Source organism: Bubalus kerabau, chromosome 2, assembly GCF_029407905.1.
Source record: "Bubalus kerabau isolate K-KA32 ecotype Philippines breed swamp buffalo chromosome 2, PCC_UOA_SB_1v2, whole genome shotgun sequence".
Taxonomy (NCBI): Eukaryota; Metazoa; Chordata; class Mammalia; order Artiodactyla; family Bovidae; genus Bubalus; species Bubalus kerabau.
Genome location: NC_073625.1, coordinates 38,539,949 through 38,611,559, shown reverse-complemented (window position 1 = coordinate 38,611,559; position 71,611 = coordinate 38,539,949). Strand labels below are relative to the sequence as shown.

The window sequence follows — 71,611 nt, the reverse complement described above, 5'->3', positions numbered from 1 at the left end:
ATGACCAACCTAGATAGCGTGTTCAAAAGCAGAGACAGTACTTTGCCAACAAAGGTTCGTCTAGTCAAGCCTAAGGTTTTTCCTGTGGTCATGTATGGATGTGAGTGTTGGACTGAGAAGAAGGTTGAGCGCCGAAGAATTGATGCTTATGAACTGTGGTGTTGGAGAAGACTCTTGAGAATCCCTTGGACTGCAAGGAGATCCAACCAGTCCATTCTGAAGGAGATCAGCCCTGGGATTTCTTTGGAAGGAATGATGTAAAAGCTGAAACTCCAGTACTTTGGCCACCTCATGCAAAGAGTTGACTCATTGGAAAAGACTCTGATGCTGGGAGGGATTGGGGGCAGGAGGAGAAGGGGACAACAGAGGATGAGATGGCTGGATGGCATCACTGACTCGATGGACGTGAGTCTGAGTGAACTCTGGGAGTTGGTGATGGATAGGGAGGCCTGGCGTGCTGCGATTCATGGGGTCACAAAGAGTCGGACACAAGTGAGTGACTGATCTGATCTGATCTCAGTTCCTACTATAATTTTAAATGTGGAAAAACATTCTAAGCTTGTAGGTCAAACTAAACCAAGGAGAGTGCCAGTTATGTCCCTGTGGACTGTAATTTGTAGTTCCTTGCTATATAAATGAATTCTGGTAGCTTTAGTTACACGTCTCATTTATTAGTTTCTTTTTCACCTCCCCTTCCTTTACAGGGAAAAGAAAAATGAAAAACCTTGAATGTGAGAACATGGGTGGTGCCTGCAAGTGTCAGAACACCCATGGGTGCGTCATCCTGCCTGGAGAATGCAAGAGTAGGAAGAAACACTGCTGCAGAGTCTAGTTTCAGCATCGGAGCATCCTCAGCAGCACAAGACACTCCCCACAGCTGAGTCCTGTTTAAAAAGACACACTGCTCATTCGGGTCCTGTGGGGTCTTTCTGAGTGCATGAGGTCATGAACTGGATGGGAAGATTTCAGTTGGAAGTCTGGTCACACCACTCGTTAGCTGATTAACTCTGGACAGGCCTTGCCTTTCCTAGGTCTCAGTCTCTGCTCCTGTGACTGTTGAAATGGATGTTCTCCACAACCTAATTTTGTTGGTGGTGGGGTTTAGTTGCTAAATCATGTCTGACCCTTCTGTGACCCCATGGACTGAGTCCATGAGATTTTCCAGGCAAGGATACTGGACTGGGTTGTCCTTTCCTTTTTCAGGAGATCTTTCTGACCCAGGGATCAAGCCCACATCTCCTGTGTCTCCTGCATTGGCAGGCAGAGTCTTTAGCACTGAGCCCCAGGACAGCCAACCTGTTAATCTATGTCTACAAATGTATGGACTGAGGGAAAGAGCTTTGAGCTGTGTGTGTGAGTGTTATAGTATGAAAAGTCACAGAGGTTTTGTGTCCCTTTGTGGAAGGACGTCTGTGTTTCCATTGGCATATGGGTTTCCACATGGTCAACATGTGCTTAACGTCAAAAGAGACAGCAAACTACTTTCTGAAGCAGCTGTGGTCGCTGCTGATAATCTCAGTGGCCTCTGAATTTCCAGTCTTTCCATGTTCCCATCCCTCGTCACACCTCCATGTACAATTTATAGTGTTTCTCTGTTAAAAGGATGAAGGACAAATTCTCTAGTGTCTCATGTCCTTCACCAGTTTGCCATACGTTCTCGAGTTTCATCTTATCTCAGCCTGGTTTGCAAACTAACCCCTGACACAGTGTCAGTCGTCTTTCTGGCATAGTGTGTTATCCTCACACTGAAACACACTTAAGCTACTCTCCTCTGACTTTCCCTGCACAATTTGTACTTGCTTTTTATAGTCTCAGCTCACACATGGCCTTCACACTGGGAAGAGATTCTTCATTCACCCAACTTGAGTAAGAGAAGAGACTTTGGTTCCATGGCCTCAGCTACCAGTACAGTTTCTAGCACACAGTAGGTGTTCAATAGATGTTGACAGAATAGTCGATGAATAAAAAAAATGATAGAATGAGGCTTCAGCTTTCCAATGTAATTCAGGGATGATCCATTAAATGTGAATTCCTCAGTTTACTTAATTCAGGAAGTTCCATCAAACATGAGTCCATCATACAGCGGAAGTGTTTACCATGTGATGAAGACCATTTATTTTCTTCCCAAGCACACACTTGTGTGAGAGTCACACAAATTAAGCATTCTACAACCTAAAGAAAGAACAAAAATGTCTGTTTCTGGAAGAAAGTCTTGAGATCACTATCCCAGGGAAGAAATAATTCAGTTCAACCAGGAATCCCCAAAATACACTGCCAGGAAACTATTCTGTCTTATGCACCTCTTTTCCCTCACTTTGTCCCTTCTATTATACTTGCTTGTTCAGTAGGAGAAAGGCTGATTTTCAAATTTGTTGTGAATAGAAGTTTTATACTGTAATTTGGAAACTAGGATGAGAGAGTGTAAACAGCTCTCTTGGGCTAACATTTACAGCCTGTTATTGTGCCCTCTGAAATGCGCCATTGTGGGGTTATCAGGTGTCTTTTGGAAACAGCACATTAAAATTTTGTTAGTTTGTGTTTTCATCTTCTTGGCAAGGGATCCCACTGAAGATAAGATGGTACCACAGCCCTCAGATTCTTACTAAAATCTGCGAACATACTCACACATATGCCCCACGCAGTTGAAGAGTGTCAGCAATACTCTGAAGGTCACTCACCATTCCCAGACTAAGAACATACGCCTGCTTTCAGGGTTTCTCAGATAAGTCTTACAATTAAGATTAAAGATCTAAACATTAAGACCTTGAAGCCAAGGAACTAGAATGATCAGGGCAATAGCTGAGGGGAGAGAGGTTTCTAAAAGAGAAAAGGAATAGTCCGCCTGGCTCCAAACCAGGATTAAGGTTGGTTTGGGACTTCTCTGGTGGTCCAGTGGCTGGGAGTCCACCTGCCAGCGAGGGGACATGGGTTTGATCCCTGGTCCTGGAAGATCCCACATGCCTCAGGGCACCTAACCCCATGTGCCAAATGGCTGAGCCTGTGATCTAGAGTCCAGGACCCGCAACAAGGGAAGCCACCGCAATGAGAAGCCTGAGGACCACAACTAGAGATTAGCCCCCAGTCACCACAACTAGAGAAAGCTCGGGCTCAGCAGCAAAGACCCAGCGCAGCCAAAAATTAAAAAAAAATAAAAAAAAAGATTGCTTTTCCTGCATCTTAGCAGGCGGGGGAGATAAGCAAGGGCCCCCCAAGGACCCTCTAAGTCCAGCCTGTCCACTGGTCTGAGTCACTAGTAGAGGTCACCAGCTTTGGATCCCAGGTTGAGTGGTCAGAGGGCTGGCTCTCATTGGCTTTGGCCTGGGGGGTCAACGCCCTGTGGGGTCAATGCCAGGGCTGGCGGCAGGGTCACACTCCCCACTCTGCCCCACTCATGGACATCAACCTTGTTTCCACTTTCTTGAACTGCTCATTCTACCCACAGGCTGGAGGGAATGCGCTAGCACTTGGCATCCAGCACAGAGCTTGCTCATCATGGGTCCTCGCACCTGCAGCTCTGTGACACATCGTGGAGGCTGTCCTGATGCCTACCCAAGCCATGCTGGGCTTCATCATGGCAGCTGTGACCCAGGAGCTCTGATCTCTGGACCACCCATCACTGGGACCCATGGATGTCCTAGCGCTGTGCTGAGAATCTCACATGAGGAGATCTGCGGCTCTGTCTTCATTCTTACCAAGGACATCCCCTCAGAGCCCAGAGGAGGAAGGGAATCTTATACTCCCTTCTCTCTGATTGCAAGTTACCGCAGTGGGGAAACTGACTTGGGGTCACTCATCTGAGTGAGGCCACAGAATGGATGACTGTGCCCAGTGGGCTCACAGCAGAGAGCAGCTTGTTGACAAGAAACAGACAAAGGACGGGGTCTGGGGGTGGGCATCGGGGGAGCTACTGCATCCATCCAGCCCCTGCTCGCTTAGCTCATTATCTATCAGGTTTTGTGAGCAACACTCTGGGAAGTACGAGGAGCCCTGGGCAGTGAGACTTAGGAAAGGAATGATTGGTCAGATGAGTGTATTTACATTAGGTGGCTCAGGTGGTCCAGAATCTGCCTGCAATGTGGGAGATCTGGGATAGATCCCTGTGTCAGGAAGATCCCATGGAAGAGGGCATGGCTACCCACTCTATTATTCTTGCCTGGAGAACACCATGGACAGAGGAGCCTGACCAGACCATGGGGTCACAAAGAGTTGGACACGACTGAGTGACCACATGGTGTGATGTGATGATGGGAGGAAATGAGTGAGGGGAGACAGAGGATGAAGGGTGCTGGACACCAAGCTCAACATGGCGGAAAAAGAAAAGACTCCGTGCAGGAGGCGAGGCGCTGGCTCTCAGGGACCCTCCAGCCCCTCTCAGCCACACCAGCCACTCTCCTCCCACACATCCAAGTGATCTTACTGCCCTCTGAGCTGTCCTGTGACAGTCAGCACTTCTGTGATGCAGGGAGCAATCACACAGGGGCTCATTCCCCTGCCTCTCCTTCTTTTCTCATCCCTGCCACCGCTTGCTCAAGATATGGCGCAGAATATACATCTGTGTTTTTTCCCAAAATGCCGTGGTTCTACCTATATGAATTATCTCCTAAAGAATACCTCTAAGCTTCCTCTTTTTTCTTGCTCTGCAGCCAGGAACAAAATGCCTCTGGAATGAGGCAAATGGTAAACTTTAGGTACTGCTATCAGCTCAGACACACGTCAGTAGGTGGAAGGTTTAAAAAAGGAGACTATGTATGTTATGACTATGTCATCATATTAGACTTTAAAGAAAGCAGATGATAGTTTGTTTCCATTCTTTCCCATTGATTTCAGGGTTTCTTCTCTATGCCTCCAGGCCAGACGGCCTTTGGCAAACCCGGCTGGGAAACTTCCCTTTTCTTCTCTTCCCAGATTAGCATCCCTGAGGTGCTTTAGGGACACCAGGGTCTCTCTCTGAAAGTGGAGCAGGTTGGAGAAACGAAATTGAACTCAGACATGACAGGGAAATGCCAGAGACCATTTACCTGGTATCACTTGAGAAAAGAGGACAAGAAAGATGAGGAGGTAAGACAGCTTCAAGGCTGGTTCAGAAGAGACTCCTCGCAAGTTCCTGGAAAGGAGAAAACAAACAGCACTTCAGTGGGTTGAATAAAAAGCGACCCAAAGCTTCTTTTATAGGTCCAATCAGGGCGACTGCATGTGGAAGAGAGTGTTCAATTCTGATCTGAGTACTAACTGAAATATTTGCTGGACTTCAAAAGCCCATGACATAAACACGAGCACTGATTAACAATGTTCCTGGCAAAGCTGGCGGGGTTGCTTTTGTTTGCTCTTAATGGGTGCAGGACCAGAAGAGAACAACAATGATGAAGACAAAAAAAAAAAAAAAAAAAAAATGAATAGATGGGATGTCCCTGGCAGTCCAGTGGTTAAGACTTGGCCTTCTAGTGCAGGTGATGTGGGTTCCAACCTTGATTGTGGAGCCAAGATCCCACATGCCTTGTGGTCAGAAAGACAAAACATAAAGCAGAAGCAATAGGGTAACAAATTCAATAAAGATTTAAAAACGGTCCACATCAAAAAATAAAAATCTAAAAGAATGATTAAAACTGATGGAGCACTTACTCTATGGGAACCTGTGAATAGTTTAGATGACGTTTTCCCATTTGCTTTCATGGAGTTAGTACCATCCACTACTTCAACTCAAGCACAAGTACAGTCAAGATACAATCTTTTATTTTTCCAATAGTCACTCTTGCACTTAACCCAATGGGACTTCGAGAAGGAAAACTATCACAGGGTTTAGGACTCACTTCTCTTCAGATGCCGAGAGTTGTCTGCGATCTATTGTAGCATGTCACTTGGCTCAGTTTGTACAGAAGACGGTCCCCCTGTGTCTGACATTGGGCTTTATCTGTGCTCTATGAATGACCCTGCTGATTCAGGGCCCTATCCAGGCCATGGCCCATAAAGCCTCATGTACTTGACTCTTGTGCTACAAAACACAGCATAGTTCCAGGGTAAGTGAAAGTCGAAGGGCTTTGCTCCTTAGCCAAAGCCTGAATCAAAACAAGTTTGGGACAGGGGCTTAGTGTCCCTGATGAAGGACAGAAGGAATGAAAACAGCTCACCAAACGGAGTTGGCATCTTGAGACCAAAAAATGAGGAAGCCGCTGGGTATAATCAATAAGTCCATTATTTACCAAGGTGGAGGGAGCAATTTACTTACTCACAGAGCAGGACTCCAAGGCTCCCTCTGAGGAGCCACTGAGGCTATTTTGTTGCTAACCTGGTGATTGTGGGTGGGGGCTTGGAAATAGGAATCTATTTTCCTAAGATTTGTGAAAGGGTAACTAGTCACATGGGAATACATGAAGGAAGGTTATCCTCATTGTTTGGGGACTAACAGAGCATAGAGGCTGCCTGGTCCTAATGGTTATTAAACAATATCTATTAACTACAAGACCCTCATGACAGAGATGCCATTCACTGCACAGGCCAGTTCCGGGCAGGGTCAGCAGAAGGACAGCGGGACCTGCACGAGCCCAAGATGGCGTCAGTGATGCTAACAGACATCCAGGCACCCTCCTCTTGGTTTTCCTTAACCTGCTGTTTCACTCTTCTGTCTCCGGGTTTTGGCTGAGCCGTCCCTAACTTAAGTCTCAGCAGCTGGGGGTGAGATTTCAGTTTTTTCTCACCCAGAAAATCTTGGGCTTCTCATAAGAAATGATCCCCCTTATTCTGAATGAAGCATTTTTCTGTAACAAATGTCTTCAGAGTGACTGACTCAAGAATTCTTGTATTTTCCCTCTCGTCTCAAGATGATGGCTGATTACTAATCCTACATTTATGCAATTAATCAGAACCTACCAAGTGAAGTGTATTGAAGGTGATTATGATGGCCTTCCTACAACCAGAAGTAAACTAGTCTTACCTTATACCAATACTAATATCATCCCTAATGGTGTCCATGGGGAAAAAATAAGACTAGAGATATTCAGTGTGGTGTTCGAGTTTGTATGTGGTGAAATTAAAGTTGGAATCAGGAATCTGACTCTAGATACTGAATTGTTTATTACTGCAGGATTTTCTACTGGTCTCCTTCCTCAAGGATTAAGTATTAGAATCAAGTGAAAATTATTATACATTTTAAAAGAATGATAAATTGGCTCACGACCTTCCATACACTAGTAATAATCTAGAAATTAGGATTTAAAAATATTTTTATGTTGACCAAGTTGATTTTAAAAATACCCTGTAAAGGGAAAACTTGCAAGAATAAGCAGGATAATTTTTATAAAGAAGAACACAGTGACTTTCATTACCAGTTATTATAATTTATGATGGTGCTGAGGCTTGAAATATGTGACTTTGGCTGAGGAATTAAAAAAAATGAAACCTGAGGCAAAACAAAGAAGCCAGAAACAGTACACTGGTTGTTCATCTGCTAACCTGTTCTGAATTTTCTTTAATTATTCATGATTGAAAGTCAAGTGAAAGTGTTAGTTGCTCCGTGGTGTCTGACTCTTCCTGACCCCATGAACTGTAGCCCACGAGGCTCCTCTGTCCATGGGATTTCCTAGGCAAGAATACTAGAATGGATTGCTGTCTCCTCCTCCAGGGGTTCTGTCCAACCCAGAAATCTGCATAGGAGGCCGATCCTGTACCATCTGAGTCACCAGGGAGCCCACTCATCACTGATTGGGACCCAGTTATAGAACTGGTCCTGGTCACATCACCGCAATGCCAGTCACACTCTTTCTTTCCTGTGAGATTGTTCAGGTTTTGGAAGAATGCTCGTGTCTCTTGTCTTTCCTCTTTGTCCCCTGCTTCCTGGGCACCTTGAGTCCTGTCTCCATCCTCCCACCCTAAACCTGCTCTGTAAACAGCAGAGAGCTGTGGTCCTGTCAAGGCCTGCTCCATCCCCAGAGGTAGGAGAGTAACACCTGTATGGAGAGGCGGCCTACTCAGCAAACTACAGACGGGGCCACGCCTTGGACAAGACACGTGGACAAGGAAGACACCGAATGACCGCACCTCTCTCAGGACTCCAGCCTCGGGCCAAAGTGGCTTAAGGGTCACATTTGCTCTGTGAATGAAAACACTGTTGCAACATTTGTGTTCAGTCGCTCAGTCCTGCCAAACTCTTTGCAACCCCATGGACTGTAGCCTGTCAGGTTCCTCTGTCCATGGAATTTTCCAGGCAAGAATTTAAAGTATAATAACTGTCTCCCTCCCACTGCCTACCCTGCCATAGAAAACAACATCAGTCCCAATGATAAAACATTCAATTGTGTAGATGTGAGAACTTTCTGCATTTATTTGCACAAGAGGAGACCTGCTCAGGGTCTCCCGCCAGGTTCCTCAGCTAGGCTGCTTACATCAGCTCCACTTTATTTTGCAGCAAATGGTGGATGCCCGGCAGGGTCCTCTGAAGGGCTCACAGCTCGGCGTCCCTTGCTTCAGGCAGATTCCACCCCAAAGATGGCAGGGTCTTTCAAAATTGAGCGCCCTAGTGCTGTCTAGAAAAGGAAAAGACATTTATATGAAGCCTCATGGGAGTCCCATGAGGAAATCTGGGGGTCTCACCATCTGACTGGGATCCCCTTCTTTCCCAGCTAAACACCAATAGCAAACATCCCCCTCGTATCCCTCACCTTCTGTTCTGATGTAAGATGTCAGTGTTGCTGATGAACCTGGTTTGAGAAGATCCCACGTGTGGGAGCAACTAAGCCCCTGAGACACCACCGTGAGCCTGTACTCCGGAGTCTGGGCTCCACAGCGAGAAGCCCCTGCAATAAGAAACCTGTGCCCTGCAACTGGAGAGTAGCCTGCGCTCTCCAAAACTAGAGAAAAGCCCGCGCAGCAACGAAGACCCAGCACAGCCAAAAGAAAGAAAGAAAAAAAAAAAAAAATATATATATATATATATATATACACACACACACACAAACCCTTCCTGCCACAGGAACACCTGGGTGTTAACCGCAGGGTCAGTAACCACTGCCCTGTGTTCCTCACCAGTCACCCCACCTCCCCATCATGCAAAACCCACCCAGCTCTCACAGCCTCGTCAGATGGAAGCCTTGTCCAGTGGAACTCAACGTCACACCGTGATGTGTGGCAAGAGGTCTCCAGTCTGGGCCTGAATAAAGGAACTTTGTCTCATACTGGGTTATACCAGCCAGGTGATTCAACTGATTTAGTTCACAAATCATCTAGATTATTCCAGGGATTTGGGAGGAGGGAGAAGGTTACCACCAACAAGACGTTTAAGGTCATGAAGACGCAACAACATGCTTTGGAAAGAATTCTCTAATCACTCAATGCCTAAATTGGGTGTGGAAGTGACCTACTAGTAGCTCTATCATGCTTTACTTTCTGATGATGGTTGACTCAGGGAAGGAAAAACCAAGTAATGATAGGAAAGGGCATGATGGCTGGTATTTACAGGGCAGTACCTGGAAGAGGACCGAGAGAGTGGTGAGGAAGACACGAAGGAGCCTCATTGTCCTGGAATGGAGGTCCCAGAAGGCCTGGTGGGAAGGATCAAGGACACAGTCAGAAATCCAAGGAGCTCAGGGCCTTCAGGACCAGAGCAGACACGACCTCCTGCCCCAGGGCCCTGCGCATGCCTCAGCAGAAGGAGTGTGACTGCTCCGTCCTTTCTTGCTCCCTGAGCCTCAGCTGTTGCTTGCCTTGGGTTTGCTCAGACCTGGGCTTTCAGATCTGGGGTTGAGGCCCTCCTGTGCCCACATCTATGGAGGCGGCGTCCCCGTGAGGCAGAGGCTGGAGCATCCAAAGCCAGTGGTAGGGCGGGAGTCCGGCTGTCACAAAAGGAGGGTAAGGCCAGACCCTTGCGGGTGAAGAGGTTCATTAGAAAAGATTTAGAGCCCAGTTGATTGGATCTTCAGGGCTATTTGAAAGGAAGATCCAGAATGGTGGTGGGTTATAACCTTCCTAGAAAATCCACGTTAAAGAAAGAAAGAGTTTGTACTGGTTAAAAATTAGTGGAGAAATATACCCAATTATTTCTAGGATTTTAATTTTAATGTTTACTTTCATTTAAATCTATCACAGTTTTTCTGATTATAAAAAATAATACACATCAGAAAGTTTCAACTAAAAACACCCAAAATTTCAGGTCATAAGTAAATGCAAAAATGAAAGATTTTTTAAAAACCCATAGGCCCACCCTTCAGTTATAACTACTACCTACAATTCAGAATATTTCAGCTCTTTTCCTTTGCAAATGAAATTGTGTAAATATTTATTTTTGTTTTAAAACATAGAATCTTACTTCACACTCAATGCCAATGTGTTTTTACCTCTTAAATATTATCTTGAAAAAATTTTATATCTGTTCAAATGAATTTGCCTCATAAATTGGTATGACCATATATATATATCTTGAAAAATGTATACAACACTTACTTTTGTATAAATTCATACAAGTGGAATCTCTCTCTCTCTCTCTCTCTCTCTCTCTATATATATATATATATATATATAATATGCATTTTTCATGTCTTAATGGGTTTTTCCTAATTGCCCATGCTAGAAACTGTTGTACCATTATTTCCTCTTAATGACAATGTTAAAAAATATATTTGACAGTCAATATTCTCATTACTAGTGGTTTAAAAAAGTTTTTCAATTTTTCCAAATTGAATGAGGGGATAATATTTTCTTTTTTGTTTTAATATATTAAAAAAATTGTTTCTGAGGTTGAACATTTTTTTAAATGTTTTATGGTTATTTTTATCTCTTACACTTTACCCATTTTTCTATTCATCTTTCCTTGCTGACTTCTCAGAATCCCATGTATATTTAAGGTCCCTAATCCTATATTCAGAGAAGGCAATGGCACCGCACTCCAGTACTCTTGCCTAGAGAAACCCATGGACAGAGGAGCCTGGTAGGCTGCAATCCATGGGGTCTCGAAGAGTCAGACATGACTGGGCGACTTCACTTTCACTTTTCACTTTTCATGCATTGGAGAAGGAAATGGCAACCCACTCCAGTGTTCTTGCCTGGAGACCCCCAGGGACAGGGGCACCTGGTTCACTGCTGTCTATGAGGTCGCACAGAGTTGGACACGACTAAAGCGACTTATCAGCAATCCTATATCGTATGTGTTGCAAAAATTGTTTCTGGCTTGCTTTTGGCTGTGTGCTTGCTCATCTAATAGATGAAATTTATAGCTACCCTTAGAGATTACATTTGGTTTTCTTCAAAGATATTTATTAGTATGTTTATCTACTTCTGTCTGTATTCCTGGTTGGTTTCATCCTTAATTCTTTCAGTCCTGGAATGGAGGCTCTTCTGAAAACCTATGACAGACAAGTCCCCAGCAGTGACCTGAGAACTGCTGCTTGCACCATCCAGCACTATGAATTTCCTGAGCCCACAGACATGCCCTCACTCCCACATGTCTCATATGGAAGGCTGATGTCTGAGTTCACATCTCTGTCCTCTTAGGAAACCTAGTCTTGCATGGAAGAGAAACAAGCTCATACATGACTGGAAGGAATTGAAAATGATCAGGGCCACCCTGGTGATCCAAGTACAGCAGGCCGTCTGGGGGAAGACGGGGGCGAGACACATTTTGTACACCCATCAGAGCGCCTAAACCACACAGCCTGCCTGGCACCTACCTAGTCTTGGTCAGAGACGGTTCTCTTCCTTCTGCTTCTCTGTTTGTCTCTACCGGAGGCAGCACTAAGTGATCTGAGCTACTAATAACACAGCTCCTCGAGTTCAAGATAATCAAATCTCCCTCTTCAGTCTCTTTCAGAGTGCATGGCTAGGCTCAGTGATTCTCTATTACCAAATAACATTTAAATTACTACATCAAGTTAAACACAATGTTATCACTTTATTGACTGATTCTTCATTGAAATTACAGATTTTACTAAAGAAAAAAAAAATGACACGTGGGTGATTGAGTCTAAGAACTAGATTTCCCTTTACATGTTTTCCTCCTTTTAGTATAACCTTTCTGGGTCCTTCAGAGTATTTTTTTGTAACTTGATTCTTAAATATTGTATGGTTTTGCTTTTTCAGTCACCTTCTTTGGCTATATTTTACAATTGGCTACTGTCTGCATAAGAAAATCTGTGAATTAGGAGTAATAATTTTATCACTAGCCCACATTGAACTCTTATTCGTTTAGATTTTTTTGTGGTTACTTCTCGATAGTTTTCCAGTCCTAAAACTATAGATCTGTAGGAATTATCATTAACCTCCTTGATTTGATGTGTAGGCTTCTTATACTCTGCTCTTAATGAATGGCATTGACTCACAATGGCTGGAACATTTGGAGACCATCTAAGCCAACTTGCTCTTCACAGAAGAGGAAACTGGCCAGGCAAGGTCAAAATCATGTCCTGGGTTTATCCTGTGGCAGATATCTTTAAGGGTGCTAAATCTTTCTCAGTTGCGTGTGTGTGTGTGCTTTGTTACTTTAGTCATGTTTGACTCTTTGTGACCCTATGGACTGTAGCCCATCAGGCTCCTCTGTCCATGGGATTCTCCAGGCAAGAACATTGGAGTGGGCAGCCATTTCCTTCTCCAAGGGATCGTCCTGACCCAGGGATTGGACCCAGATAGCCAACATTGCAGGCAGATTCTTTACTGCTGAGCCACCAGGGAAGACTCCTTTCTCAGTTACCACAATGCAAATATTACCCTATTTTTACGCATTTCCCCTGTTTTCTCATTTTTCTTATTCCTCCTTTAACATCAAAGATCAACTTCCTCAGTCTTCAAAAATGAAACAAGGTTTTTCAAAAACAGTTCTTTAAAGACAGTTTTTTTTTCTTTTTAAATAAATGCTTTCATTCTTTTTTTTTTTTTTAAACATGTGATTTATTCCGTAAAAACCTTTGATTTTTTCTTCCAGAACTTAATGAAGAATTTCAGCTCATGCATGAAGCACAAATTGTGGTTTCAGCCAAGATGTCCCCGGGTCAGAAATGACTGTGTCCAGTGAAGAAACTGCGGGAATTTTAATGACAACACTAACACCCACAGCTTCTGTGACCCTGGGATTGAGTCTAACCACTCTTGTGGAGTCAAAATTGAGATGACTGAGTTCATGTCAAGATTTCTGTCTTAAAAGTTAGTTCAGTTCAGTTCAGTTCACTCGCTCAGTCATGTCCAACTCTTTGTGACCCCATGAACCACAGTACGCCAGGCCTCCCTGTCCATCACCAACTCCCGGAGTTCACTCAGACTCACATCCATCGAGTCAGTGATGCCATCCAACCATCTAATCCTCCGTCATCCCCTTCTCCTCCTGCCTTCAATCTTTACCAGCATCAGGGTCTTTTCAAATGAGTCACGTCTTTAAATCAGTTGGCCAAAGTATTGGAGTTTTAGCTTCAGCATCAATCCTTCCAATGGACACCAGGGCTGATCTCCTTTAGGCTGGACTGGTTGGATCTCCTTACAGTTTAAGGAACTCTCAAGAGTCTTCTCCAACACCAGAGTTCAAAAGCATCAATTCTTCGGCGCTCAGCTTTCTTCACAGTCCAACTCTCACATCCATACATGACCACTGGAAAAACCAGAGCCTTGACTAGACGAAAGTTAGAGCGAGATAAAGAAACACATTGGGCCTAGGAATGTGGGCTACTACTATGTATTGACCCTGAGAGAAGTCACTGGAGGATGTCTGCACAGTGAGAGAAATTGTCCAAGGCAAGGATGGTTGCTACTTCAAAGGAGAGAAAATAGAAATGGAGGGGAAAAGGGAGGGAGAGAGAGCAGTCACAGAATTTTTTAAAATTCTTCTTCAGTTTTGGGGCCATAAAAGGCCCCAGTCTGCTCCCCATGTGCTCCTCCAGCAGAGAGGGCTGGGAGCATGTGGCCCTGGGTTAGCACGTCTCTTCTCTGTCCCACTCGGCTGTGCCCTGAGGAGCTTCCTGGCTGCACTCTGACAGGACAGGCCTCACTCTGAGCCCTCGTTCTCTCCCTAGAGAAACAGAAAGACGTCCTTGAGTCATGAACGAGTTGGGAGTCCTGTTACCTGTCGACCTTGTTTCACCTACAAAACTCCGAGGTCTTGAAAACCCAAGACTGAGTCTCCTCAGTGTTGAGCCCTTAGGTGTGAACCAGACGGAGAATAACTCAAGCCTGGAAACCGGAAGCACCTTTGACAGAACCATAGGAACATGGGATTCTTCTCCTTCTTCGTCTGTGCCCAGATTTCTCCCATCTGACCCCGGGCTCCCACGCCTTCCGCACTGGACCCCGATGCGGCTCACTCATCACTCCTGAATCAGGGGCTCAGGAACCCCGGCCCCCGTCCCACCCACCTCTGCACACACTCCAGTCTCGGGGTCCTACTTCCAGTGAGAACAAGAAGGGGCCGTTCAAGCCCCCAACGCTCTGCTCTGGTCGGTCTGGAGGAGGCACCATCCCACGTGCGCAGGGGTGGCTTCAGTGAAGTGCATCTGTTGAGTCCGGAAGTGTGTGGGCATCGGGAGGCACCGTGCCAGCTTCGTGCAGAGTGCCCTTAGACCCTTTCCGTGTGGAGTGCGCTGGGACCCTCCTTGGGGCCTCAGGGGGACAACCTCGAGCAGCCGTTCCCTTCGTGAGGAGCAGGACCACACCAAGGTCAGGAGGACTGAGCCCCGGGTGGATGCAGAGCCGGCCCCGCCACCTCACGTGTCCCGTCCGGCAGCCCCCTTGCTCCCTCAGAAGCAGCCTCAGACACCTCTGGGATGTCGGGTGGAAAGATGACGCTGGACCGAGGCTTCAGACTCTGGGCTCCGGTCCCGGCTCCACCTCCAACTACAGGTCACGTCCCTTCGCAGCGCCTCTGGGCCCTCGTCAGCGAGATGCCAGAGCTCGGTGAGCTGACCCCCAGGTCCCCCTGGTTCTGAGGAGGGTGGCTCCAGGCGCTTCCGAGAGGTGCTAGGGCGCAACTCAGAGCGGGGACCACAGGAGGACGGCCGCTCGCCTGGTCCTCTGGCTCCCGCCTGGGGTCCCCCGAGCCGAGACCCCATCCATCCAGGCCCTCAGCTTCACTCACTCACTTCCTCTCCCTCCTGTGGGCAGCGGGGCCTGAGGAGCCTCTTCTTCGTCCTACAGGGCCTGTTCTTGGAGGCGCCCTGATGGCCCGCAGTGTTCCCATCACCAGGCGCTAGTGAACCAGAGAAATCAGAGTGGGCAACTGCGGACATGCGGCACCTCCTGGCAGGGACCCAAGGGCCAGAGCCTGGTGCCCGGGCTTCTGTACCCATGCCTGGCTCATCTGCAGAGACTGGAGGGGAAGCGAGGCTGCAAAATGCGAGAGACTCGTCATTGCCCTGCCTCTCAGCAAGCTCAGCGAGCCAGTCACCGCCGAACCCCGAGAGCTGAGCTGCTGGGCGAGTGGAGGGTGTCGGAGTGTCCGAGCACTGCTGCAGCGCCAGGAACACTGAGGACGGGAGGAGACAGAAGATGGAAAACAGCTCTCTGTGACACCGTGGCACGGCCTTAGGGCTCAGATGGTCAGATCCCCCTGCAGAAGGGAGGAAATCAAGAGGAAATAGGGCGGCATGCCAGCAAGATAAAGAGAAAACCTGTCTGGGGAGACAATGCCATAAATCATAGCTAGACGTGTGCTTTAATCATCTCATCAGCGGGCAAGTAGGGGGCAGGGGCGGGGAAGCAAGGAACTCAGCTGAGAAGAGGCAGGAGTCTTGGGGTCTTCAGTACCTTGGTCTGTGGAGGGTGCTTCATCAGGTGCATTTGAAATAGGGAGACATAAAAATGGTTTAGGTTGAAAATGACAAAAATACTTTGGCAATAATATTAAAAAGTGTCCATAAAAGGAAGTAGCACAACATTGCCTAATTTCACCATTTTAATCTTTCATTTTCTGATTTCTCTTCTGATTATTATCCAGAACTCTAAACATTTCCTCCATGAAAGAGTGTCATTACTGAGTCTTAGGATTAACTGACAAAACACCAATTTTAGAGTCAGGAAACCAGGGCTGTGGCTCCAGAGATGCCACTTGCCTCTGCACCCCTGGGAAGTAAGCAGCCTCTCTTTTCTGGACCTTACTTTTCTCATCTGGAAAATGCAATTATGACTTAGGCCCCTCCAACCCTGAGATACTACAGCATCAGAGCCCAGGGCTCGCACCTGCTGACACTGGGCTCCAGTGAATGGTTTCTTAGCAAATAGATAATTCCTGCACTAAGTGAAAGCCAAATTATTTGCCTCTGGAGAAAATATGTTTCTCCCTCCTGCTTAATAAAAGGAAGTAAGTTACTCAGAATGTAGACTTATCTTCCTGCTTCATGTTACACGAGTATAGTACTCTAACATCCTTGAAGTTTCTGGGCAAAGCACTCAAGTGAGAGGAATTACACAAAGATAGGAGCAGTCAGATGGGACCCTTCGGGCATCACCTGGTTCTCAGTTTCTAGCACTCTCCTGGCCCCCTTTCCAGGCACAGGGCAGCTTGGTTCAGCACCATTCTTCCTGAGACCCATTTCCTCTGTTCCCACGATTTCCAGTTCCTAGGCAGAATCAGGTACAAAATGAACAAAATATGCTCCCAGAATGCCAGGGGCTTTCAGCTGGATCAAACAGATCCACACTGTAACAGTTCATCACTATTCACTGCAGTGAGGAGGAAGGGTCTTAAAGGAAGGAACAGCTGTTCCTATTCCTATGGTGTGGGGGTGGGAGTAGGGGGAGAGGTTGAGACAACTTTGCTGTGAGGTCAGTTTTTGATTTATGGTCTAAGGGATGAGTCAGTATTTATGAGGCAGACACACACACAGTGGTGAAGCCAGTCCTGGGAAAAGGAAGATCATAGGCAAAGATAGAAAGGTGTAGATTGCAATGTGAATTTGGGAAGTCATGTGTCCTTTGGCTAAAGAAAAAGGAAACACTGTAGGATATGTAGACTCAGGGTTGGATATTTGAATTTGTCTTGTAAGCAGAGAAGAAACTGAAGGACTTTAAATGAGAAAATAACACTGTCAAGTTTGTAATCTGGAAATAACTCGGTAGCTATATATAGACTGGATTCAGGAAGTGGAGGTAAAGGACTGTTATAAACCCACCATATATAAAACAGCTAGCTAGTGGGAAGCTGCTGTATAACACAGGAAACTCAGCTTCAGGAAGGAGAAGAGATGTGCCAACTTAACCATCACATGAGGGGCCACACTGGTAGGAAGCAGTCTGCTTAGGAGACAGCAGTTGTGAAACTGGTTATGAGAATGTGGATGGTCCATTTATGTTATTCTCATTGGTTACCCATTGAAAGAAAGTATTCATAGTAACAATCATGCATCATAGGGAGAGATCCCTGTAGCCTGGAACCAAATTCTGTCTACCCACCGTACACAACCTCTTTAAAGTAGATTGTACAGGGACAGCCCTGGTGGTCCAGTGGTTAAGATTCTGAGCTCCCAATGCTGGGGCACAGGTTCGATCCCTGGTCAGGGAACTAGATCCCACATGCCACAACTAAGAGTTGACGTGTTGCAACTAAAGATTCTGCATGCAACAGCTGAGAGCCGTCACAAATTAAAAAGCAAACAAACAAAAAAAGAATCAGTATAAAGCAAGCAGTTAAATACAATAAATTAAGAAAAATAGCACAGGAATATTTCACCTGGACAAAGAGCAGTCATCATCAAAGAGAAACCTTTCAGAATCTCTACAAAGATGCTGAAAGAAAAAGGAGGTGGTGGGGACCGGGGAAGGGGGGCAGGGAGAAGAGACAGGAAGGTGTGCAGGGAGCTTGGAGAGAATCACACACCACACGTGGGCACAGACGTAGACACACCTGGGGTCCGCAACTGGGGAAATTCACTTCTGGTGGCTTTGATTTTCTTTGAAAACCTGGCATGACATCTCTCAGCTGAGAGTGGGAGTTGGGAGATGACGGGAACTTTGAAGGAGAAGGTGCCACATGAAGCAGTCGTGGGAAATGAAGGCAAGTGGAGGAGGAAGGAGGCATCCAAGCAGGGCCAGTGGGGAGACAGGACCTGCTGTGCATGAGGCGTCCTGAAAACAGGCTGAATCCGGGGGCATGGCAAGGGGCTTAGCAGCATCGGATTAAGGAATCTAGGTTCTTCATCTACAAAGGGTTGAGCCAGAAAGACAGGAGGTGGAAGTCAAGAGCAGTTGCTTAAAACTGAGATTAAAGAGGGTTTTCATGTCCTGGCTGAGAGGGTTTTGTTTGTGTGTTTTCGCTTCTTGACACCAACTGTGTGTCCAGGGCTTCAGCTCAGTTCAGACACTAACCACCCCAGAAGGAGGGTCAGCCTCACAGGTATGATACCAGTTCCGGAAGACTGTCCCAACCTCAGATACCAACCCTTGGGTCCCCAGCTCCCCTACATTTCTGCCCGACTTGGCTACAAACTCAGGAATCCCAGTACCTCCCCCTTCAGGTTGTATGATTTGCTACTGACTCACAGAATTCCAGAAAACGCCAGAGGAAGGGCCAGGCCACGGCGCCCTCCCCAGGCTCCTTTGTTTTAGAAACCTTGGTTGATTTCATTACCTGGCCATTTGGGTCACTTGTTGGTTTGTTTCTCTTCCTACACTTTAAATTCTCCCTCGTATGTTTTAAATTCACCACTAGTGCATCCTTGAATGGAGAAGACAGTGGAAAGCCCACTCGAGTATTCTTGCCTGGAAAATCCCAGGGACGGGGGAGCCTGGTGGCCTACCTTCTGTGGGATCGCACAGACTTGGACATGATTGATGCTAGTTAGCAGCAGCAGCAGCAGCATCCTTGAAAACCCAGACTCCCAACCCTATACCTGAACAAAAGCAAAAGCCTAGGCCCCCCATGCATTCTCTCCCTACCTGACACCGTGGTAGGGAGAGTGTGCTGTGTAAGTTTTAGGTCTCCTAAGCAAAAAACCTCTATTTTTCTCTGTTTTCGGAGCTTCCTGAGTGCATCAGACCCACACCATGGTAGGAAGGTGTGCTGTGTAAGTTTTAGGTCTCATAAGCAAAAAGCCTCTATTTTTTTCCTTTTGACAGAGCTTCCTGACAGCATCAGACCCACAGGGGGCAGTCTGACCACAACACTGGTGATTCAGAGGCTGAGAATAGCATAAAATAGTGCAGGACACCCTGGGCTCCCTTTGCCACCCCAGTGGTGCCTGCAGCTGCCTGCTGCAGAGGCCACATGCGTAATCTGAGCCCAGTAAATGACCAAGCCCTCCCTGGTTCTCAGTGTTGGCTCCACACTCACTGAGGCAAAAGACTTCATGGAGTACCTGTCAGGAGCCAAACACAGACAAGTTCGTGGTCCCTTCCCCTTCCCAGAGGTCATTGTTGTTGTTCTTGTTATTGTTCAGTTGCTTTCCCAGTCATGTCTAACTCTGTGACCCCACGGATGCAGCACTCCAGGTTCCTCTGTCCTTCACTATCTCCCGGAGTTTGCTCAAATTCATGTCCATGAGACTGTGATGCCATCCAACCATCTCATCCTCTGCTACCTCCTTCTCGTGCCCTCAATCTTTCCAAGCATCACGGTCTTTTCCAATGAGTTGGCTCTTTGCATCAGGTGGCCAATGCATCGGAGCTTCAGTATTTGGCTTCCATTGAATATTCTGGGTTGATTTCCCTTAGGATTGACTGGTTGGATCTCCTTGTAGTCCAAGGGACTAATGCCCACCATTCAGTGGAGATGAGGGTAAATGTTATTTAAAGGTAAACTACAATGAAAAACCATGTGAGTTGAGAACTACTGGCATTAAACTATGGGAACGTATCAGAACTACTCGAATACAAAGCTGGAGGTCCTTGCACTGCTGAGACTGTTTCCTGACCCCACCACCCAGATTGCACAGAGTTCTGCAGGCGGGATGAGCAGGAGAGGGTCGGAGAGGAGGAGGGGAGGGGGTCAAGGTCACTTGGGGCTGGATGGGGCCATCCCACAGTTTGACAGGGATTCGGGTTCCAGCTGGACACTCAGGATCTGTGCTCCTCACTCTATGCAAGCTCTGCTTCAATTGAAAATTAGCAAAGACAAAATGCAGGGTTTGTAATAAAAAGAGCCCTTTAGGTCTCATTTTAAAATGGGTAAATGGGCCGGACAGGAGAGACAGAGAACCACTCCCAGGTGTCCTCTCACCTCTAAGGGACCACAAATGCTGTCCACCTCAAAGCTCCTAACGGCTGGACACCCACACTGTGAGGGAAAGGGGAGAGAAGACAGAGAAGAGCAAACCTGAGAACCTCCCTGTGGTGCTTCATCTCACGTACGGACGCGGCTGGGCCTTGCTGCCTGGATATTTGGCCAAATGTCATTCTGGATGTTCCTGTGCGGATGTTTGGAAATGAGACCTATATTTAAATCAGTGAACTTTGGTAAAGCAGGTTATTATTACCGCTGCATGACATGCATGGGCTTCATCCAATCAGTTGAAGGCCTGAACAAAGACTGACTTCCCCCCAAAGGGAAGGAATTCTGCCAGCACCCAGCCTTCAGATTTGAACTCCAGCATCAGCTCCTCCCTGAGTCCTGCTGGTCTACTGCACTGGCACTGGATCTGTTTGTTTTTTGGGGACTTGCCAAAATGTTTATTTGTTTGGGGGCTTACTTTCATAATGGTGTGAGATGATTCCTTAAAGAAATGGGCTATTTCTCTGGAGAACCCTGACTGGCTCACAACCAAATGTGGACAAGTGAAGAGGAAAAAGATGGAAACACCCCCAGAAAGCCCCACAGGGATGGGCTGTGGGTGTCTACACGCTGAAGTAACTTTTTCTGGGTTGCAGAACCTTTTGAGAACACACCACCCCCGTCGCCCCTTCACCCGCCACACACACAGATACAAGACAGTCTTGGAAAATTTCAAAGTTTCTTCACCAAAACTGGCCACAAACTGCAGCTGAAGTTCCCTTAGATGATGTGGACCATGTATTTTTGCAACCCTGCAATAACTGACACAGAGACACAGCTGGTGGGAGAAATGAACAGAAGCTAAGAAACAAGAACAAGAAGGGCAGCCCCAAATGCCAGGGCTGGGAAGCCGGGAGTGGGGTTGGGGGTGGGCAGAGGACAGGGGAGTCCAGGGAGGCTCGGGGGGCAGCCACTCCCGGCGAGCGCAGGGCTCAGGGAAGAGCTTCCGTGTGGAGATGCTGGGTGATGATGGCGGGTCTCTGGGAAGCCCCCCCGACTGGCGGCCACATGGTGTCCATTGCTTCCTTCCTCCCATGGTCTATCAGAAGAGACCTCCACACCCGAGCCCCTCTGAGCAAAGTAGACAGAGCTCCCGTTTCTAAGCTCTTACCTCCTGCCTGAATCTGCTGGGTAAAATAAATGAGGTGGTACAGGGAGCTCACTGGAACCACCGTCTACACAAGCTTGAAGCCGGGTTACCTCTCCTTTAGCAGTTTCCTCTACACAAGATGAGACAGGCTGAGGATATAGAAAGAGGGTGAGAAAGAGGAGGGGAGGGAAAGGGAGGGAAGCAAAAGGAGCCAGAGTGACGGAAACCTGCTCATAGAACCTGCATCACTGCCCCTGAAACATGCAGGAAAATAACAGGAGAGCTCGAAGGGACTGGGATCTTCAGCAGGAACTAAAGCAAGGGGCATCATTCAGGAACATGCAGGTCCAGGAGAGAACAGGAATCTTGCCAAGGTGAGGGGAGTTGTTTACCTGAGTATATTCAGGGTTACAATATTATCTCAGGAACAAAGGGCACACCCTCAAAGACAAGAGCTTGGACCCCACAATTCAGCATTTAAAAAAAAAAAAGGACTGTGATGGGACTGTATACTGCCCTCCTACAGTACACACCTAAGGAACCAGGCAAAACCTGTGAAACTACTGATTCAGACTCTGGCACAAGCAGTCCAGGACCATAATTGAGGAGAGAAGAAAACAAGTGAGGTGAGGGACTTCCCTGGCGGTCTGGTGGCTGGGATTCGGTGCTCCCGACGCAAGGGGCCTGGGTCCACCCCTGGTCAGGGAACTAGATCCCACATGCTGCAACTAAGATCCTGCCTGCCATTACTAAGGTCCAAGGCAGCCAAATTAATGAATTAGCTTAATAAATATTATGTGCTTAATCATTTATAAAAAAAGAAAAGAAAACAAGTGAAGTGAGACTTCTGACATCTCCAGCCTCTACAGATTTCCAGGCCTAAAGCTCAGGCAACAAGAACCCAAACAGACCAAGAATTCTTGAGTTGAGTTGAAGAGAGTGGGGTCAAAGTTCAGAGAGTGCAGGCATCTTCACTTCTGGACAGAAAACCAGCAATGGGCGTCGGGATCAGGGGTGTGTGCCTGTGTGCTAAGTCGCTGTAGTTGTGTCCGACTCTGCTACTCTGTGGACTGTGGAGGTGCTGACCCTTTGTGGACTGTAGCCTGCCTGTGTAGCCTGCCTAAAAATCTGTGCTTTTCATTCAATTCTAAAACTGCTCTGAAAAATGAAGTCTGTGATAACTAAATGGAATTTTGTTTCACCTTGATGGGATAAAGTGTGATGCTAAGATTCTAGACACTATATTAAGGAGACAGATGGTCCTTTCAGTAAAAAAACAACAACAACAAAAACAAGAATCAGATATAAACTAACTATAAAAAACCCACTTGAGACATCAAATATAAAGGCAAGTGGATTTAAAATGAAAGGATGGAAACAGATCTGCTGTTGTCATTATTTAGACCCTCAGTCGTGTCCAACACTCTTGAGACCCCCATGGAATCATCCAGTCAAAATTACTGCATTGTGTTGCCATGCCCTCCTCTGGGGAATCTCCCCGACCCAGGGATCAAAACCATGTCTCTTCATCTCCTGCATCTCAGGCAAATTCTTTACTGTTGAGCTGACAGATATGCTATGGAAACATTAATTTAAAGAAAACATGGTAGGCTGTATTGGTTAATTGACAGGCTTCCTGGTGGCTCAGATGGTAAAGAATCTGCCTCCAATGCGGGAGACCTGGTTTGATCCCTGTTTTGGGAAGATGCACTGGAGGAGGTCATGGCGACCCACTCTAGTATTCTTGCCTACAGAATCCCCATGGACAGAGGAGCCTGGCAGGCTACAGTCTATGGGGTCACAAAGGGTCAGACATGCCTGAGTGACTAAACACAGCACAATCAAGTAACTTTTAGGACAAGGACCAGATATAGAGAGCTGGTATGTATCCTAATGATAAAATGTTTAATTCGTCAAGAATACATATGAATACTGAATCAGAATGTACTTAGCAAAGGAATTTTAAAATTCTTAAAGAAAACTTATAGGAATAATCGGAGAGAGAGACAAATTAGCAGTTACAATTGGAATTTCCCTGACAATCCAGTGGTTAAGATTCCAAGTTTTCATGCCGGGGGCACAGGTTCCATCCCTGGTTGAGCAAGTAAGATCTCTTATACCATACACAAAATTCAATGCAAGATAGATTAAAGGTTTACAAAAACCACTAAACTACTAAAAGAAAGCATAGGAGAAAAGTTCTTTGGCATGGGTCTCCTCCACAAGGATGGTTTTGAGCTTGACACCAAAAGCACAAGCCACAAAAACAAAGTGAAATGGTAGGATCCATCAAACTGAAATGCTTCTGTACAGCAAAGGAAACAATGAGCAAACTGAAAAGACGATGCTCTTTTAACACTCCAGTGATCTCTGAGGCTGGGGGAGATGGCAGCAGTGTTGCGGGAAAGAGAGTGGGGTGAGAGAGGATGGTTGCATCCCAGGTCACGTCTGAGTCCCTGGGATGGCCGCCGAATGTGGGGACTTGGCTTCGCACAGGTGGGACTCAAGAGCGAGTCATGGTGAAGGAAGGTCAATCCAGGGAGGAAACACGCTACACGGAGAGTGTGGGCCATCTTGGAAGGCAAGCGCAGCACCAGGGTATGGGGCTGTCGGTGTTTATAGGGGGTGGGTCATTTCATAGGCTAATGAGTGGGAGGAGTATTCCAGCTATTTTGTGGAAAGGGTTGGGATTTCCAGGAGCTGGGTCAGCACCTCCTTGTTGACCTTTATGGTCAGCCTTGGAATTGTCAAGGCGCCTCTGGGTGTGTCACCTAGCTGCCGTGTTACAAAGGGGTTTAAAAAAATATATTTACTTCAGGTCTTAGTTGCAGTATGCAGGATATTCATCTCAGCACACTGGCTTAGTTGCCTCATAGCATGTGGAGAAGGAAATGGCAACCCACTGCAGTATTCTTGCCTGGAAAATTCCATAGACAGAGGAGCATGGTGGCCCAAGGTCCATGGGGTCGCAAAGAGTCGGACACAACTGAGCGACTTCACTTTCTTTCTTTCATGTGGAATCCTAGTGCTCAGGCCAGAGACTGAATCCACATCCCCTGCGCTGCAAGGCAGATTCCTAACCACTGGAGCACCAGAGAAGTTCCTGTCATTCTTTTAAAGGTTGTGCCCCACCAATTCCGGTCTCATTAGTACCAGATAGCTGGCATTTGACAGCGCTATTCAAGCTTTCGCGTTATAGGAGAATGTCATGGTAGAGCTCTCAGGACACTGTGGTGACTGCAGGAGGCAGGCAGGAACACTGGAAGAGAGGTCGATTTGCTCGAAGTTACATCACTGCAACTTAGTAGACTGCGGCCTTGGACACATCTTTTTGTTGGATTTGCAGCCAATTTTAATCGACTTTTTAAGTCAGTTTTGCCTGTGGCCTCAGACATGGCTTTCTAGTCCTCGGGACCACCTTGTATAAACCTTGTGGCATACCTACCTTGCGGGTTTGTTTAGGGGAATTCAAAGAGGTAATTTGAATAAAATTGGCCAGCTACTGAGCAAGGCTCATCGCAAAATATAATTGTGGGACAAGTTCAAAGAAGAAACTAGTAAAAGTGTCAGTGGGGGAGCACAGCATTAGACCCAGCCCTGGTCCCCTTCTGAGGGCAGGTCCCCACATGACTGTCAGAAGCCATGGCACCCGCCCCGTCCATAGGAGAAGGGAACTGGGGACAACGGCCTCTGCCCATTAACACCCAGGGCTCCGTGCTGAGAACACCTGTTTGTGGAGTCGTAGATGTAAAGGGCTTTGCTCTTCAAAACCTTATCTCTAGGACTGGGACTGCCTTTCTTACCTGAGGAACTGAGGCGCTTTGCTGGAAAGAGCCTGCCTCAATTTCCTACTCACAGGTTAAGGGTTTGGGGACACAGCATTTATCTTCCCTTTAAAGAATGAATCCATGAGTTACCTCTCAGCCCAGGCATGAAGGAACCACGATCCACATGGCCTTGTTTGGCTTTGAACCTGGGAAAACTAACAGTTCATGTAGACTTGACCTAAAAATAACCCTTCCCTCTATCCTATATGAACTTATCTCTGGTTTCTGGTGAGCCACCCCATGGTGTCTTGGGTGTGTGACCTCCTTGCTGAGGCAACAGGACCCTTCCCTGATGTACAGAGATGCCCCTGGGTGCTATCTCCAGGATTAACATAGCTGCAAAGGAGTCATCTTTAGACCTTGCCAAGGAAAAATAAGGCACTGCAATTGTGCAACTCCTGACAAGGACCATTTTCCAACTGGTGAGGAACCATGGCAAGAAATTCCCTTGAAACTCACCATGGCACCCTGACCCCTTTTGGAAACACCCTTCTATGAAAAGTCATGCCTGGTCTTGCACATAAAACTGCATCATCAGCTTCCTTAAAAGCAAAAAAAAAAAAAAAAAAAAAAAAAAAAATCTGCTATGCAGCAAACCATAGATCCCTAAAACACACCAATTTTTGTTTTGTTTATTTATATAGGCTATACTAGGATGTAGAAATTTCTGAAAGAGATGGGAATACCAGACCACATGACCTGCCTCTTGAGAAACTACATGCAGATCAGGAAGCAACAGTTAGAACTGGATATGGGGAGGGAGGAGCCAAGATGGCGGAGGAGTAGGACGGGGAGAACACTTTCTCCCCCACAAATTCATCAAAAGAGCATTTAAACATCGAGTAAATTCCACAAAACAACTTCCGAATGCCGGCAGAGGACATCAGGCACCCAGAAAAGCAGCCCAACTCTTCGAAAGGAGGTAGGAAAAAATATAAAAGACAAAAAAAGAGACAAAAGAGGGAGGGACGGAGTTCCATCCCGGGAAGGGAGTCTTAAAAAGAGAGAAGTTTCCAAACACCAGGAAACCCTCTCACTGCCGAATCTGTGCCGAGCTTTGGAAGCACAGAGGGCAACATAAAAGGGAGGGGAAAAAAAAAAAAAAAATAAACAATTAAAAATCGCGGATTGTGAGCCCTACGGGAACTCCCCCAGCGGAGAAGCAGTGCAGACGCCTGCACACGGCATTAGCAAGCGGGGGCTGGGCAGGGAAGTGCGGCACGGGCTGTGTCCCTTAGAATAAGAATCGGGCCGAATGTCCTGAGCGCTATCTGAGCGAAATAATTTGGGCTAGCAAACCAGACTGTGGGATATCTACCACGCGAAAAGCCAGCCCTAACCTAAGACACCGCCAGGCCCGCGCACAGAACAAAGGACTGAACAGAGATAGCCGGCTGCAGACCTCCCCCTCCGGTGACAGGCAGCCAGAGCCAGAAGGGGGCAATCGCAGCCCCAGAGAGACACTATCTATAAAACTGTAAGCAGGCTTCTTTGCTAACTAAAACTTCTTGGGGGTCTGGACGGTCAACATCTGCCTGAGAAGGTGCGCCGGTTTTACACCCAGATAACCGAGTGGCGGGGAGGCGATAAGTCGCAGCATTGGCGCCCGCCAAGCACCTCATCGCCTGAGCTGCTCGACCTGGGAAGAACACAAAACGCAGGCCCAACCGAGTCTGCGCCTCTGAGGACTACCCGAGTGCCTGAACCTGAGCGGCTTGGACCTGGGAGCTCAGTCCAGGGCCGGCCTCTGATTGTTCCCGGCGGAACAACCTAGAGCCCAAGCAGTGTGGGCAGGGAGGTTACACGCACCGTGAGCGGGGGCAGACCCAGTGTGGCCGAGGCACTTCGAGCGCACGCCAGTGTTATCTGTTTGCAGCATCCCTCCCTCCCTCCCCACAGCGCGGCTGAACAAGTGAGCCTAAATTAAAAAAAAAAAAAAAAAAAAAATAGGGTCCTCCACCGTCCCCTTTGTGTCAGGGCGGAAACCAGACACTGAAGAGACCAGCAAACAGAAGAAGCTCTAACAGAGGGAAACGCCTTGGAAGCTACAGGCCATAGATTAAAACCCTGTGGTTACTACGGATTACATAGGAAGGGGCCTATAGATCTTGAGAAATATAAGTCGGACTAAGGAACTGCCAAAAATGAACTGAACCCACAATACTCACAATAAAACCAGAGAAAGACCTAGATATATTTTTACTACTTTTACGATCAATCTTTCTTTCTTTCTTTTTTTTTTAATTAAAAAAAAATTTTTTAAGTCCTCTATTGTCCTTTAATTTTCACTTTTATAACTATTACTTTGCAAAAAAAAAAAAAAAAGACCCTATTTTTTTTTTTTTTTTTTTTTCTTCTTCAGCAAACTTCATATATATATTTTATAATTTCTTGACCGTGGTTTTTTTTTTTTTTTTTTTTTTTCTTTTTTCTTTTTCTTCTTTTCTTTAACATTGCATTTTTGAAATTCCAAACTCTACTCTAGATTTTTAATTTTAGCCTTTTGATATATGTTATCAATTTTGTACCTATAGTTTTTTTCATAATTGCTGTGACTTTTTTTTTTTTTTTTTCCTCTGTTTCTTTCTCTTCTTCTTTTATATAACATCGTATATCTGCAATTCCAAACTCTACTCAAGATTTTTAATTTATGCTTTTTGGTATTTGATATCAATTTTGTACCTGTATTTTCTTTATAATTTTTGCGACATTGTTTTTGTTGGTTTGTTTGTTTTCTCTCTTTATTTTTCTTCTTCTTCTTTTTTTTTTTTTTTTTTTTTTTTTTTAACGTTGTATTTTTGAAATTCCAAACTCTACTCTGGATTTTTAATTTTTGCTGTTTGGTATTAGTTATCAATTTTGTACCTGTAGTTTCTTTATTACTTTCACGACCTTGTTTGTTTTTCTTTGTTCGTTTTTTCTCTCTTTCTTTTCCTTCTCCTTTTCATTAACATCGCATTTTTGAAATTCCAAACTCTACTCTAATTTCTAATTTTTGTTTTTATGTATTTGTTACCAATTTTGTACCTTTAAGAACCCAATCTTCAGGACCCATTTTTCACTAGTGTACGAGATTACTGGCTTGACTGCTCTCTCTCCCTTTGGACTCTCCATTTTCTCCACCAGGTCACCTGTATCTCCTCCCTAACCCCTCTCTACTCTACCCAACTCTGTGAATTTCTGTGTGTTCCAGACGGTGGAGAACACTTAAGGAACTGATTACTGGCTGGATCTGTCTCCCGCCTTTTCATTTCCCCCTTTTATCCTTCTGGCCACCTCTGTCTCCTGCCTCCTTCTTCTCTTCCCTGTATAACTCCGTGAACATCTCTGAGTGGTCCAGTTGTGGAGTGCACATAAGGAAGTGACTACTGGCTAGCCCACTCTCTCCACTATTGATTCCACCTCATCTCATTTGGGTCACCTCTAACTCCCTCCTCCGTCTTCTCTTCTCCATATAACGCTGTGAACCTCTCTGAGTGACCCCCACAGTAGAGAAACTTTTCATCTTTAACGTAGATGTTTTATCAGTGGTGCTGTATAGAAGGAGAAGTTTTGAAACTACTGTAAAATTAAGACCGATAACTGGAAGTAGGAGGCTTAAGTCCAATCCCTGACTCCAGGGAACTCCTGACTCCAAGGAACATTAATTGACAGGAGCTCATCAAACGCCTCCATACCGACACTGAAACCAAGCACCACACAAGGGCCAACAAGTTCCAGGGAAAGACATAACAAGCAAATTCTCCAGCAACAAAGGAACACAGCCCTGAGCTTCAAGATACAGGCTGCCCAAAGTCACCCCAAAACCATAGACATCTCATAACTCATTACTGGACATTTCATTACACTCCAGAGAGAAGAAATACAGCTCCATCCACCAGAACATCGACACAAGCTTCCCTAACCAGGAAACCTTGACAAGCCACCTGTACAAACCCACACACAGCGAGGAAACGCCACAATAAAGAGAACTCCACAAACTGCCAGAATACAGAAAGGACACCCCAAACTTAGCAATTTAAACAAGATGAAGAGACAGAGGAATAGCCAGCAGATAAAGGAACAGGATAAATGCCCACCAAACCAAACAAAAGAGGAAGAGATAGGGAATCTACCTGATAAAGAATTCCGAATAATGATAGTGAAATTGATCCAAAATCTTGAAATTAAAATGGAATCACAGATAAATAGCCTGGAGGCAAGGATTGAGAAGATGCAAGAAAGGTTTAACAAGGACTTAGAAGAAATAAAAAAGAGTCAATATATAATGAATAATGCAATAAGTGAAATTAAAAACACTCTGGAGGCAACAAATAGTAGAATAACAGAGGCAGAAGATAGGATTAGTGAATTAGAAGATAGAATGGTAGAAATAAATGAATCAGAGAGGATAAAAGAAAAACGAATTAAAAGAAATGAGGACAATCTCAGAGACCTCCAGGACAATATTAAACGCTACAACATTCGAATCATAGGGGTCCCAGAAGAAGAAGACAAAAAGAAAGACCATGAGAAAATACTTGAGGAGATAATAGTTGAAAACTTCCCTAAAATGGGGAAGGAAATAATCACCCAAGTCCAAGAAACCCAGAGAGTCCCAAATAGGATAAACCCAAGGCGAAACACCCCAAGACACATAGTAATCAAATTAACAAAGATCAAACACAAAGAACAAATATTAAAAGCAGCAAGGGAAAAACAACAAATAACACACAAGGGAATTCCCATAAGGATAACAGCTGATCTTTCAATAGAAACTCTTCAAGCCAGGAGGGAATGGCAAGACATACTTAAAATGATGAAAGAAAATAATCTACAGCCCAGATTATTGTACCCAGCAAGGATCTCATTCAAGTATGAAGGAGAAATCAAAAGCTTTTCAGACAAGCAAAAGCTGAGAGAATTCTGCACCACCAAACCAGCTCTCCAACAAATACTAAAGGATATTCTCTAGACAGGAAACACAAAAATTGTGTATAAATTCGAACCCAAAACAATAAAGTAAATGGCAACGGGGTCATACTTATCAGTAATTACCTTAAACGTAAATGGGTTGAATGCCCCAACCAAAAGACAAAGACTGGCTGAATGGATACAAAAACAAGACCCCTGCATATGTTGTCTACAAGAGACCCACCTCAAAACAGGGGACACATACAGACTGAAAGTGAAGGGCTGGAAAAAGATTTTCCATGCGAATAGGGACCAAAAGAAAGCAGGAGTAGCAATACTCATATCAGATAAAATAGACTTTAAAACAAAGACTGTGAAAAGAGACAAAGATGGTCACTACATAATGATCAAAGGATCAATCCAAGAAGAAGATATAACAATTATAAATATATATGCACCCAACACAGGAGCACCGCAGTATGTAAGACAAATGCTAACAAGTATAAAAGAAGAAATTAACAATAACACAATAATAGTGGGAGACTTTAATACCCCACTCACACCTATGGATAGATCAACTAAACAGAAAATTAACAAGGAAACACAAACTTTAAACGATACAATAGACCAGTTAGACCTAATTGATATCTATAGGACATTTCATCCCAAAACAATGAATTTCACCTTCTTCTCAAGTGCACATGGAACCTTCTCCAGGATAGATCACATCCTGGGCCATAAAGCAAGCCTTGGTAAATTCAAAAAAATAGAAATCATTCCAAGCATCTTTTCTGACCACAATGCAGTAAGATTAGATCTCAATTACAGGAGAAAAACTATTAAAAAATCCAACATATGGAGGCTGAACAACACGCTGCTGAATAACCAACAAATCACAGAAGAAATCAAAAAAGAAATCAAAATTTGCATAGAAACGAATGAAAATGAAAACACAACAACCCAAAACCTGTGGGACACGGTAAAAGCAGTCCTAAGGGGAAAGTTCATAGCAATACAGGCACACCTCAAGAAACAAGAAAAAAGTCAAATAAATAACCTAACTCTACACCTAAAGCAACTAGAAAAGGAAGAAATGAAGAACCCCAGGGTTAGTAGAAGGAAAGAAATCTTAAAAATTAGAGCAGAAATAAATGCAAAAGAAACAAAAGAGACCATAGCAAAAATCAACAAAACCAAAAGCTGGTTCTTTGAAAGGATAAATAAAATTGACAAACCATTAGCCAGACTCATCAAGAAACAAAGGGAGAAAAATCAAATCAATAAAATTAGAAATGAAAATGGAGAGATCACAACAGACAACACAGAAATACAAAGGATCATAAGAGACTACTATCAACAATTATATGCCAATAAAATGGACAACGTGGAAGAAATGGACAAATTCTTAGAAAAGTACAACTTTCCAAAACTCGATCAGGAAGAAATAGAAAATCTTAACAGACCCATCACAAGCACGGAAATTGAAACTGTAATCAAAAATCTTCCAGCAAACAAAAGCCCAGGTCCAGACGGCTTCACAGCTGAATTCTACCAAAAATTTAGAGAAGAGCTAACACCTATCCTGCTCAAACTCTTCCAGAAAATTGCAGAGGATGGTAAACTTCCAAACTCATTCTATGAGGCCACCATCACCCTAATACCAAAACCTGACAAAGATCCCACAAAAAAAGAAAACTACAGGCCAATATCACTGATGAACATAGATGCAAAAATCCTTAACAAAATTCTAGCAATCAGAATCCAACAACACATTAAAAAGATCATACACCATGACCAAGTGGGCTTTATCCCAGGGATGCAAGGATTCTTCAATATCCGCAAATCAATCAATGTAATACACCACATTAACAAATTGAAAAATAAAAACCATATGATTATCTCAATAGATGCAGAGAAAGCCTTTGACAAAATTCAACATCCATTTATGATCAAAACTCTCCAGAAAGCAGGAATAGAAGGAACCTACCTCAACATAATCAAAGCTATATATGACAAACCCACAGCAAACATTATCCTCAATGGTGAAAAATTGAAAGCATTTCCTCTAAAGTCAGGAACAAGACAAGGGTGCCCACTTTCACCATTACTATTCAACATAGTTTTGGAAGTTTTGGCCACAGCAATCAGAGCAGAAAAAGAAATAAAAGGAATCCAAATTGGAAAAGAAGAAGTAAAGCTCTCACTGTTTGCAGATGACATGATCCTCTACATAGAAAACCCTAAAGACTCCACCAGAAAATTACTAGAACTAATCAATGACTATAGTAAAGTTGCAGGATATAAAATCAACAGACAGAAATCCCTTGCATTCCTATACACTAATAATGAGAAAACAGAAAGAGAAATTAAGGAAACAATTCCATTCACCATTGCAACGGAAAGAATAAAATACTTAGGAATATATCTACCTAAAGAATCTAAAGACCTATATATAGAAAACTATAAAACACTGGTGAAAGAAATCAAAGAGGACACTAACAGATGGAGAAATATACCATGTTCATGGATGGGAAGAATCAATGTAGTGAAAATGAGTATACTACCCAAAGCAATCTATAGATTCAATGCAATCCCTATCAAGCTACCAACAGCATTCTTCACAGAGCTAGAACAAATAATTTCACAATTTGTATGGAAAAACAAAAAACCTCGAATAGCCAAAGCGATCTTGAGAAAGAAGAATGGAACTGGAGGAATCAACCTACCTGACTTCAGGCTCTACTACAAAGCCACAGTTATCAAGACAGTATGGTACTGGCACAAAGACAGAAATATAGATCAATGGAACAAAATAGAAAGCCCAGAGATAAATCCACGCACATATGGACACCTTATCTTCGACAAAGGAGGCAAGAATATACAATGGATTAAAGACAATCTCTTTAACAAGTGGTGCTGGGAACTCTGGTCAACCACTTGTAAAAGAATGAAACTAGAACACTTTCTAACACCATACACAAAAATAAACTCAAAATGGATTAAAGATCTAAACGTAAGACCAGAAACTATAAAACTCCTAGAGGAGAACATAGGCAAAACACTCTCTGACATACATCACAGCAGGATCCTCTATGACCCACCTCCCAGAATATTGGAAATAAAAGCAAAAATAAACAAATGGGACCTAATTAACCTTAAAAGCTTCTGCACATCAAAGGAAACTATTAGCAAGGTGAAAAGACAGCCTTCAGAATGGGAGAAGATAATAGCAAATGAAGCAACTGACAAACAACTAATCTCGAGAATATACAAGCAACTCCTACAGCTCAACTCCAGAAAAATAAATGACCCAATCAAAAAATGGGCCAAAGAACTAAATAGACATTTCTCCAAAGAAGACATAAAGATGGCTAACAAACACATGAAAAGATGCTCAACATCACTCATTATCAGAGAAATGCAAATCAAAACCACTATGAGGTACCATTTCACACCAGTCAGAATGGCTGCGATCCTAAAGTCTACAAGTAATAAATGCTGGAGAGGGTGTGGAGAAAAGGGAACCCTCTTACACTGTTGGTGGGAATGCAAACTAGTGCAGCCACTATGGAGAACAGTGTGGAGATTCCTTAAAAAACTGGAAATAGACATGCCTTATGATCCAGCAATCCCACTGCTGGGCATACACACTGAGAAAACCAGAAGGGAAAGAGACACGAGTACCCCAATGTTCATCGCAGCACTGTTTATAATAGCCAGGACATGGAAGCAACCTAGATGTCCATCAGCAGATGAATGGATAAGAAAGCTGTGGTACATATACACAATGGAGTATTATTCAGCCATTAAAAAGAATACATTTGAATCAGTTCTAATGAGGTGGATGAAACTGGAGCCTATTATACAGAGTGAAGTAAGCCAGAAAGAAAAACACCAATACAGTATACTAACGCATATATATGGAATTTAGAAAGATGGTAACAATAACCCTGTGTACGAGACAGCAAAAGAGACACTGATGTATAGAACAGTCTTATGGACTCTGTGGGAGAGGGAGAGGGTGGGAAGATTTGGGAGAATGGCATTGAAACATGTAAATATCATGTATGAAATGAGTTGCCAGTCCAGGTTCGATGCACGATACTGGATGCTTGGGGCTGGTGCACTGGGACGACCCAGAGGGATGGAATGGGGAGGGAGGAGGGAGGAGGGTTCAGGATGGGGAACACATGTATACCTGTGGCGGATTCATTTTGATATTTGGCAAATCTAATACAGTTATGTAAAGTTTAAGAATAAAATAAAATTAAAAAAAAAAAATAATAAATAAAGTAAAAAAAAAAAAAAAAAAAAAAAAGAACTGGATATGGAACAACAGAATGGTTCCAAATAGGAAAAGGGGTACGTCAAGGCTGTCTATTGTCACCCTGCTCGTTTAACTTATATATAGAGTACATCATGAGAAATGCTGGGCTGGAAGAAGCACAAGCTGGAATCAAGATTGCCAGGAGAAATATCAATAACCTCAGATATGCAGATGACACCACCCTTATGGCAGAAAGTGAAGAGGAACTATAAAGCCTCTTGATGAAGGTCAAAGAGGAGAGTGAAAAAGTTGGCTTAAACCTCTACATTCAGAAAACTAAGATCATGGCATCTGGTTCCATCACTTCATGGGAAATAAACGGGGAAACAGTGGAAACAGTGTCAGACTATTTTTTTTTGGCTCCCAAATCACTGCAGATGGTGGCTTCAGCCATGAAATTAAAAGACGCTTACTCCTTGGAAGGAAAGTTATGACCAACCTAGATAGCATATTCAAAAGCAGAGACATTACTTTGCCAACAAAGGTCCATCTAGTCAAGGCTATGGATTTTCCAGTGGTCATGTATGGATGTGAGAGTTGGACTGTGAAGAGAGCTGAGTGCCAAAGAATTGATGCTTTTGAACTGTGGAGTTGGAGAAGACCCTTGAGAGTCCTTTGGACAGCAGGAGATCCAATCAGTCCATTCTGAAGCAGATCAGCCCTGGGATTTCTTTGGAAGGAATAATGCTAAAGTTGAAAGTCCAATATTTTGGCCACCTCAAGCTAAGAGTTGACCCATTGGAAAAGACTCTGATGCTGGCAGCGATTTGGGGCAAGAGGAGAAGGGGACGACAGAGGATGAGATGGCTGGATGGCATCACTGACTCAATGAACGTGAGTCTGAGTGAACTTCGGGAGTTGGTAATGGACAGGGAGGCCTGGAGTGCTGCAATTCATGGGGTCGCAAAGAGTCGGACACGACTGAGCGATTGATCTGATCTGATCTGATTAGCTCCTCCCTGAGTCCTGCTGGTCTACCTCACTGGCACTGGATGTTTTTGTTTGTTTCTTTACGGACTTGCCAAAATGTTTGTTTGTTTTGGGACTTACCTTCATAATGGTGTGAGATGATTCCTTAAAGAAATGGGTTATTTCTGTGGAGAACCCTGACTGACTCACAACCAAATGTGGACAAGTGAAGAAGAAAAAGATGGGAGGCTCTCCCCAGAAAGCCCCTCAGGGATGGGCTGTGGGTGTCTACACTCTGAAGTAACTTTTCCCAGGTTGCAGAACCTTTTGAAACTTCATGTCGCAGCTCCCCACCACCACCCCCCCCCCCCTACAAACAGAGACGCAAGACAGCCTTGGAAAATTTCAAAGTTTCTTCACCAAAACTGGCCACAGACTGCAGCTGAAGTTGCGTTAGCATGATGTGGACCATGTGTTTTTGCAACCCTGCAATAACTGACACACAGAGAAACAGCTTGTGGGCAAAATGAACAGAAGCTAAGACCACAGAGCAAGAAGGGTGGGCCCAAATGCCAGGGCCGTGAAGCCAGGAGTGGGGTTGGAGGTTGGCAGAGGACTGGGGAGTCCGGGGAGGCTCAGGGCGCAGCAACTCCTGGGGAGAGCAGGGCTCAGGGAAGAGCTTCCGCAGAGACCCTGGGTGATGATGGCGGGTCTCTGGGAAGCCCCCCCGACTGGCGGCCACGTGGTGTCCATTGCTTCCTTCCTCCCATGGTCCATCAGAAGAGACCTCCACCCCCGAGCCCCTCTGAGCAAAGTAGACAGAGCTCCCTTCTAAGGTCTTACCTCCTGCCTGAATCTGCTGGGTAAAATAAATGAGGTGCTACAGGGAGCTCACTGGAACCACCGTCTACACAAGCTTGAAGCCGGGTTACCTCTCCTTTAGCAGTTTCCCCTCCACAAGATAAGACAGGCTGAGGATATAGAAAGAGGGTGAGAAAGAGGAGGGGAGGGAAAGGGAGGGAAGCAAAAGGAGCCAGAGTGACGGAAACCTGCTCATAGAACCTGCATCACTGCCCCTGAAACATGCAGGAAAATAAAAGGAAAGCTCGAAGGGACTGGGATCTTCAGCAGGAACTAAAGCAAGGGGCATCATTCAGGAACATGCAGGTCCAGGAGAGAACAGGAATCTTGCCAAGGTGAGGGGAGTTGTTTACCTGAGTATATTCAGGGTTACAATATTATCTCAGGAACAAAGGGCACACCCTCAAAGACAAGAGCTTGGACCCCACAATTCAGCATTTTAAAAAAAGAAGGACTGTGATGGGACTGTATACTGCCCTCCTACAGTACACACCTAAGGAACCAGGCAAAACCTGTGAAACTACTGATTCAGACTCTGGCACAAGCAGTCCAGGACCGTAATTGAGGAGAGAAGAAAACAAGTGAGGTGAGGGACTTCCCTGGCAGTCTGGTGGCTGGGATTCTGTGCTCCCAACACAAGGGGGCCTGGGTCCACCCCTGGTCAGGGAACTAGATCCCACATGTTGCAACTAAGATCCTGCCTGCCATTACTAAGGTCCAAGGCAGCCAAATAAATGAATTAGGTAATTAAATATTATGTGCTTAACCATTTATAAAAAAAGAAAAGAAAACAAGTGAAGTGAGACTTCTGACATCTCCAGCCTCTACAGATTTCCAGGCCTAAAGCTCAGGCAACAAGAACCGAAACAGACCAACAATTCTTGAGTTGAGTTGAAGAGAGTGGGGTCAAAGTTCAGAGAGTGCAGGCATCTTCACTTCTGGACAGAAAACCAGCAATGGGCGTCGGGATCAGGGGTGTGTGCCTGTGTGCTAAGTCGCTGCAGTTGTGTCCGACTCTGCTACTCTGTGGACTGTGGAGGTGCTGACCCTTTGTGGACTGTAGCCTGCCTAAAAACTCTGTGCTTTTTATTCAATTCTAAAACTCTTCTGAAAAGTGAAGTCTATGATACTAGATTGAATTTTGTTTCACCTTGATGGGATAAAGTGTGATGCTAAGATTCTAGACACTATCTTAAGGAGACAGATGGTCCTTTCAGTAAAAAAAAAAAACAACAACAAAAACAAGAATCAGATATAAACTAACTATAAAAAACCCACTTGAGACATCAAATATAAAGGCAAGTGGATTTAAAATGAAAGGATGGAAACAGATCTGCTGTGGTCATTGTTTAGACCCTCAGTCATGTCCAACACTCTTGAGACCCCCATGGAATCATCCAGTCAAGATTACTGCAGTGTGTTGCCATGCCCTCCTCTGGGGAATCTCCCCGACCCAGGGATCAAAACCATGTCTCTGCATCTGCTGCATCTCAGGCAGATTCTTTACTGTTGAGCCGACAGATATGCTATGGAAACATTAATTTAAAGAAAACATGGTAGGCTGTATTGGTTAATTGACAGGCTTCCTGGTGGCTCAGATGGTAAAGAATCTGCCTCCAATGCGGGAGACCTGGTTTGATCCCTGTTTTGGGAAGATGCACTGGAGGAGGTCATGGCAACCCACTCCAGTATTCTTGCCTGGAGAATCCCCATGGAGAGAGGAGCCAGGCAGGCTACAGTCTATGGGGTCACAAAGGGTCAGACATGCCTGAGTAACTAAGCACAGCACAATCAAGTAACTTTTAGGACAAGGACCAGATATAGAGAGGGGTAAGGAAAGATATAAACAGCTGAATGCAGAGTTCCAAAGAACAGCAAGAAATTATAAGAAAGCCTTCTTCAGCGATCAATGCAAAGAAATAGAGGAAAACAACAGAATGGGAAAGTTAGGGATCTCTTCAAGAAAATCAGAGATACCAAAGGAACATTTCATGCAAAGATGAGCTTGATATAGGACAGAAATGGTATGGACCTAACAGAAGCAGAAGATATTAAGAAGAGATGGCAAGAATACGCAGAAGAACTGTACAGAAATATGTTCACAACCCAGATAATCACGATGGTGTGATCACTGACCTAGAGCCAGAAATCCTGGAATGTGAAGTCAAGTGGGCCTTAGAAAGCATCACTACGAACAAAGCTAGTGGAGGTGATGGAATTCCAGTTGAGCTATTCCAAATCCTGAAAGATGATGCTGTGAAAGTGCTGCACTCAATATGCCAGCAAATTTGGAAACTCAGCAGGAGCCACAGGACTGGAAAAGGGCAGATTTCATTCCAATCCCAAAGAAAGGAAATGCCAAAGCATGCTCAAAGTACTGCACAATTGCACTCATCTCACAGGCTAGTAAAGTCATGCTCAAAATTCTCCAAGCCAGGCTTCAGCAATATGTGAACCGGGAACTTCCTCATGTTCAAGCTGGTTTTAGAAAAGGCAGAGGAACCAGAGATCAAATTGCCAACATCCACTGGATCATAGAAAAAGCAAGAGAGTTCCAGAAAAACATCTATTTCTGCTTTATTGACTATGCCAAAGCCTTTGACTGTGTGGATCACAATAAACTGTGGAAAATTCTGAAAGAGATGGGAATACCAGACCACCTGATCTGCCTCTTGAGTAATTTGTATGCAGGTCAGGAAGCAACAGTTAGAACTGAACATGGAACAACAGACTGGTTCCAAATAGGAAAAGGAGTACGTCAAGGCTGTATATTGTCACCCTGTTTATTTAACTTCTATGCAGAGTACATCATGAGAAATGCAGGAATGAAAGAAACACAACCTGGAATCAAGATTGCTGGGAGAAATATCAATAACCTCAGATATGCAGATGACACCACCCTTATGGCAGAAAATGAAGAGGAACTCAAAAGCCTCTTGATGAAAGTGAAAGTGGAGAGTGAAAAAGTTGACTTAAAGCTCAACATTCAGAAAACAAAGATCATGGCATCTGGTCCCACCACTTCATGGGAAATAGATGGGGAAAGAGTGGAATCAGTGTCAGACTTTATATTTCTGGGCTCCAAAATCACTGCAGATGGTGACTGCAGCCATGAAATTAAAAGATGCTTACGCCTTGAAAGGAAAGTTATGACCAACCTAGATAGCATATTCAAAAGCAGAGACATTACTTTGCCAACAAAGGTTCGTCTAGTCAAGGCTATGGTTTTTCCTGTGGTCATATATGGATGTGAGAGTTGGACTGTGAAGAAGGCTGAGCACTGAAGAATGGATGCTTTTGAACTGTGGTATTGGAGAAGACTCTTGAGAGTCTCTTGGACTGCAAAGAGAACCAACCAGTCCGTTCTAAAGGAGATCAGCCCTGGGATTTCTTTGGAAGGAATGATGCTAAAGCTGAAACTCCAGTATTTTGGCCACCTCATGTGAAGAGTTGACTCATTGGAAAAGACTCTGATGCTGGGAGGCATCAGGGGCAAGAGGAGAAGGGGACGACAGAGGATGAGATGGCTGGATAGCATCACCGACTCGATGGATGTGAGTCTGAGTGAACTCTGGGAGTTGGTGATGGACAGGGAGGCCTGGCGTGCTGCGATTCATGGGGTCGCAAAGAGTCGGACACGACTGAGTGACTGATCTGATCTGATCTGAGAAGGAACTGTGATGAAGACAATTTATTTTCCATCAGAAAAATCCTATGCCTGGGTGCCAGCCAGGGATTTTGTCTCTCGAGGCAGTCTCCATGTCTTTGCCGAGTCTCAGATGCCAGACTCTGAGCCACAGCGGGGGACCTGAACAGGACTGAAGCTCCAGGGGCTCCTTCAAGATGGGGTCCTCCTGGGTCCCCACATTTCTAAAGTGCTTGGAGTTCTACTCTGAGCTGCATGGCAAGTTCCATCCTGAGATTTAGCGTTTCTGAAAAGCCAGGTCAGTGTCTCTCCAACACTGAGATGGACGGATGTGTTACTAAGTGAGGAATGTTACTTGGTGATGCAGGTCCCCCTCAACCCAGTGAAGGGGTCCCCACTGCTGGGCCCGCTTCGTGATACTAGGCTGGGTGATGCGTTTAGTGGCAGCGTCATCCTCCCACTCTGTCTCTGATGAAGGGAAACAGAGCACCCATCTGCCCATCATGTGTCCCACTGAGATTTCATGAGACAGGTTTGTGATGGTGTTGCAGAGAATTAATAAAAGTTTTTTTCCCCCTCTTTCTTTCTTTTTTCCCTTTTGTGTCTTTCTCCACTTTAACTGTTCCTAACCTACATTCTGTATTGATAACCAAGTTTCTTCTTCGCAGAAGACTAAACTATTATGCGAACTATTCCTGACACCTATGGCTCTCCATTTCTGCAGGAGCCACATTCTGCATCTATTAACCTTTAACTTATTCTAGCTACATCCTGATACTTAACTTTATCGCATGATAAACCCCCCCTTTTAGTTTGTTTTTCCCTTCCTTTGCTCTATGTTACCTCATGTTGATGCTTAACTTTATGGTCCACTCTCTTTGGAAGCCACCCCATAGTGGTTTGCTTTCCCCCTTTTGTATTACAGGAAGAAAGTCACCAGGAAATCCCCAAAGGACAATGGGACCCAACCACCGGGACCAACTGCTAGACCCAAATACCTAGCTACCTGACACTGGCCTATTGACTGTTTCCCAACAGTGCAAAAGAGAGAAGTCAGGACCCCTACACCTTTTGTCCCGTATCTCCAAGCCCTGACTGTAAGCCCTGACTGTATGATCCCCTGGATTCCCGATGGAGGGGAGACAGTCTCCTTGAGGCAGGGCCCTATCGTGTTCTCCCTTCTGCCGGCTTAATGATTAAAGCCATCTTTCTGTTACCTCCAAACTCTGCCTCCACAATTTTTATTCAGCTCTGGTGGACAAAGAAAACCAAGATTTTGGCGGTGACTGTGGCTAGCCTGTGTGGGGATCAGGTCGGGACCACTGGGTCTCTTCCCTCAGTGCACCAGGGGCCAGAAAGAAAGAGCGTGGCTGTCTCTGCAGATGCTGGGAGTCAGCAAGTCTTGCCCAGGGAGTGAAACTGCCTCTGATCGAGTTAGACCCTTTTGGGCCTGAAACAGCCTTTCATGGAAATAGTGTATGTGTTAGTTGCTTAGTCGTGTCTGACTCTCTGCAACCTCTTGGACTGCAGCCCACCAGGCCCCTCAGTCCATGTGGGACTCACCAGGCAAGAACACTGGAGCCGGTTGCCATTTCCTTCTCCAAAAGGAACTATCAGTTCAGTTCAGTTGCTTAGTCGTGTCCGACTCTTTGCGACCCCATGAATTGCAACACGCCAGGCCTCCCTGTCCATCACCAACTCTCTGAGTTCACTGAGACTCATGTCCATCGAGTCAGTGATGCCATCCAGCCATCACATCCTCTGTCATCCCCTTCTCCTCCTGCCCCCAATCCCTCCCAGCATCAGGGTCTTTTTCAGTGAATCAACTCTTCACATGACATGGCCAAAGGATTGGAGTTTCAGTCTCAGCATCAGTCCTTCCAAAAATCACCCAGGACTGATCTCCTTTAGGATGGACTGGTTGGATCTCCTTGCAATCCAAGGGACTCTCAAGAGTCTTCTCCAACACCACAGTTCAAAAGCATCAATTCTTCAGCACTCAGTTTTCTTCACAGTCCAACTCTAACATCCATACATGACCACTGGAAAAAACATAGCCTTGACTAGATGGACTTTTGTTGGCAAAGTAATATCTCTGCTTTGCAAATGCTATCTAGGTTGGTCATAACTTTCCTTTCAAGGAATAAGCATCTTTTAATTTCACAGCTGCAATCACCATCTGCTGTGATTTTGGAGCACCAAAAAATAAAGTCTGACACTGTTTCCATTGTTTCCACATCTATCTTCCATGAAGTGATGGGACCGGATGCCATGATCTTAGTTTTCTGTATGTTGAGCTTTAAGCCAACTTTTGCACTCTCCTCTTTCAGTTTCATCAAGAGGCTTTTTAGTTCCTCTTCACTTTCTGCTGTTACGGTGGTGTCATCTGCATATTTGAGGTTATTGATATTTTCCCCTGCAATTTGATTCCAGCTCGTGCTTCTTCAAACCCAAAAGGAACTATAGAAATAAAGAAAGTGAAGTCTCCCAGTCATGTCTGACTCTCTGCAACCCCATGAACTGTAGCCCACCAGGCTCCTCCATCCATGGAATTTTCCAGGCAAGAGTACTGGAGGGGGGTGCCATTTCCTTCTCCACAGGAAAACAGTGGGCAGATTCAAAGCCCTGGAAGGGTGAGGGTGGGGCTGGGGAGCATGTAAGCAAAGGTGCAGCAAGAAGTCTGTGCCCCTGCCTGGGGAAACAGGCAAGCCTGTGCCCCTTGCCACACCCCTGCCCATCAGCTGAACTGACTGCCAGGGAGAAGTTTGTGGTTAAAAGGGCAGCAGGAAAGCTTTTCCTGGCCTTTCCACAGCCTCATTAGCATACAAGTGACTGCCCCTGCTTTGTGCTATAAAGGACACTCCCATGACACACAGGGAAGAGGCTTAGTTAACCAGTTCCTAATAACCAAACCACAGCCAGTGCAGAATTCCTCCCAGAACCTGGGACCTTTATAAAGCAGCAAGCGCAGCCTCTTCTCCATTGTCAGCCGTAGAGCTCGGGACGCCAGCATGAGGCTCCATCACCTGCTCCTCGGGCTCCTCTTCCTGGTCCTGTTTGCTGGGTCAGGTGAGCTCATGGCAGCCCCGGGGGGAGCCGCAGGCTCTCTCTCCTGTTTCTACCTCCTTCTGTCCTGCTACCCCCATCTACACATGGTCAGACTAAACCCACCATATTTGATGCTTCTGAGAAGCCAGCACTGAGTCCTTCAGAAGGAAGAGGGGGCTGAGAACTGCCCTGCAAAATTCCTGGTTGTTTCTAAGCCATTGTAGTGAGTCAAAGCTTCTGAGCCTGTCTCCTCATTGGTTTCATGAGGAGTAAACAAAAGATGCCTCAGTTAAGTGACTCTCCTTTTTTTCTTTTCAAAAAAGCAAGAAATTTGATTTTGTCCCATGACAGAAGCACAGAATGTCGCTTTATAAAACTCTCTATCTGAAGGGTGGCAGCTCTAGGGGACCAGAGAAGTCCAGAGGAGAGTCAGCCCGAGCATGGGCTTCAGGAGCTGCCCTTGGGATGCTCCGTGCTCAGTCTCCTCAGCAGGAAGGTCCTCTAGGACACGTCGCTGATGCTCCCATCGCTCCATAGATGGGAGGCAGCACATCCAAAGCAGTGTGCAGGATCGGCTGTCTGATTTTCATCTTACCCTTGATATTTCCTGAAATAGGATGAAAATAGGTAGGAAGGAAGGAGGGAGGGAGAGAGGGAGGGAGGGAGAGGCTGCGGAGACTGAGACCTGAGACAATTGATTAGATGTCAAAATCAAGTTGAAAAGGCCTTGTTTAATCAGTGTTGTTTATGACTGTAACCCAACTCTTAGCACAATGGCAGCAAGAGAGGACAGGGGTGTAAGGAATGTGGCCTCTCAGTGCCTGGGGCGTGGGTTCAATCCCTGGGCAGGGAACTAGAGAGGGACCAGAGGTACCTTGTGGTCAAGAGGAAAAAGTCTTGTGAGGAAGACTGGAAGGCCCCTGGTCAGGCGTGTGAGAGGACGTGAAGGCCTCTGGTTGGGAGGAAACCACAAAGGGAGGAGGAGAGGGGCTGACTGGCACCAGCGCTGAGAGTGTTCTGAGTCAGTAGAGACCAGGATACAAAACTTTTTTTTTTCTGAACCATTGTCACTGTCAGCTGTAAGTTGCTTTGAGAGTAAGTTCTCTTTAAATGGTTCTTACACTTTTAGCTGCATCTTTTCCTCCTATCTCAGCTCTGCTACTTGACTGACTCCATGAGTTGGAAAACTAAACGGTGAAAATAGAACCCGTGGGGGGGCTTCTGACTCCTGGTGGGAAGGTGGATGTAGCAGAGCTTCCCAGTCTTTGCCCTCATGGTGGAGCTGACCCCGCACACAACTGGGGTCCTCACACCCCAGTCCCTCAACCTCTGGTTCTGGAAACGTGAGGGTCCACCAGAGCCTGGGCACGGTCAGTGTCTGTCTGGAAGCTGGTCTACGGGGTCCTGGACTCATATCTTGTTGTCATGAGGCCGTGTCCACATCTCAGCACAGAAAGCCCCAGGGCCTTGCTCAGAGGGGACACAGCTGGCCTTCTTGAGATGCCGCTTTCCTGCTGACACGTTTTTGCCTCTTTGTTCTCTTTTTATGATTTACTCAAGGAATAAGTGGTCCTCTAAGCTGCCATAGGAAGAGAGGCGTCTGTTTTCCGATCAGGTGCCCTGGACACATGAGACAGATTGGCACCTGTTTCGGGCGCCCAATAAAATGCTGCAGGTCGTGGTAGAAGACGACGAAGATGCGGCCGGGACCTAAGCGGAGACAGAAACTGTGCCCTTCGACAGAATGTCTAAAATTTAAACCAGAATAAATTTTGTTCAAAGTTAAAGAATCTTGCCCACTGGTCACTGAGGTTGTTGTGTGGTGTCTGATCCCAGGCGAATTCCGAAATCCCTGAGGATACTATCTGAGCTCCCCGCACGAACCATCGCGGAATCGTGGTGGGGTGCTCTGTGCTCCCACGGGTGTGAACCCCTGTTCCTTGGGGGCCTGACCTGCCCCAGCCCCTCTGTCTACTGTCCTTCCTGCTTCCCAGCCCAGGGCACCCTGTCCTGCCCCACGTCTCCCCTCAAACATGAACCCCAGGGGTCCAAAATCACCAGCACACCAGTCCCATAGGAAAGCCCCCACCCCCACCCCAGGAGGAAACTCCCCTCCCCTGTCCCCCTGCCGCCCTCACTTCCATTTGGTTTCTGCTTCTTATACCTGCCTTGTGCACACTGGATACACTTCTGATTTCCTTTTGGGCTATAAGATCTCTATAGACATGGACTTGTCCTATTCTGGTATGTGCTGGGCATTGAGACGAGATATTGCTTCACAAATTGTCATCAACTGAATGACAGAGTTGACATGAACAAAGCATGTCTCTCTGTGTGTACATGATATGATACAACTAGATGCTATGGAAAAACAAGTCCTGTGGAAAGCACAATTCAATGAAGACAACACAGCACAGAACACAGAGACCGCAGGGGGCGGGGCGAGCATGATGACCTCAGCCTGCTTGCAGTTTCTTCAGAGGGTTTGCTAGTTAAACCAAGAGCCTTGCTGGTGCATGCTGTACGTGTGAGCAGCTCTCTGGTCTTTGCTCTAACTCTTTCCTCAGTGCAAGCTGAGGTCACCAAGGGGATGGTGTTAGGAGACAGGGCCTTTGGGAGATGATTTGGTCATGAGGGTGGGACCCTCCTGGGTGTAATGAGGGCCTTTATGAAAGAGACCCCAGAGAGATGCCTCACCCCTTGTGCCCTCTGAGGACACAGGGAGAAGACCACCGTCCACCAGCCACCTGCTCTATCTTGATCGTGGAGCTCCCAGCCTTCAAAACTGAGAAATAAGGGTCTATTGTTGGTAAGCCACCTATTACAATACCACATGTAAAATAGATAGCCAGCAGGAATTTGCTGTGTGACTCAGGGAACTCAAACAGGGGCTCTGAGACCAGCTAGAAAGGTGGGATGGGGAAGGAAACGGGATGAAGTTTCGGGAGGGAGGGGGCATGGGTGAACCCATGGATGATTCTTGTTTTTCTATGACAGAAAACCACGAAATTCTGTAAAGCAATCATCCTTCAGTTAAAAAACAAAGTGCAAAAAAAGAGCCACCTGGCCTATCGTGTTTCTGTTTCAGTAGCCTGAAAGGGCAGACACGTGACAAGAAAGAATTGCAGCACAGGTGGAATTAAGGTACCTCATCATATGGCCTTAAGATAGGGAAATGACGTGGAGTATATGGCTGTGCACAATGCCATCTCATTACAAGGAGCCTTAGAAGTGGAGGAGGGATGCAGACCAGTGTCAGAGATGCATGCTGAGAGGCTAAACCAGCCTCTCATCAGCTCACACTGATGTGCAGAGGCCATAAGCCAAGGAGGGCAGGCAGCTTCTAAGCGTGAGAAGGAAGGAAGCCTCCAGAAGGAACAGCATCCTGCTGACATCGTGATTTGAAGCCAATGAGACGCATTTGGGACTTTGGATCCTCAGAACCACAATAACAAGTATGTGTTCCTTTAAGCCACGTAGCTTGTGGCAATTTGCTACAGCGGCAACAGGAAATCAATACAGCAGTAGCTTAAAATCATGCCTTGAGCCTAAAATTAGCAGCTCAAAAGAGACAAACCTGTGTGTGTTTAATGGAGGAAAAAAATGATAACAGCTGTCAACATTTTACTCAACTTTATATTTCTTTTTTCACAGAAATACCCATGGTGCATCTGCCAACTCTTCATCTCGAAGGTTGTATTTGGGACTCAGTCTTACACCTCATATATCTTGTATCCCTTTTATCCTTTATTTTTAGTTTGTTTTATTATCATGGAATATTTATCTGCCATTAAGTGTGGTTTCGGAGAAGGCAATGGCGACCCACTCCAGTACTCTTGCCTGGAAAATCCCATGGACAGAGGAGCCTGGTAGGCTGCAGTCCGTGGGGTCACTGAGTCGGACACGACTGAGTGACTTCACTTTCACTTTCACTTTCATGCTCTGGAGAAGGAAATGGCAACCCACTCCAGTGTTCTTGCCTGGAGAATCCCAGGGACGGGGGAGCCTGGTGGGCTGCCATCTATGGGGTCACGCAGAGTCAGACACGACTGAAGCGACTTAGCAGCAGCAAGTGTGGTTTGGTGGTACTGTTTTTATCATAGTCTTTGTTGGGATTTCAGTTTTGAATTTCTACTTAATTTTAAGTTTCATTCTTGTATCTGTTGATGTTTTATTGCCTTAACATTTCTGGGTGTCATGTTGGACTCCTGCATGGGAGGAATGCTCGTGTCATTTCAGCACTGGGAAGATGATGGCTTTCCCATGTGACTCATGAACCAAATGGGCTCATGCTCTGGTCCATGGCCAGCCTTTCCACCTGGGTCCTGGGTCTCATTTCTCATGTTTACTCAGGAGTGACACCCAAACCCTCTCTACGTCTTGCCCCTGTCTAGTGCAGCTACAAAAACTAAAAGCAGAGACTTCTCTGATGGTCCAATGGTTAGAACTCCAGCTGCCAATGCAAGGGGCATGGGTTCATCCCTGGTCAGGGAACTAAGATCTCATATGCTACAGTTCAGTTCAGTTGCCCAGTCATATCTGAGTCTTTGCAAACCAAAGGAATGCAGCATGCCAGGCCTCCCTGTCCATCACCAACTCCCGGAGGTTACTCAAACTCATATCCATCAAGTTAGTGATGCCATCCAACCATCTCATCCTCTGTCATCCCCTTCTCCTCCCACCTTCAATCTTTTCCAGCATCAGGGTCTTTTCAAATGAGTTACTTCTTCCCATCAGGTGGCCGAAGTATTGGAGTTTCAGCTTCAGCATCAGTCCTTCCAATGAATATTCAGGACTGATTTCCTTTAGGATGGACTGATTGGATCTCCTTGCAGTCTAAGGGACTCTCAAGAGTCTTCTCCAACACCACAGTTCAGTGGCATCAATCCTTCGGTGCTCAGCTTTCCTTATAGTCCAACTCTCACATCCATACATGACTACTGGAAAAACCATAGCTTTGACTAGATGGACATTTGTTGGCAAAGTAATGTCTCTGCTTTTTAATAAGCTGTCTAGGTTGGTCATAGCTTTTCTTACAAGGAGCTAGCGTCTTTTAATTTCATGGCTGCAGTCACCATCTGCAGTGATTTTGGAGCCTAAAAAATAAAGTCATCTATTGCTTCCACTGTTTCCCCATCTATTTGCCATGAAATGATGGTATCATAGGCCATGATTTTAGTTTTTGGAATGTCAAGTTTTAAGTCAGCTTTTTCCACTCTCCGCTTTCACCTTCATCAAGAGGTTCTTTTGTTCCTCTTCACTTTCTGCCAGAAGAGTGGTATCTGCAATCTGAGCTTATTGATATTTCTCCCAGCAATCCTGATCCAGCTTGTGTTTCATCCCGCCTGGCATTTTGCATGATGAACTCTGCACAGAAGTTAAATAAGCAGGCTGACAATATATAGCCTTGACTTACTACTTTCCCAGTTGGAACCAATCTGTTTTTCCATGTCTGGTTCTAAGTGTTGCTTCTTGAGCTGCATACAGGTTTTGCAGGAGTCAGGGCAGGTGGTGCATCTCCTTCAGAATTTTCCACAGTTTATTGTGATCCACAGAGTCAAAGGCTTGAGCATAGTCAATGAAGCAGAAGTAGATGTTTTCTGGAAATGTCTTGCTTATTCTATGGTCCAACAGATGCCAGCAATTTGATCTCTGGTTCCTCTGCCTTTTCTAAATCTAGCTTGTACATATGGAAGCACTCAGTTCATGTACTGTTGAAGCCTAGCTTGGAGGATTTTGAGCGTTACTTTGCTAACAATCAACAGTCTGCATTGATACCTAAGTTTCTTCTTTTCAGAAGACTAACCTATTATGCAAACTACATCTGTACCTGTTGCCCTCTAACTATGCAGAAGCCACACTCTGCATCTAGGATTCTTTAACTTATTCTAGCCACGTCCTGGTACTTAACTTTATGGCATCATAAACTTCCCCTTGTAGTTTGGTACCTCTCTTTGCTCTATTTTAACCTCTTGTTGATGCTTAACTTTATGGTGCACTCTTTTTGGAAGCCACCCCGTAGTGGTTTGCTTTCCCCCTTTAGAATTACTGGAAGAAAGTCAGCAGGAAATCCCCAAAGGACAATGGACTCAACAACCGGGACCAAGTGCCAGACCCAAATACCTAGCTACCTGACACTGGCCTAGTGACTATTTCCAAACAGTGCAAAAAGAGAGAATTCAGGACCCCTACACCTTTTGTCCCGTATCTCCAAGCCCTGACTGTGAGTCCAACTGTTTGATCCCCTGGATTCCCGATGAAGGGGAGACAGGCTCCTTGAGGCAGGAACCTATTGTGTTCTCCCTTCTGCCGGCTTAAGGGTTAAAGCCATCTTTCTGTTTGCCCCAAACTCTGTCTCTGCAAATTTTATTTGGCTCCAGTGGGCAGAGAAAACCAACATTTTGGTGTCAACAATGCCATCGAGTCTGGCTGTCCCCCACCGCTCTGCCAGGAAGACTCCTGCCAACGGGGATCAGGAGGCATCCTGTGTGACCTCACTCACCCCTTCCTCTGCCTTTTGTTGATCTGGCCTTTAAGCATGTAGCTGTAGACAGGGGCTCCCAGGTGTCTCTGCTGCAGTCCACCTGAGAAGGGCAGAGGATCCATCTGCAAGGTAGGTTTCCAGGAGAGAATCAGAGACATCTGTAGTTGAAGAAGGGGTGGGAATAGATGGGTAACAATTAGGGAATCAGTGTAAAGAAACACTTTCAGTATAAAAGTACAAGAGAGAAATGCGGCCAATGCCTATAAGTCTATACTTTCTTTTCTATTATTGTAAAAGTACTGTTGGTGGGGCCAAGGAAGTAAAACCCTCACAGCTATTCTGTAGAATTAAGTAAGACTTCTTTAAACAGCTTGCTACAAACACTTGCTCTGTTTTTAGGTTGATGTCACTAAACTAAAATAGAATTCCACTTAGTGAAAGATTTAAATGCTGATCAAAAGATGAAAAGTGAAAACATTTTATTGCTAAGTTGCCTCAGGACAGAGAGAAAAACGTTAGAACGTATACTTCAGGTAAGATGGAAGAGAGGTGGTGAGGGAAGGCTAGAGACCATGATGTATTATGAACTGCTTTGACCTGTTATGTTGGGAATGGGTGAGTGGGTGCTTCTGCTCGGGAACACTTTGGGATAAAGCAACTTAATGGACTCTCTCCAGACCTTCAAAACCCTAAGGATTATGCCCAAGCCTTCCTTTCTTTTCTCCTTCCCTCCCTCATTCCCTCCATTCATCCATTTATTTATTCACTTATTTGTTGACTTTTCCACACTAGTACCTATTCATAGAAACAAATGTTTAACTACCTGCTCTATGCCAGCCACTGTTTTAGGTGCTGAGACTGTAAGATAATAAAACAGGACTTGTTACTTTGCAGACTTACATATAAAGAAAAAGAAAGATATGAACACTGTAAAGCAAAACCAAATGGAGAGAAGGAAGATATGCAAAAAATATCAATGATTTATCTGGTATGTGTGTGTGCTAAGTCACTTCAGTTACGTCCAACTCTTTGTGACCCCATGGACTGTAGCCAACCAGGCTCCTCTGTCCATGGGATTCTCCAGCAAGGATACTGGAGTGGGTTGCCATTCCCTTCTCCAGGGCATCTTCCCGACCCAGGGATCAAAACTGCATCTCCTGCATTGGCAGGTGAGCTCTTTGTCACTAGGGCCACCTGGGAAGCCCCTTATCTGGTATCCTTTGGTGCTTTTCACTCAGGAATACATTGATGAGTTATCTGTATTAAAAAATACTCTAGCCCATAAAGCCTCACCTGATTGTGGTCTATGCAAGAGGTTGCTTAGGATGGATCAATTCTCTCTGGAAATGGTAGCAAAAAAAAAATATTGAGAGTGACAAAATATCATTTTAATTTCCAAAACTCCTTCTCATTTTTCGATTGTAAAATGTGTATGTGTGATGAGTTGTTGTTGTTCAGTAAATCCGTCATGTCTAAGTCTTTGCAACCCATGGATTAAGGGTGTTTATTCTGAAAAGAGAAATGGACAGATACAGAGACATGAAATAAAGGTGAAAAAAAGAAATGAATAGTTTTCTAACAGAATTCAATGTTTCATGATTTTTCTCCAAAAAAATGAACCAAACCTCAGAGCCATAAGCAGAAGTGAGAATCAATGTGGAAACCCTGACTTCCTGCAACCCACTTCCTTTATGACAGGCAAACACTTGGACCATGTGTCGATAGATGAAACATCCTCAAATTAGGCCCAGGCCCAGCTGAATATCTCTGCTAGGATAAAAGCACTTTCTTTCCAGCTGAAATTTTCAAACTCTCTCCCAGATCGCCTGCCCCGATTCAGGTGTGCCACCAGACACTTGTACTACTTGGAATTCTAAAAACTGCTTTCCCATCATGAAGCTACTGTACCTTCTCTTCCTCTTACTTGTGTGTCTTATCCAGACAACATTGGGTAAGTGGCAGATGCAACTGGTCAGGTGATATGGTGCATGACCTTGGAGCCTAGAGTAGGGAAGTTCAAGTTGATTCATCAACCAGTGATGTGCTAAATGGAATAATATAAAATCTGAGAGAAGCATAGCATATGCGACATGCTCCATTTTACAAATACTGAAAGAGAAGCTTAAAGAAGTGAAAAATAGCCTCCCATAATTGCCCTTAACTAGTTGGTGGTAAACCCATAAATTGTAATGGTGATAGAAAACATTTACAGGGGACTTTATGGCTTACGAATCATTTCCATGTGACTAACAGTAACACTAATAATAATAGTAAATAATGTTGACCACTTCCAATCCTAAAGAAAGGCAATGCCAAAGAATGCTCAAACGAATACACATTGCACTCATCTCACACGCCAGTAAAGCAGTGCTCAAAATTCTCCAAGCCAGGCTTCAGCAGTACATGAACCGTGAACTTGCAGATGTTCAAGCTGGTTTTAGAAAAGGCAGAGGAACCAGAGATCAAATTGCCATCATCCTCTGGTACATCGCAAAAGCAAGGGAGTTCCAGAAAAACATCTATTTCTGCTTTCTTGACTATGCCCAAAGCCTTTGACTGTGTGGATCACAATAAACTGTGGAAAATTCTGAAAGAGATGGGAATACCAGACCATATGCCTGGCCTCTTGAGAAATCTGTATGCAGGTCAGGAAGCAACAGTTAGAACTGGACATGGAACAACAGACTGGTTCCAAATCAGAAAACGTGTATGTCAAGGCTGTATATCATCATCTGCTTATTTAACTTATATGCAGAGTACATCATGAGAAATGCTGGGCTGGAAGAAGCACAAGCTGGAATCAAGATTGCCAGGAGAAATATCAATAACCTCAGATATGCAGATGACACTATTCTTATGGCAGAAAGTGAAGAGGAGCTAAAGCCTCTTGATGAAAGTGAAAGTGGAGAGTGAAAAAGTTGGCTTAAAACTCAACTTTCAGAAACTAAGATCATGGTACCTGGTCCCATCACTTCATGGCAAATAGATGGGGAAACAGTGGAAACAGTGCCAGTCTTTATTTTTTTGGGCTTCAAAATCACTGCAGATGGTGGCTGCAGCCATGAAATTAAAAGACGCTCACTTCTTGGAACGAAACTTATGACCAACCTAGATAGTATATTGAAAAGCAGAGATATTACTTTGCCAACAAAGGTCGCTCTAGTCAAGGCTATGATTTTTCCAGTGGTCATGTATGGATGTGAGAGTTGGACTGTGAAGAAAGCTGACTGCCAAAGAATTCATGCTTTTGAATTGTGGTGTTGGAGAAGACTCTTGAGAGTCCCTTGGACTGCAAGGAGATCCAACCAGTCCATCCTAAAGGAGATCAGTCCTGGGTGTTCATTGGAAGGACTGATACTGAAGCTGAAGCTCCAATACTTTGGCCACCTAATGCAAAGAGCTGACTCATTGGAAAAGACCTTGATGCTGGGAGGGATTACGGGCAGGAGGAGAAGGGAATGATAGAGGATGAGATGGCTGGATGGCATCACCGACTCAATGGACATAAGTTTGAGTGAACTCTGGGAGCTGGTGATGGACAAGGAGGACTGGTGTGTTGCGATTCATGGGGTCACAAAGAGTCAGACACGACTGAGCGCCTGAACTGAAGTGAACTGAACTTCCACTTTAACTAAAACAATGAAACTTTTAATGTCTTATCCCAAATATATTCCTCATAGCAATATTTATGAGGCAGGCCATTTTACAAGATGGGAGCAAGAAATGAAGTAATTTGTTCAAAGGAGTGCAGATTGAATGTAGGGAGCACTTTAACTCAAGCCCAAATGGGTTTGACTCCAAAGACCTTGCTTTATTTAATATTCAACAATTGCAGAAAACTGATTTACTTACTGAATTACATAAAACCAACAAATACCCTAGCTCAAGTGTGATCTGTGCATCACTCGGGACATACTTATCCTACAACGTTATGTGTTGCTCACCTGCAATCCAAGCTAAACTGGGTGTCTTGCATTTTGCTGGCAGCCCTCCTCAGGATAAAGCATGCTCCAGGCTGTGCTGTGGGGACAGCGCCTCCAGACCTTAGCATCTTCCAAGAGCCAAAGTTTATTCTTGCTCTAATGACGCCAACCCGGGAGGGCCTGGGTGCTCTGATCAGACCCCCGACCCCCAAGGAGCAGCCACCACCGTGGGTGCTGCTGGTCCTGTGTCTGAGCAAAGCGCTCTCAGGACTCTCGTCCTTGGGATTAAGGGCCCCAGCCCTGAAGGGAAATGTCAGCTCCGCTCAGAATTCATTAACGAAGCAGGTCCAGTTGTTTAGTCACTCAGTTGTGGTCCACTCTTTGCAACCCCATGGACTGTCGCCCACCAGGCTCCTCTGTCCATTGGATTCTCAGGCAAGGATACTGTAGTAGGTTGCCATTCCCTTCTCCAGGGGATCTTTATGACCCAGGGATCAGAGCTGCATTTCCTATGTCTCCCCCATTTGTAGGGGGATTCTTTACCAGCTTAACCATCAGGGAAGCCTGAGGGAAGCCCAGTAGACCCTGTTTAAATGAATGAGCATGATCACCTTCCTATAGAAAAATTTAAGTCCCCTTCTCAGTTCTTAGTATAATTTTAAAAAATGTGGAAAATCATTCTAAGCTTGTAGGTCACATCAAACCAAGGAGAGTGCCAGTTGTGTCCCTGTGGACTGTAATTTGGAGATCCTTGCTATACAAGACAGAGAAGGCAATGGCACCCCAATCCAGTACTCTTGCCTGGAAAATCCCATGGATGGATGTGCCTGTTAGGCTGCAGTCCATGGGGTCGCTAAGAGTCCAGCACGACTGAGTGACTTCACTTTCACTTTTCACTTTCATGCATTGGAGAAGGTAATGGCAAAACACTCCAGTATTCTTGCCTGGAGATTCCCAGGGACGGAGGTGCCTAGTTGGCTGCCATCTATGGGGTCGCACAGAGTCGGACATGACTGAAACGAGTTAGCAGCAGCAGCAGCAGCTATATAAGATGAATTCTGGTAGCTTTAGTTACACAGGTCTTATTTATTTGTTTGTTTTTCACCTCCTCTTCCTTTATAGGGAAAGGAAAAAAGAAAAACCTTGAATGTGATAAAATCGGTGGTGCCTGCAAGTATCAGAACACTGATGGGTGTGTCATCCTGCCTGGAGAATGCAAGAGTCAGAAGAAACACTGCTGCAGAGTCTAGTTTCAGCATCGGAGCATCCATAGCAGCAGCAGACACTCCCCACGGCTGAGTCCTGTTTAAAAAGAGACACTGCTCACTCAGGTCCTGTGAGGTCTTTCTGAGTGCATGACATCATGAACTGGATGGGAAGATTTCAGTTGGAAGTCTGGCCACACCACTCGTTAGCTGATTAACTCTGGACAGGCCTTGACTTTCTTAGGTCTCAGTCTCTGCTCCTGTGACTGTTAAAATGGATGTTCTCCACAACCTAATTTGTTGGTGGTGGGGTTTAGTTGCTAAATCATGTCTGACTCTTCTGTGACCCCATGGACTGAGTCTGTGCGATTTTCCAGGCAAGGAAACTTCAGTGGGTTGTCCTTTCCTTTTACAGGAGATCTTTCTGACCCAGGGATCAAGCCCACATCTCCTGTGTCTCCTGCATTGGCAGGCAGTCTTTATCACTGAGCCCCGGGAAACCCAACCTGTTAATCTATGTCTACAAATGTATGGACTGAGGGAAAGAGCTTTGAGTGTGTGTGTGTGTGCGTGTTATAGTGTGAAAAGTCACCAAGGTTTTGTGTCCCTTTGTGGAAGGATATCTGTGTTTCCATTGGCATATGGGTTTCCACATGGTCAACATGTGCTTAACATCACAAGAGGCAGCAAACTGCTTTCTGAAGCAGCTGTGGTCACTGCTGATAATCTCAGTGGCCTCTGAGTTCCCAGTCTCTCCATGTTCCCATCCCTCGTCACACCTCCATGTACAATTTATAGTGTTTCTCTGTTAAAAGGATGAAGGACAAATTCTCTAGTGTCTCAGGTCCTTCACCCGTTGGCCATACTTTCTCGAGTTTCATCAGCCTGGTTCTCAAACTAACCCCTGACACAGTGTCAGTCGTCTTTCTGGCGTATTGTGTTCTCCTCACACTGAAACACACTTAAGCTACTTGTCCTCTGACTTTCCCTGCCTGATTTGTACTTTATTTCTTAGTCTCAGCTCACACATGGCCTTCACTGGGAAGACATCCTTCATTCACCCAACTTGAGTAAGAGAAGAGACTTTGGTTCCATGGCCTCAGCTACCAGTACACTTTCTAGCACACAGTAGGTGTTCAATAGATGTTGACAGAATAGTCAATGAATAAAGAAAACGATAGAAAGAGTCTTCAGCTTTCCAATGCAATTCAGGGATTATCCATTAAATGTGAATTCGTCAGTTCACTTTATTCAGGAAGTTCCATCAAACATGAGTCCATCATACAGCAGAAGTGTTTACCATGTGATGAAGACCATTTATTTTCTTCCCAGGCACACACTTGTGTGAGAGTCACACAAATTAAGCATTCTACAACCTAAAGAAAGAACAAAAATGTTTGTTTCTGGAAGAAAGTCTTGAGATCACTATCCCAGGGAAGAAATAATTCAGTTCAACCAGGAATCCCCAAAATACACTGCCAGGAAAGCATTCTGTCTTATGCACCTCTTTTCCCTCACTTTGTCCCTCCTATTACACTTGCTTGTTCAGTAGGAGAAAGGCTGATTTTCAAATTTGTTGTGAATAGAAGTTTTATACTGTAATTTGGAAACTAGGATCAGAGAGTGTAAACAGCTCTCTTGGGCTGACATTTACCGCCTGTTATTGTGCCCTCTGAAATGCGCCATTGTGGGGTTATCAGATGTCTTTTGGAAACAGCACATTAAAATTTTGTAAGTTTGTGTTTTCATCTTCCTGGCAAGGGATCTCGCTGAAGACAAGATGGTAGCACAGCCCTAAGCTATTTAGTAAAATCTGCGGACATAATGACACATATGTTCCACGCAGTTGAAGAGTGTCAGCAATACTCTGAAGGTCACTCACCATTCCCAGGCTAAGAATATACCCTTGCTTTCAGGGTTTCTAGGATAAGTCTTACAATTAAGATTCAAGATATAAACATTAAGACCCTGAAGCCAAGGACCTAGAATGGTCAGGGCACCAGCTGAGGGGAGAGAGGTTTCTAAAAGAGAAAAGGAATAGCCCGCCTGGCTCCAAACCAGGACTAAGGTTGGTTTGGGACTTCTCTGGTGGTCCAGTGGCTGGGAGTCCTCCTGCCAGCGCAGGGGACATGGGTTTGATCCCTGGCCCTGGAAGATCCCACATGCCTCGGGGCACCTAACCCCATGTGCCAAGTGGCTGAGCCTGCGATCTCGAGTCCAGGACCCGCAACAAGGGAGGCCACTGCAATGAGAAGCCTGAGGACCACAACTAGAGAGGAGCCCCCAGTTACCGCAGCTAGAGAAAGCTCGGGTTCAGCAGCAAAGACCCAGCAGCAAAGACCCAGCAAAAATTAAAAAAAAAAAAAAAAAAAAAAGGTTGCTTTTCCTGCCTCTTAGGAGGTGGGGGAGATAAGCAAGTGCCCGCCAAGGACCCTCTAGTTCCAGCCTGTCCACTCTGGGTCATTAGTAGAGGTCACCAGCTTTGGAGCCCAGGTTGAGTGGTCAGAGAGCTGGCTCTCATTGACTTTGGCCTGGGGGGTCAACGCCCTGTGGGGTCAATGCCAGGGCTGGCAGCAGGGTCACACTCCCCACTCTGCCCCACTCATGGACATCAACCTTGTTTCCACTTTCTTGAACTGCTCATTCTACCCACAGGCTGGAGGGAACGCACTAGCACTTGGCTTCCAGCAGAGAGCTTGATCATCACAGGTCCTCACACCTGCAGCTCTGTGCCACTTGGTGGAGGCTGTCCTGATGCCCACCCATGCCACGCTGGGCTTCATCATGGCAGCTGTGAGTCAGGAGCTCTGACCTCTGGACCGCCCATCGCTGGGACCCATCGATGTCCTAGCGCTGTGCCGAAAATCTCACATGAGGAGTTCTGCAGCTCTGTCTTAATTCTTACCCAGGACATCCCCTCAGAGCCCAGTGGAGGAAGGGAATATACACCGTCTTCTCTCTGATTGAAAGTTAGCCCAGTGGGGAAACTGACTTGGGGTCACTCATCTGAGTGAGGCCACAGAATCGCTGACTGTGTCCAGTGAGCCCACAGCAGAGATCAGCTTTTTGACCAGAGGCAGACAAAGGATGGGGTCTGGGGGTGGGCATTGGGGGAGCTACTGCATCCATCCAGCCCCTGCTTGCTTAGTTCATTATCTGTCAGGTTTTGTGAGCTAACACCCTGGGAAGCACAAGGAGCCCTGGGCAGTGAGACCCAGTAAAGAAATGATTGGTCAGATGAGTGTATTTACATTAGGTGGCTCAGGTGGTCCAGAATCTGCCTGCAATGTGGGAGATCTGGGATAGATCCCTGCGTCAGGAAGATCCCATGGAGGAGGGCATGGCTACCCGCTCCATTATTCTTGCCTGGAGAACCACATGACAGCCGAGCCTGGCCAAACCATGGGGTCACCAAGAGTTGGACACGACTGAGCGACCACATGGTGTGATGTGATGATGGGAGGAAATGAGTAAGGGGAGACAGAGGATGAAGGGTGCTGGACACCAAGCTCAACATGGCGGAAAAAGACAAGACTCCCTGCAGGAGGCGAGGCGATGGCTCTCAGGGACCCTCCAGCGCCTCTCAGCCACACCAGCCACTCTCCTCCCGCACATCGAAGTGATCTTACTGCCCTCTGAGCTGTTCCATGACAGTCAGCACTTCTGTGATGTGGGGAGCAATCACACAGGGGCTCAGACCCCCGCCTCCCCTTCTTTTCTCACCCTGCTACCGCTTGCTCAAGATATGGTGCAGAATATACATCTGTGTTTTTTCCCAAAATGCCGTGGTTCTACCTATATGAATTATCTCCTAAAGAATACCTCTAAGCTTCCTCTTTTTTCTTGCTCTGCAGCCAGGAACAAAATGCCCCTGGAATGAGGCAAATGGTAAACTTTAGGTACTGCTCTCAGCTCAGATACACGTCAGTAGGTGGAAGGTTTAAAAAAGGAGACTATGTATGTTATGATATGTCATCATATTAGACTTTGAAGAAAGCAGATGATGGTTTGTTTCCATTCTTTCCCATTGATTTCAGGGTTTCTTCTCTATGCCTCCAGGCCAGACAGCCTTCTGCAAACCCGGCTGGGAAACTTCCCTTTTCTACTCTTCCCAGATTAACATCCCTGAGGTGCTTTGGGGACACCAGGGTATCTCTCTGAAAGTGGAGCAGGTTGGAGAAACGAAATTGAACCCAGATATGACAGGGAAATGCCAGAGACCATTTTCCCGGGATCACTTGAGAAAAGAAGACAACAAAGATGAGGAGGTAAGATAGCTTCAAGGCTGGTTCATAAGAGACTTCTCACAAGTTCCTGGAAAGGAGAAAACAAACAGCACTTCAGTGGGTTGAATAAAAAGCGACCCAAAGCTTCTTTTATAGGTCCAATTAGGGCGATTGCATGTGGAAGAGAGTGTTCAATTCTGATCTGAATACTAACTGAAATAGTCGCTGGACTTCGAAACCATGTGACATGAACAGGAGCAACGATTAACAATGTTCCAGGCAAAGCTGGAGGGGTTTCTTTTGTTAGCACTTAATGGGTGCAGGACCAGAAGAGAACAACAATGATGATGACAGTAAAAATAAGAATGAATCGATGGGATGTCTCTTGCAGTCCAGTGGTTAAGACTTGGCCTTCCAGTGCAGGTGATGTGAGTTCCAACCTTGATTGGGGAGCCAAGATCCCACATGCCTTGTGGTCAGAAAGACAAAATTTAAAGCAGAAGCAATAGGGTAACAAATTCAATAAAGATTTTAAAACGGTCCACATCAAAAAAATTAAAATCTAAAAGAATGAATAAAATTGATGGAGCACTTACTCTATGGGAACCTGTGAATAGTTCAGATGACGTTTTCCCATTTGCTTTCATGGAGTTAGCACCATCCACTACTTCAACTCAGGCACGAGTACAGTCAAGATACAACCTTTTATTTTTCCGATAGTCACTCTTGCACTAAACCAAATGGGACTTCGAGAAGGAAAACTATCACAGGGTTTAGGACTCACTTCTCTTCAGATGCTGAGAGGTGTCTTCGATCTATTGTAGCATGTCACTTGGCTAAGTTTGTACAGAAGACGGTCCCCCTGTGTCTGACAATGGGCTTTAACTGTGCTCTAGGAATGACCCTGCTGATTCAGGGCCCAGTCCAGGCCATGGTCATGTCTAATGACCGATAAAGCCTCATGTTCTTGACTCTTGTGCTATAAAACACAGCATAGTTCCAGGGTAAGTGAAAGTTGAAGGGCTTTGCTCCTTAGCAAAAGCCTGAATCAAAGATGGCATCTTGAGATCGAAAAATGAGGAGGCTGCTGGGTATAATCAATAAGTCCGTTTTTTACCAAGGTCGGGGGAGCACCTTACTTCCTCACAGAGCAGGACTCCAAGGCTCCCTCTGAGGAGCCACTGGGGCTATTTTGTTGCTAACCTGGTGTATGCGGGTGGGAGCTTGGAAATAGGAATCTATTTTCCTAAGATTTGTGAAAGGGTAACTAGTCACATGGGAATATATCAGGGAAGGTATTCCTCATTGTTTGGGGACTAACAGAGCATAGAGGCTGCCTGGTCCTAATGGTTATTAAACAATATCTATTAACTACAAGACCCTGCCGACAGAGACATGATTCACCACACAGGCCATTTCTGGGCAGGGTCAACAGAAGGACGGCAGGAGCTGCACAAGCCCAAGATGGCATCAGTGATGCTAACAGACATCCAGGCACCCTCCTCCTGGTTTTCCTTAACCTGCTGTTTCTCTCTTCTGTCCCCGGGCTTTGGCTGAGCCTTCCCTAACTTAAGTCTCAGCAGCTGGGGGTGAGATTTCAGTTTTTTCTCACCCAGAAAATCTTGGGCTTCTCATAAGAAATGATCCCCCTTATTCTGAATGAAGCATTTTTCTGTAACAAATGTCTTCAGAGTGACTGACTCAAGAATTCTTGTATTTTCCCTCTCATCTCAAGACGATGGCTGATTACTCATCCTACATTTATGCAATTAATCAGAACCCACCAAGTGAAGTGTATTGAAGGTGATTATGATGGCCTTCCTACAACCAGAAGTAAACTAGTCTTACATTATACCAATACTAATATCATCCCTAATGGTATCCATGGGGAAAAAATAAGACTAGAGATACTCAGTGTGGAGTTCGAGTTTGTATGTGGTGAAATTAAAGTTGGAATCAGGAATCTGACTCTAGATACTGAATTCTTTATTACTGCACGATGTTCTATGGGTCTCCTTCCTCAAGGATTAAGTATTAGAATCAAGTGAAAATTATTATACATTTTAAAAGATGATAAATTGGATCACGACTTTCCATACACTAGTGATAATCTAGAAATTAGGATTTAAAAATATTTGTATATTGACTAAGTTGATTTTAAAATACCCTGTAAAGGGAAAACTTGCAAGAATGAGCAGGATAATTTTTATAAAGAACAACGCAGTGATTTTCATTACCAGTTATTATAATTTATGATGATGCTGAGGCTTGAAATATGTTACTTTGGCTGAGGAATTAAAATAAAATAAAACTTGAGGCAAAACAAAGAAGCCAGAAACAGTACACTGGTTGTTCATCTGCTAACCTGTTCTGAATTTTCTTTAATTATTCATGGTTGAAAGTCAAGTGAAAGTGTTAGTTGTTCCGTGGTGTCTGACTCTTCCCGACCCCATGAACTGTAGCCCACCAGGCTCCTCTGTCCATGGGATTTCCTAGGCAAGAATACTAGAGTGCATTGCTGTCTCCTCCTCCAGGGGTTCTGTCCAACCCAGAAATCTGCATAGCAGGCCGATTCTTTACCATCTGAGCCACCAGGGAGCCCACTCATCACTGATTGGGACCCAGTTATAGAACTGGTCCTGGTCACATCACCACAATGCCAGTCACACTCTTTGTTTCCTGTGAGATTGTTCAGGTTTTGGAAGAATGCTCGTGTCTCTTGTCCTTCCTCTTTGTCCCCCGCTTCCTGGGCACCTTGCCTCCTGTCTCTGACCTCCCACCCTAAACCTGCTCTGTAAACAGCAGAGAGCTGTGGTCCTGTCAAGGCCTGCTCCCTCCCCAGAGGGAGGAGAGTGACACCTGTATGGAGAGGCGGCCTACTCAGCAAACTACAGACGGGGCCACGCCTTGGACAAGACAAGTGAACAAGGAAGACACGGAATAACCGAACCTCTCTCAGGACTCCAGCCTCGGGCCAAAGTGGCTTAAGGGTCACATTTGCTCTGTGAATGAAAACACTGTTGCAACATTTGTGTTCAGTCGCTCAGTCCTGCCAAACTCTTTGCAACCCCATGGACTGTAGCCTGTCAGGTTCCTCTGTCCATGGAATTTTCTAGGCAAGAATTTAAAGCATAATAACTGTCTCCCTCCCACTGCCTACCCTGCCATGGAAAACAACATCAGTCCTAATGATAAAACATTCGATTGTGTAGATGTGAGAACTGTCTGCTTTTATTTGCACAAGAGGAGACTTGCTCAGGGTCTCTTGTGGGGTTCCTCAGCTGGGCTGCCTCCATCAGCTCGGCTTTATATTGCAGCAAACGGTGAATGCCCGGCAGGGTCCTCTGAAGGGCTCACAGCTCGGTGTCCCTTGCTTCAGGCAGATTCCACCCCGAAGATGGCAGGGTCTTTCAAAATTGAGCACCCTAATGCTGTTGGAAAAGGAAAAGACATTTATATGAAGCCTCGTGGAAGTCCCATGAGGAAATCTGGGGGTCTCACCATCTGACTGGGATCCCCTTCTATCCCAGCTAAACACCAATAGTAAACGTCCCCCTCATATCTCTCACTCTCTGTTCTGATGCAAGATGTCAGTGTTGCTGATGAACCTGGTTCGAGAAGATCCCACGTGTGGGAGCAACTAAGCCCCTTAGACACCACCTTGAGCCTGTGCTCCGGAGCCTGGGCTCCACAATGAGAAGCCCCTGCAACGAGAAACATGTGCCCTGCAACTGGAGAGTAGCCTGTGCTCTCCAAAACTAGAGAAAAGCCCGCGCAGCAATGAAGACCCAGCACAGCCAAAAAAAAATATATATATATACATATATATATATACACCCTTGCTGTCACAGGAACACCTGGTTGTTAACCGCAGGGTCTGTAACCACTGCCCCGTGTGCCTCACCAGTCACCCCACCTCCCCATCATGCAAAACTCACCCAGCTCTCACAGGCTCGTTAGATGGAAGCCTTGTCCAGCAGAACTCAAGGTCACACCATGTCATGTGGCAAGAGGTCTCCGGTCCAGGCCTCATAAAGGAAGTTTGTCTCATACTGGGTTATACCAGTCAAGTGATTCAACTGATTTAGTTCACAAATCATCCAGCTCATTCCAGGGAAAGGAGAGGATGGAGAAAGTTACCAGGAATAAGGCATTTAAGGTCATGAAGATGCAACAATATGCTTTGGAAAGAATTCTCTAATCACTCAATGCCTAATTTGAGTGTGGAAGTGACCTACTAGTAGCTCTGTCATGCTTTACTTTCTGATCATGGTTAACTGAGGGAAGGAAAAACCAAGTAATGATAAGAAAGGGCATCCTGGTTGGTATTTACCGGGCAGTACCTGGAAGAGGATCAAGAGAGCTGTGTGGAAGACACGGAGGAGCCTCATTGTCCCGGAACGGAGGTCCCGGAAGGCCTGGTGGGAAGGATCAAGGACACAGTCAGAAGTCCGAGGAGCTCAGGGCCTCCAGGACCAGAGCAGACAGGACCTCCTGCCCCGGGGCCCCACGCCTGCCTCGGCAGGAGGAGTGTGACTGCTCCGTCCTTTCTGGCTCCCTGAGCCCCAGCTGTCACTCGCCTTGGGTTTGCTCAGACCTGGGCTTTCAGATCTGGGGTTGAGGCCCTCCTGTGCCCACATCTATGGAGGCGGTGTCCCCATGAGGCAGAGGCTGGAGCATCCAAAGCCAGTGGTAGGGCGGGAGTCCGGCTGTCTCAAAAGGAGGGTAAGGCCAGACCCTTGCGGGTGAAGAGGTTCATTAGAAAAGATTTAGAGCCCAGTTGATTGGATCTTCAGGGCTACTTGAAAGGAAGATCCAGAATGGTGGTGGGTTATAATCTTCCTGGAGAATCCACGTTAAAGGAAGAAAAAGTTTGTATTGGTTAAAAATTAGTGGAGAAATACACCCAATTATTTCTAGGATTTTAATTTTAATGTTTACTTTCATTTAAATCTATCACAGTTTTTCCGATTATAAAAAATAATACACATCAGAAAGTTTCAACTAAAAACACCCAAAATTTCAAGTCATAAGTAAATGCAAAAATGAAAGATTTTTTAAAAACCCATAGGCCCACCCTTCAGTTATAACTACTACCTACAATTCAGAATATTTCAGCTCTTTTCCTTTGCAAATGAAATTGTGTAAATATTTATTTTTGTTTTAAAACATAGAATCTTACTTCACACTCAATGCCAATGTGTTTTTACCACTTAAATATTATCTTGGAAAAATTTTATATCTGTTCAAATGAATTTGCCTCATAAATTTGTATGACCATATATATATATATATATATATATATATCTTGAGAAATTTATATAACACTTTTGTATAAATTTCTACAAGTAGAATCTCTCTCTCTCTCTCTCTCTCTCTCTATATATATATATATATATATATGTATGTATGCATTTTTCAAGTTTTAATGGGTTTTTCCCAATTGCCCATGCTAGAAACTGTTGTACCATTTTATCCTCTTACTGACAATGTTAAAAAGTATATTTGACAGCCAATATTCTCATTACTAGTGGTTTTAAGAATTTTTTCAATTTTTCCAAATTGAATGAGGGAATATTTTCTTTTTTGTTTTAATATATTAAAAAAATTGTTTCTGAGGTTGAACATTTTGAAAAATGTTTTATGGTTATTTTTATCTTACACTTTACCCATTTTTCTATTCATCTTTCCTTGCTGACTTCTCAGAATCCCATGTATATTAAGGTCACTAAACCTATATTCTATGTGTTGCAAAAATTGTTTCTGGCTTGCTTTTGGCTGTGTGCTTGCTCATCTAATAGATGAAATTTATAGCTACCCTTAGAGATTACATTTGGTTTTCTTCAAAGATATTTATTAGTATGTTTATCTACTTCTGTCTGTATTCCTGGTTAGTTTCATCCTTAATTCTTTCAGAACTGGAATGGAGGCTCTTCTGAAAACCTATGACAGACAAGTCGTTGCTTGCACCATCCAGCACTATGAATTTCCTGAGCCCACAGACATGCCCTCACTCCCACATGTCTCATATGGAAGGCTGATGTCTGAGTTCACATCTCTGTCCGCTTAGGAAACCTAGTCTTGCATGGAAGAGAAACAAGCTCATACATGACTGGAAGGAACTGAAAATGATCAGGGCCACCCTGGTGATCCAAGTACAGCAGGCCATCTAGGGGAGGACGGGGGCGAGACACATTTTGTACACCCATCAGAGCACCTAAACCACACAGCCTGCCTGGCACCTACCTAGTCCTGGTCAGAGACGGTTCTCTTCCTTCTGCTTCTCTGTTTGTCTCTGCTGGAGGCAGCACTGAGTGATCTGAGCTATTAATAACACAGCTCCTCGAGTTCAAGATAATCAAATCTCCCTCTTCAGTCTCTTTCAGAGTGCATGGCTAGGCTCAGTGATTCTCTATTACCAAATAACATTTAAATTACTACATCAAGTTAAACACAATGTTATCACTTTATTGACTGATTCTTCATTGAAATTACAGGTTTTACTAAAAAAAAAAAAAAATAACATGTGGGTGATTGAGTCTAAGAACTAGATTTCCCTTTACATGTTTTCCTCCTTTTAGTATAACCTTTCTGGGTTCTTCAGAGAATTTTTTTGTAACTTGATTCTTAAACATTGTATGGTTTTGCTTTTTCAGTCACCTTCTTTGGCTATATTTTATAATTGGCTACTGTCTGCATAAGCAAAGCTGTGAATTAGGAGTAATAATTTTGTCACTAGCCCACATTGAACTCTTATTCGTTTAGATTTTTTGTGGTTACTTCTCGATAGTTTTCCAGTCCTAAAACTATAGATCTGTAGGAATTATCATTAACCTCCTTGATTTGATGTGTAGGCTTCTTATATTCTGCTCTCAATGAATGGCATTGACTCACAATGGCTGGAACCTTTGGAGACCATCTAAGCCAACTTCCTCTTCACAGAAGAGGAAACTGTGGCCAGGCAAGGTCAAAATCATGTCCTGGGTTTATCCAGTGGCAGATATCTTTAAGGGTGCTAAATCTTTCTCAGTTGCGTGTGTGTGTGCTTTGTTACTTTACTCATGTTTGACTCTTTGTGACCCTACGGACTGTAGCCCATCAGGCTCCTCTGTCCATGGGATTCTCCAGGCAAGAACATTGGAGTGGGCAGCCATTTCCTTCTCCAAGGGATCGTCCTGACCCAGGGATTGAACCCAGATAGCCAACATTGCAGGCAGATTCTTTACTGCTGAGCCACCAGGGAAGACTCCTTTCTCAGTTACCACAATGCTAATATTACCCTATTTTTTCACATTTCCCCTGTTTTCTCATTTTTATTATTCCTCCTTTAATGTCAAAGATCAACTTCCTCAGTCTTCAAAAATGAAACAAGGTTTTTCAAAAACAGTTCTTTAAAGACAGTTTTTTTCTTTTTAAATAAATGCTTTCATTCTTTTTTTTTAAACATGTGATTTATTCCGTAAAAATCTTTGATTTTTCTTCCAGAACTTAATGAAGAATTTCAACTCATGCATGAAGCACAAATTGTGGTTTCAGCCAAGATGTCCCTGGGTGGTCAGAAATGACTGTGTCCAGTGAAGAAATGGAGGGAACTTTAATGACAACACTAACACCCACAGCTTCTGTGACCCTGGGATTGAGTCTAACCACTCTTGTGGAGTCAAAATTGAGATGACTGAGTTCATGTCAAGATTTCTGTCTTAAAAGTTAGTTCAGTTCAGTTCACTTGCTCAGTGTTGTCCGACTCTTTGTGACCCCATGAAACACAGTACACCAGGCCTCCCTGTCCATCACCAACTCCCGGAGTTCACTCAGACTCATGTCCATCAAGTCGGTGATGCCATCAAACCATCTCATCCTCCGTTGTCCCCTTCTCCTCCTGCCTTCAATCTTTACCAGCATCAGGGTCTTTTCAAATGAGTCAGCTCTTCGAATGAGGTGGCCAAAGTATTGGAGTTTTAGCTTCAACATCAGTCTTTCCAATGGACACCCAGGGCTGATCTCCTTTAGGATGGACTGGTTGGATCTCCTTACAGTTTAAGGGACTCTCAAGAGTCTTCTCCAACACCACAGTTCAAAAGCATCAATTCTTCGGCGCTCAGCTTTCTTCACAGTCCAACTCTCACATCCATACATGACCACTGGAAAAACCAGAGCCTTGACTAGACGAAAGTTAGAGCGAGATAAAGAAACACATTGGGCCTAGGAATGTGGGCTACTACTATGTATTGACCCTGAGAGAAGTCGCTGGAGGATGTCTGGGCAGTGAGAGAAATTGTCCAAGGCAAGAATGGTTGCTACTTCAAAGGAGAGAAAATAGAAATGGAGGGAAGAAGGGAGGGAGAGAGAGCAGTCACAGAATTTCATAAAATTCTTCTTCAGTTTTGGGGCCATAAAAGGCCCCAGTCTGCTCCCCATGTGCTCCTCCAGCAGAGCAGGGCTGGGAGCATGTGGCCCTGGGTTAGCACCTCTCTTCTCTGTCAGGTCCTGGCAGCTCTGTTCCCACCTGGCTCTGCTCTGAGGAGCTTACTGACTCCACTCTGACAGGACAGGCCTCACTCTGAGCCCTCGTTCTATCCCTAGAGAAACAGAATGACGTCCTCGAGTCATGAATGAGTTGGGAGTCCTGTTACCTGTCGACCTTGTTTCACCTACAAGACTCCGAGGTCTTGAAAACCCAAGACTGAGTCTCCTCAGCGTTGAGCCCTTAGGTGTGAACCAGAGGGAGAATAACTCGAGCCTGGAAACAGGAAGCACCTTTGACAGAACCATAGGAACATGGGATTCTTCTCCTTCTTCGTCTGTGCCCAGACTTCTCCCATCAGAGCCCGTGCTCCCACGCCTTCCGCACTGGACCCCGAGGGGGCTCACTCATCGCTCCTGAATCAGGGGCTCAGGAGCCCCGGCCCCCGTCCTGCCCGCCTCTGCACACACTCAAGTCTCGGGGTCCTACTTCCAGTGAGAACAAGAAGGGGCCGTTCAAGCCCCCAACTCTCTGCTCTGGTCGGTCTGGGGGAGGAGCCATCCCACGTGCAAACGGGCAGCTTCAGTGAAGTGTGTCGGTTGAACCTGGAAGTGTGTGGGCGTAGGGTGGCTCCGGGCCAGCTTCGTGTGAAGCGCCCCGAGACCCTCTCCCTGTGGAGTGCACTGGGACCCTCCTTGCGGCCTCCGGGGGACAACCTCGAGCAGCCGTTTCCTTTGTGGGGAGCAGGACCACACCGAGGTCAGGAGGACTGAGCCACGGGTGGACACAGAGCTGGGCCCCGCCACCACGCGTGTCCCGTCCCGCAGCCCCCTTGCTCCCTCAGAAGCAGCCTCAGACACCTCTGGGATGTCGGGTGGAAAGATGACGCTGGACCGAGGCTTCGGGCTCCGGTCCCTCCTCCACCTCCGACTACAGGTCACGTTCCTTCGCGGCGCCTCCCTGCCCTCATCAGCGAGATGCCAGAGCTGGGTGAGATGACCCCCAGGTCCCCCCGGTTCTGAGGCGTGTGGCTCCAGGCACTTCCGAGAGGCGCTGGGGCCCAAGGCAGAGTGGGGACCACAGGAGGATGGCCGCTCGCCTGGTCCTCTGGCTCCCGCCTGGGGTCCCCTGAGCCAAGACCCCGTCCGTCCGGGCCCTCAGCTTCGTTCACTCACTTCCTCTCCTTCCTGTGGGCAGCCGGGGCCTGAGGAGCCTCTTCTTCGTCCTACAGGGCCTGTTACTGGAGGCGCCCTGACGGCCTGCCGTGTTCCCATCACTGGGCGCTAGTGAACCAGAGAAATCAGAGTGGGCACCTGCGGACATGCGGCACCTCCTGACAGGGACCCAAGGGCCAGGGCCTGGTGCCCGGGGCTTCTGTACCTGTGCCTGGCTCATTTGCAGAGACAGGAGGGGAAGCGAGGCTGCAAAATGCCAGGGACTGCTCACTGCCCTGCCTCTCAGCAAGCTCAGGAAGCCAGTCACCGCCGACCCCCAAGAGCTGAGCTGCTGGGCGAGTGGAGGGTGTCGGAGTGTCCGAGCGCTGCTGCAGCGCCAGGAACACTGAAGACGGGAGAAGACAGAAGATGGAAAACAGCTCTCTGTGACACCGTGGCACGGCCTTAGGGCTCAGATGGTCAGATCCATCTGCCGAAGGGAGGAAATCAAGAGGAAATAGGGTGGCATGCCAGTAAGAAAAAGAAAACCTGTCTGGGAAGACAATGCCATAAATCATAGCTAGACGTGTGCTTTAACCACTGCATCAGCGGGCAAGTAGGGGGCAGGGGCGGGGAAGCAACGAACTCAGCTGAGAAGAGTCAAGAGTCTTGGGGTCTTCAGTACCTTGGTCTGTGGAGGGTGCTTCATCAGGTGCATTTGAAATAGGGAGACAAAACAATGGTTTAGATTGAAAATGACAAAAATACTTGTGCAATAATATTAAAAAGTGTCCATAAAAGGAAATAGCACAACATTACCTAATTTCACCATTTAAGTCTTTCATTTTCTGATTTCTCTTCTGATTATTGTTCAAAACTCTAGACATTTCCTCCACGAAAGAGTGTCACTACTGAGTCTTAGGATTAACTGACAAAATACCAATTTTAGAGTCAGGAAACCGGGACTGTGGCTCCAGAGATGCCACTTGCCTCTGGACCCCTGGGAAGTAAGTAGCCTCTCTTTTCTGGACCTTAGTTTTCTCATCTGGAAAATGCGATGATCACTAAGGCCCCTCCAACCCTGAGATGCTACAGCATCGGAGCCCAGGGCTCGCACCTGCTGACACTGGCTCCGATGAATGGTTTCTTAGCAAAAAGATACTGCCTGCACTAAGTAAAAGCCAAATTTTCTGCCTCTGGAGAAAATATGTTTCTCCCTCCTGCTTAATAAAAGGAAGTAAGTTACTCAGAATGTAGGCTTATACTCCTGCTTCATGTTACATGAGTTTAGTAATCTAACATACTTGAAGTTTCTGGGCAAAGCACTCAAGTGAGAGAAATTACACAAAGATAGGAAACAGTCAGATGGGTCCCTTCGGGCATCACCTGGTTCTCAGTTTCTAGGACTCTCTTGGCCCCCTTTCCAGGCACAGGGCAGCTTGTCTCAGCACCATTCTTCCTGAGACCCATTTCCTCTGCTCCCACGATTTCCAGTTCCTAGGCAGAATCAGGTACAAAATGAACACAGTGTGCTCCCAGAATGCCAGGGGCTTTCAGCTGGATCAAACAGATCCACACTGTAACAGTTCATCACTATTCACTGCAGTGAGGAGGAGGGGTCTTAAAGGAAGGAAGGGCTGTTCCTGTTCCTATGGTGTGGGGGTGGGGGCAGGGGGAGAGGTTGAGACAACTTTGCTGTGAGGTCAGTTTTTGATTTATGGTCTAAGGGATGAGTCAGTATTTATGAGGCAGACACACACACAGTGGTGAAGCCAGTCCTGGAAAAAGGAAGATCATAGGCAAAGACAGAAAGGTGTAGATTTCACTGTGAATTTGGGATGTCATGTGTCCTTTGGCTAAAGAAAAAGGAAACACTGTAGGATATGTAGACTCAGGTTTGGATATTTGAATTTGTCTTGTAAGCAAAGAGAAGAAACTGAGGGACTTTAAATGAGGAAATAACACTGTCAAGTTTGTAATCTGGAAAAAACTCGGTAGCTATATATAGACTGGATTCAGGAAGTGAAGGTAAAGGACTGTTATAAACGCACCATATATAAAACAGGTAGCTAGTGGGAAGCTGCTGTATAACACAGGAAGCTCAGCCTCAGGAAGGAGAAGAGATGTGCTAACTTAACCATCACATGAGGGGCCACACTGGTAGGAAGCAGTCTGCTTAAGAGGCAGCAGTTGTGAATCTGGTTATGAGAATGTGGATGGTCCATTAGTGTTATTCTCATTGGTTACCCATTGAAAGAAGGTATTCATAGTAACAATCATGCATCATAGGGAGAAATCCCTGTAGCCTGGAACCCAATTCTGTCTACCCACCGTACAAAACCTCTTTAAAGTAGATTGTACAGGGACAGCCCTGGTGGTCCAGTGGTTAAGACTCTGAGCTCCCAATGCTGGGGCAGAGGTTCGATCCCTGGTCAGGGAACTAGATCCCACATGCCACAACTAAGAGTTCACGTGTTGCAACTAAAGATTCTGCATGCAACAGCTAAGAGCCGGCACAAATTAAAAAGCAAACAAACAAAAAAAGAATCAGTATAAAGCAAGCAGTTAAATACAATAAATTAAGAAAAATAGCACAGGAATATTTCACCTGGACAAAGAGTAGTCATCATCAAACAGAAACCATTCAGAATCTCTCCAAAGATGCTGAAAGAAAAAGGAGGTGGTGGGGACTGGGGAAGGGGGACAGGGAGAAGAGACAGTAAGGTGTGCAGGGAGCTTGGAGAGAATCACACGCCACACGTGGGCACAGACGTAGACACACCTGGGGGCCACAACTGGGGAAATTCACGTCTGGTTGCTTTGATTTTCTTTGAAAACCTGGCATGACGTCTCTCAGCTGAGAGTGGGAGTTGGGAGCTGACGGGAGCTTTGGAAGAGAAGGTGCCACATGAAGCAGTCGTGGAGAATGAAGGCAAGCAGAGGGGAAAGAGGCATCCAAACAGGGCCAGTGGGGAGACAGGACCTGCTGTGCATGAGGCGTCCTGAAAACAGGCTGAATCCGGGGGCGTGGGAAGGGGTTTAGCAGCATCAGGTCAAGGATTCTAGGTTCTTCATCTACAAAGGGTTGAGTCAGATAGACAGGATGTGGAAGTCAAGAGCAGTTGCTTAAAACTGAGATTAAAGAGGGTTCACAGTTCCTGGCTGAGAGGGTTTTGTTTGTGTGTTTTCCCTTCTTGACACCAACTGTGTGTCCAGGGCTTCAGCTCACTTCTGACACTAAGCACCCCAGAAGGAGGGTCAGCCTCACAGGTATGATACCAGTTCCGGAAGACTGTCCCAATCTCAGATGCCAACTCTTGGGTCCCCAGCTTCCCCACACTCCTGCCTGACTTGGCTACAAACTCAGGAATCCCAGTACCTCCTCCTTCATGTTGT

General features: G+C 45.5%; 2 protein-coding genes across 8 annotated transcripts; both read left to right on the top strand.

Annotated features, from left to right (window-relative positions):
• The first annotated feature begins 42,722 nt into the window (after positions 1-42,722).
• LOC129644662 (beta-defensin 11-like) lies at positions 42,723-44,469 on the top strand. Its single transcript, XM_055570178.1, has 2 exons — positions 42,723-42,780; positions 44,308-44,469. Exons 1-2 carry the CDS (start codon positions 42,723-42,725, stop codon positions 44,442-44,444), a joined length of 195 nt encoding a protein of 64 aa, XP_055426153.1. The 3' UTR covers positions 44,445-44,469.
• A 796-nt stretch (positions 44,470-45,265) lies between these two features.
• LOC129644661 (beta-defensin 33-like) lies at positions 45,266-56,219 on the top strand. 7 transcript variants are annotated; one of them, XR_008710917.1, is made up of 3 exons: positions 45,266-45,568; positions 46,073-46,214; positions 46,414-46,629. XR_008710917.1 is itself a non-coding variant. In XM_055570177.1 (2 exons), exons 1-2 carry the CDS (start codon positions 51,137-51,139, stop codon positions 54,414-54,416), a joined length of 186 nt encoding a protein of 61 aa, XP_055426152.1. In that variant the 3' UTR covers positions 54,417-56,219. The 7 variants fall into 7 exon arrangements, 1 of the variants encoding a protein (XP_055426152.1); XR_008710919.1 differs by lacking the exons at positions 46,073-46,214; positions 46,414-46,629 and adding an exon at positions 54,289-54,418; XR_008710918.1 differs by lacking the exons at positions 46,073-46,214; positions 46,414-46,629 and adding an exon at positions 45,757-45,873.
• Positions 56,220-71,611: the final 15,392 nt, after the last annotated feature.

What these genes read in the sequence shown, in the direction of transcription:
- LOC129644662 (XM_055570178.1), top strand. Translation starts at nt 42,723, where the DNA reads ATGAGGCTCCATCACCTGCTCCTCGGGCTCCTCTTCCTGGTCCTGTTT. An exon ending in GGTCCTGTTTGCTGGGTCAG is followed by an intron (nt 42,781 to 44,307) that starts GTGAGCTCATGG and finishes TTCTCTTTTTAT; the next exon opens with GATTTACTCAAGGAATAAGT.
- LOC129644661 (XM_055570177.1), top strand. Translation starts at nt 51,137, where the DNA reads ATGAAGCTACTGTACCTTCTCTTCCTCTTACTTGTGTGTCTTATCCAG. An exon ending in TCTTATCCAGACAACATTGG is followed by an intron (nt 51,195 to 54,288) that starts GTAAGTGGCAGA and finishes CTTCCTTTATAG; the next exon opens with GGAAAGGAAAAAAGAAAAAC.